A 72,089-nucleotide genomic window follows, 5' to 3' on the forward strand; every position below is an offset into this window, starting at 1 on the left:
AAATTCCTTTTGTGGATAATAAATCTATTTGTTATATAATACATCATATAACAAAAAAAAAAAAAAAATACAAGTAATTTTTAAATTTTTCATAAATCCTATTTTTTTTTTTTTAAAGAATAGAAACACATTCAAATATATAGAAATGATTTTACCCATTTAATAATTACTGCCAAAATTAACTAAGAGAATGTTAATAGTGTTTTTACGAAACAATACTACTATAAAAAGTGTTCCAGAAGAAAAATCATATTTATGACAAATTTTAGAAAACAATAATTTGATGTTTGATAAAATTTAGAAAATATTTATAAAAATTTGAAAATCATTTATAATGTTTATTGAACACTTCGAATAAAAACATAATCAAATACATTTTTATTACCAGAGATGCTTGTAATAATCCATTTTTAAAAGTGGTTATTAGAATGCTATAATATTTTTTCTTATAAAAACTAGATATTTAAAGTGCATTTAACAATATTTTCATTCAAAATATTTTTAATTAAATTATTTTTTTTTTAAAGTATTTTCAGAAGAATCATTTATTAAGAGTCTATTTGATAGTAATTTTACAAAACGCTTTTAGCATTTCTAATACTTTAAACTTTTTATCATTCAAGTATTAGAAATGCAAAAAAGTATTTATAACATTTGTAACACTTTGAATGATAAAATTTTTTAAGTATTAGAAATATTAAAAATACTTCATAAAATCACTATTAAACATGTTTTAAGTGTTTCTTCATAAAATAATATAAATAATTTTTCAATAAAATAAAGATTACGATTTGATACTGATTTTAAAAAATGTTTTTGATAATTTTAATACTATAAATAAACTTTTTTTTTATGTCGATACTAATTTTATTTTCAATAAAAGTGTTTATGATAGAGAGATTACCCATAAAAAATGGTATATGTTAAAAAGGAACTTTTACAAAAAAAAAAAAAAAAAAAAATCTCAAGTAGACACTAATTCTTTCCGAATTATTGTCAAATAGGCTTTAAATACGGTCATTATCGAGGATCCCATTAGACAACAAAAGGAAGGACACGTCACCATGCTAATTCATGGTGGTGGGGCAGTATGAATGAAAGTCACATGTCATAATCAACCTACTATTCACAAATGCTACAACTCTAGCCAATGAGAAGGTTGCGAGTCAAGTAAGTTTAATCATTCTAGATATTTCATCTTTAACATTTATGTGGACCCCCTAGACTTCCCATATGGTCATTTTCATGGAAATTGTGGGAAGCTTTCCAAGTAGTGGAAGATTTGGCTAACTAGAAGTTAAAGGGGGGCCCCCCCTCCCATGGGAGGGGTTTATGGTGGAGTGTGACCCACAGATTTTGATGGTATTATATTAAGGTCATTTAATGGCTTGATTTTGGTGGGTTATGCGTCAACAACTTCATTTCCTCTTTTTTATCATAAGGTTGTTGATAATGAGAGTGTCCTCCTGGAATAAATGTCACATAAATGGCAACCTACATACACTTGTAGATTTGGGCATGATTCAACTTTTTCTTTTGTGGGGTTTTACATTGGTGTTGACAATTATAAATCTATCTAGGTACTATTGGGAAAAAGTTGAATCAATACGTCCCACTTTTTAAAGGGCCTTTAGTTTTGAGTAAATGAAAAGATACCCAAAGGAGGGTTTTAATAAATTCTTTAGGGTATGGAATTTAGTTTATCTTTGAATAATTTGAGGCTCTATGGTTTATATATATTTTTTATAATCAAATTTAATTACACATCTGGAGACGCGATGATTTGAACTCACGATCTCTTTAAAATCAAAATTTGATAGTATTTTAACTTATAAATTTCACCGATAATCTAAATTATTAAGTAAATATCTCATTTTCAGAAGATAAAAATTTTCGATATTTATAAAAGTATTTCATCTAATACATATATAATGTATTTTAAAACCATGAAATTTTGGGTCAAAATGTATTGTTAAGTAAAGATATATGCTTAGATTTTTATTTTTCTTTTGAAAGGGTGGAGATAGATGTAGTAATTGACTTGATAGTTTATTGAAATATACCTTAATGAACATTTTGACAATGTAAAAACTTTAAATGTTCTCTAATTTTTTTAATTAAAAAATTACCCTCTTTCTTCGAAAAAAATTGAAAGAATTTATTAAAAAAAAAAAGAAGATAACAATATTAATTAGCATGTCAGTCCATGAAAGTTGAAAGGATCTATTCATCTTTGCAATGCAGGTAAACAATTAATTTGGTATGATGATAACTTTAATAATTCTTTTAATTCTTTTTGTACTTTTATTTTTTGCCCTTTTGCACCTTAACAAATTACTACTCCCATCCCCGTGTGTACGGACGCCACACCACTTTTGGTGGGGGTCCTGGGGGGACCATGCGTCCATGACATTGCCATTGTAAAATTTAGTACATCATAAAAGTAAATTTATTAAAACTATTTTTTTATTTTTTATTTTAAATTAATGAATACATTTGTTTTTAGATTTTTTTTAATTGTTAATATTAGAGTTGGGTGGATGCTCAAGTCAGGATAACCCAATCTGATCAAATCAAATTAAAGATCGAGGGAAAGCAATTTTTAGAGTTAAAATCGTTATAAACTACCAAAACACCATACTAATAAATAATAAATAAAAAATCTCTTAAGAAAGATCGAGAGAATTCAAGAAATAAAAGTCTTTAGTCAAACAAAATGAAAGACTTTTATATTATAAAATGAAACGATTCTCAATTTTATTATGCTCTCATTTATGACTTTGGATGAAGAATTAAATGGTGAAATAACTATTTTTGGATCATATTTTGAAAATATAAGCCAAAGTTATCATATAGTTAAAGTGATCATATTAAGATTAATAAAATAATATTTTATTTTTCCAAATTTGACTTGTTTTTATAAAAAGTGATTTTAAGGCACAAAAAATATTTTTATTTTTTTAAAGCATACATGTTCTCTCAAATGGACTCATTTTTTTAATATAATATTTATTTTCTAATGGTACTTTTGTGGATCATAAAAAATATTGGAAAAAAAAAATCCAAAGTTTTTTATTTGATTTATTGTGAATTTTTTTTTAAAATAAACATAGTAAAATTATTTAAAAATCATATATTTTCAAATTCAATCTAGAAAAACATAAAAAAAATCTAGACAACAATCTAAGAAAAATCTATCCTAATTTTGACTTTTCTTTTTCTTTTTTTCATTTTTGCCCTTCATGTTTCTTTCTCTCTATTTCCCCTCAGATTTTCCATCAATCCAAACAGAGTCTTTAAGATCCAACCCAATATTGACATTGAATTTAAGAATCATATATAAAATTAAATTCAATCACCAACTGAAAAACAATTGGGGTCACCTATTTCTTAAATCCACAGGTGAGGTTGCATTCACAAAATTAATTGTAAAACAAGGTGGAAGACACTATTGAATGCCTCAAAAGGGTTAGCTCCCAGATATTGCATGTGAATTATTTTGAAGGAGAGAGAGTGTCACCTCCATTAAAAGGAATTAATTTTCATCCAAAGCCAAAAATGTGACCACACCCAAATACCTAGGGCTATATCAAGTGTGGCCTTTTGTGGCAAGCCATGGTCTATGAAACAATAATACCCATTCAAATTTTATTTCATATTTTACACCTCACAAATAAATAAATAAATAAATCAAACCACCTTATTTTATTTTTATTTTTATTTTTACTTTTATTGGTGTGATTGATTTTATTTTATTTTTGGTCAACTTGTGGGTAGGAGGGCATGGAGTAGGGGGCATGAGTGGAGAGCTTTCATCATACAAAATGTGCCAATTCCAAATAATGATCTTATCTCCCTTTGCAATTTAACTTTAAATAATTTAAGATTTACATATTGATATTGCACGTCATGTATGAAATAGGCATCAAAATTTATACACAAAGGAGGTGGAACTTAATTTACATATTTATAAATTAATTAAAAATAGTTTTATCCACTTATTCTCTAAGAGAATACTACACATTTATGTTTTCTTTTAAATTATTGTTCAAAATATTTTTAAAAAAATTTAAAGCATGTCAAATTTGTTTTAAAAATATTTTTTTTTATTAATTTGTTATTGGAGTTACAAAACTAATTTTACACAATTATTTTAAAAATTAAACAATGGATAAGGTTAGTTTCTATTGAAATATTTTTTAAAATTATTTTTAAAAATATTTTATTACAATAATAGTTTATTTGAGAACCTAGAATGTCATTATATTTATTTTTGTCTTTTTAATTTTTTTTAAAAATAATTTTATGTGTAATATAAATATTTATATTTATAAAATTATTTTTTAAAATAGCCCCTTTGAAATAATTGAAAATAATTAGAAAAAAAGTGTTAAAAAAAAAAAAAAATATCAAACTTGTTTTAGTGGACGAGAACAAAAACCCGTTTTTAAAAGTAGTTACGAACTTACGAAAGAGGTTCTTGATTTTCTTCAGGTCCACGAGTCGGAGTAATACCAAAGTTCTCACTAGGGTAGTTCCGTCAATTCTCGCTCTCTCAAGCAAGGGCAACTCAGATTGTCCGTACAATTCGAACCACTGCGGCGCGAATTCCTCAAATCCCGATGTGGATCTGTGTCCACGAATCTCGGGCTTCCATGACATCCAAAGCCCCTTTATTTCCCCAAAATTACGGAAACACCACCGCAAATGCAGTCTGACTAAACTACCCCTCTTGGGGGCCCACTCCCGTCTCATCTCGTTGATATCCTATCGTCTCGTGGTTCCTAGATATGGGAGCATCTACTTTTTCGAGAAAGACACTGAAAACTATTTTTATTTTTTTATTTTAACCAGAAATATGTTTTTTTTAAGGTAGATGGAGGAGAGATTGTCTAGCGTATGGCAGACTCACATGTTAATTATGTTATATTATAGTGGGAGGAATAATCTGTTGTGTCAGGCGTACAGTAATTTGCATAGGACCCCGTTCGTAGGCAGTGTTATGTATGTCAAATTGAATCAGTGTCTTATCCATCATTCTTTCATTTTTATTCTCTTGGAAATAGTTACGTTTTCTTTGTTGTTTCATATTTCTAATTTATCGAATTGCGTAACAATGAAGTGTTGCTTGATGGTTCCATTTATATATATATATATATATACGATTTGATTGGTCCCCAATTCCATATGTCACCCATCAATATTGTTATGGGTCAAGATGGACTATTATTTTTAATACTCACTTTAGTTTGAGTTAATTTTTTTCAATCCAATCTTGATTGGGTTTGGCCTCGTATTAAATTTTGGATAACTTTAGTCTAATTTGATTTGATATTTTTTTAAGAATATTTTTAATATATATATATCATTTTATATATATTATATTCATTTTTTTAGATATTTTAAAAAAGTTTCAAATTATCATCATCTATTTTTTTTCTTCAAAAAAGATATATATAATTTTTTTTATTATCTTAAAATTTTGCTTTATTTACTATTTTAATTTTCAAATCAAATTTTTTTTTAAATATTATAAATATTTTTAAAATTATATAACTCAATTGACTCAAAGTTAATTTAAACTTAGATAAATAATATTTGATTAGACACTTTGAATTAAATATTAGATTGAATTGAATTTAAGTTATTTATTTTTTAATTTGAGTTAAACTCAAGTTAACCGTTAATATGACATATTCTTAAATCAATGTAAGTTATAATTGAAAGACTGGTTTTAACCACAAAATTTAGTGTAAATATACAAATGTATTTAATATATTTTAAAATTTTAAATTAATTTGTAAAGAATTGTTAAACGTACTTATTTATTTATTTTACCCAAACTCTCTCTAAAAAATAAATTGTATAAATATAATAAATTTATAAAGGTACTAATTTAAGAAAATTTAAAATTAAACGATGGATTTTATGTATTTATACCAAATCTCACAAAATATGATTGAAATTAAACACATAGTTAAATTTTTTTTTTAAATAAATTTTTGGTTTGGATAAAAGAATTAATGTTTTTTTAGTTTATATCATTTTTAAAATTCAATTCATATTAACAGGAAACTAAATTTAATTTAAGTCTCATTAAAAATAAAAAATAATTAGGTTAACATTTAAATTTAAATTATTTTTGAAAATTATTTTACTCATTGATGAATTCAATATATTAAATGAGTGAATTGAAATTTACGTAAGAAAATTTGAAAATATATGATTGGTCTGTTTTTAAGTTTTAAATTATTTATGTGAGAATTTGATAAAGTTACTTAAAATTTTGAACAATTTTTTTCCATTTGGTCCGTTTTTAAATTTTAAATTATTTTTAAAATTAATAAATCTTATCAATTAAGTTTTTCTTATACATGAAGAATTTAGGTAAGGAAAGATAAACAACAATAAAAATTCTTATTTCTTAATTCAAAATTTTAAAAGTTTTTATTTATCCTCAAACACAGTTGGAAAAAAACATTATTCATTTGCCAATTTTATTTTATTTTTCTCTTTTTCAAACATTTGTTTAGTTATGGGATGACAGGGTAAATTTGTAATTTTAAATTGATGGTCAACGGCAGTACGACGTTGTATATGCGGCAGGTGATACACTACGCCCGATTCACGTGCCTTTTTATGTGGGACCACATCTTGAAGTGAGAAAAATCAGCAGCTGCCGCTTCCACGGTCGTTACAATGTTGCTGCAATCTTATTATATTTTTATTATAATATTAATAATTAATAATAATATAATATCAAGAATACATTTTAGAGTATTTACATAAAACATTTTTCATATTTCGTGAATAATAAAAATTTTTAAGTATTAAAAATATTAAATTTTTTAAAAATTGTTATCAAATGAACTTTAAAACGAATTAAAAGTAATTTTAGAAAAATAAGATATATTTTGTAAAGCATGTTTTATACAAATTAAATATCTGATCAATTTTTAAAAATTATTTTTAAAATTCAAAGAGAATTACTTAAATTGATTATTAAATAATTATTTTTTAAAATCATTTTATATTACCAACCCCATTTTCACAATTATTATACAATGCTCTTTAAAATATATTCTTGAAAAAAAATGCTAAAAGTAATTTTTTTTTTTTGTAGAAATAAATTTTTGTTTTGAAACTCAAAGGTCCAAAGGTTTTTTTTTTTTTTTTTGAAAACATTTAGCAGAGGAAAAAAAAAAATGAAAAAAATTCAACCCCACTTATCCCATTATCAAAATTAGTGGGCTCTGCCAAAGGTTGGGTTGACTGTTGAGTCGACCGGGTCAAGGTGCGTCCCTTCCATTGTGGTGGATGGCCGACACGAGGCGACAGAAGCCATGCCCGTAACTCCCTCACGCCTTCTGAAACCCATAAACCTTCCAGTTTCTTCGCTAATCAGAAGCTTTAATTCATGGTCTTCACCTTCAGCCTCCATAAGAAACGCTTCTTCTTCTTCTTCTCCTTACAAAGTCTTACAAGTGTACTCTCAGCTCCACCGCCAATCTCGACCTTTTGACAGCTTCTCCATACTCTTCACCATCAAGTCCTGCGCCCATTTGCGGAACCTCCCACTCTTTGGACACCTCCACGCCCATCTTCTCAAACTGGGCTTCAATTCCCATGTCTACGTCGCCACTTGTCTTCTCCATACGTATTCTCTCGCTTCGTTGCATGACGCCTGTGTCCTGTTCGATGAAATGCCTCATAAAAACACCGTTACCTGGAACACCATGATCACGGCCTATTCGAAATCTGGGGACGTTAAGAAGGCGCGTCTCGTGTTTGAGCAAATGCCCTTGAGGGACCTCGCTTCGTGGTCTGCCATGGTCGCTGGGTACATGTATGGTGGCGAGTGGCATAGTGGGTTGGCGCTTTTTCGAGAGATGGTGGTGAATGAGGGGCTGAGACCTGATAAAGTGACACTGGGGTCGGTTTTATCGGGCTGCGCCCGGATGGGTTCGCTTGGGTTGTTGGTGGGGAGGTCAATTCATGGTTTCACGGCGAAGAATGGGTGGGAGTTGAGTGTGGACCTTGGTACGGTTTTGGTGGACATGTACGCCAAGTGTGGATTTCTTAAGAGTGCTTTCCGGGTTTTTGATTTGATGCAGGAAAAGAATGTGGCGTCTTGGACTGCATTGATTTGTGGTTCTGCTCAACATGGATATGGGAAAGAAGCCTTGTCCATGTTTGAGCTGATGCAAGATATGGGCGTGAAACCCAATGAGATGACTTTCACCGGGATTCTCAGTGCTTGTGCACAAGCAGGATTAGTTGAGGAAGGCCGCAAGTATTTCAACAAGATTGAGGAGTATGGGTTGGAGCCAAGAATTCAACATTTTGGCTGCATGGTTGATTTGTTTGGTAAGGCAGGGCTTTTAGAGGAAGCTTATGAAATTATTAATTCAATGAAACTTGAGCCCAATGTTGTTTTGTGGAGCTCATTTTTGTCATCTTGTAAAGTGCACAAGCAGTTTGAGCTGGCAGAGAGAGTGACTGAGCAGGTTTTAAGGACAGTAAAGCCGGAGAACGATGGAGGGGTTTATACCCTTATTTCCAATTTATTTGTTCTGAATGATAAGTGGGATGATGCAGAGAGAGTGAGGAAATTAATGGTCAATCAAAAAGTGAGGAAGGCAAGAGGATCTAGTTTCATCAGAAGTGGATCTGTCTAGAAGTTTACCATTTTTATCTGTTCCTGGGCAAGCGGGCAAGCCGTCAAGCGGTCAAGCCATCAACTTTTCTTTCGGTTCCCAGCCCGTTTGGTTGGTGCTATGTTGCAAGCTTGACTCAAACTTAAAAATAGAAGCATTCTTTGAGAAGGGTGAATTTTTTCCTTTTCAATTCTTATACCTTTATATTTAACACTTGATAGAATGAAGAAGATGAGGAAGGCTTACTATCAGAGTTCAAAATCTCTGAAATGTGAGAAAGAACTATATTCGTTTATCCACATAAATGGTCATTTGCTTTCAAAAACATGGCAAAAATGATTGGACTGTTTGCTTTGGGGGCTAATCACTAATTGAGTTCTCTGAGTGTTCTGATTATGGCCCTGGGAAAATTGATAAAGTCCTCTGAGTCAAGTAGAGACACCACATGTTACCCTTTATTTTTTTCATAACAAAGTTTATTTTTTTCCTTTAAATAATAATGTTGTTTATTTCCCTTTCATTTGTGTGCCAATCTTTTTGTTAACCTAACTAATTGTTTCCATATTGACATGTGACTTAGATCGCTCAATCTTGAAAGCAAGTTTACATATTTTTTGCTGTCTTAAATCATCTACAAAATTGTTGTTTTGCTTCCTGTAAATCTAAGCAGTATAGAGCATGGGAGTATATGATTTATGCCAGAATTAGTTCTCTTGATTGGAAGACAAGGAATTCTGTGGTTGTGAGTCAACTATGATCGGGGATCTTACCCTAAATGCCCTCCTGGGAGTGTAAAGGGAAATTTGCCCGAAGGTTTGACTATCCTAAGCATGCCACAGCATCCATTTGGGAATTACTTATCAGTTGATTATGATGGCCAAGAGACGTACCACTACTCAAACTAGTGATTGCATGGATTTCTATTCATTTACATGACAGCTTCAAATTTGGGCCAAAACTGGGTTGAAATTTTAATATGACAAGGCCCAGTTAGTGTAGCCCAATCCATCTTGATGTCTACTTCACATTGGATTTTAATAGCTCTCTCACTATTATAATTTCAGGAGCCTTCGCTCTTATCCTTTTCAAGATACTGGGTGGTGGAGATGAGCTCATTGGCATTCTCTCTTGGGTATTGCACTCCCATAAAGCTCAGAACATCGTCTGGTAGATTATTTGCAAGCAATGTCAACATAGTAGCTGAATCAAGAATCAAAATCTTAAGCCACCACCAAGAAAGCTCTTCTCCTCGACCACTGCAAATAAATGAAAACTCACCTTTGTTCGGGAGAAGAGAAGCAATTGGTTTTGGCTTCTGCTTCAGCATTCTTGATGTATTCTTGCAAGCACAACCCAGTGTAGCAGCCCAAACAGCTCCATGTGAACTAACAGTGGCTCCTTCTGGTCTAGCCTTCTGTGATAAAGTTGTGGGAACTGGCCCTGAGGCTGTCGAAGGACAGCTTATTAAGGTAATTAAGAATTCCATTTTCTCTGTTTGGTTGATGGAGGACAGTGAAAGTAATGTAGTCAGAGAGAATACGCGTCAAGGATGTTGCACAAGATGGCAAAAGATAAATCGTCGAGCCCCTTTTTCAATCCATCAACATTATCTTTCTTCCTTACTGCATTGTGTGTTACTAGATCAAAAGAACGATAAGCAGCAGGAAGAATTATATACTTGTGGGATAGATAATGGAACATCACCGGGACATGGATATGAAAATACCAATTAAATTGGAGGGTTTCTTTAAACAATAAGGAGTTGGGTCAACTATTAATCCAATGATACAGGTGGGGCTATTAGGCAGTGATTTGCAGAGTTGATTTGAATATGGACTTCAATGGTTCATGCTAAAAAACCTGGTTCCTGGGTTAGCTACATGCCATAAGCTTCATTTTTAGTTTTAAAGTGACATGAAATGTATACTTATCATTCCATGACTATTGCCTTTCTAGTACCTAATTTTGTTAATGAACAGGCACATTATGTGGGGAAATTGGAAAGTGGGAAGGTCTTTGATAGCAGCTATGATCGTGGAAAGCCTCTTACATTTCGTATTGGTGTGGGTGAGGTAAGTACCTAACCTTCTAATAACTGGTTTGCTTGCTGGGGCAAGATTGAATTGCATAAGATACCTCCTTGGAAACTCAGAAACCTTTTGAATTGGGTGATACCTGCCTGGAAAACTTTGAATTTGGTCTTACGAACTTTTCTAATTGAACTGTGAGCCACCAACTTAACTGATGGGAAATATTGTGAATTAATGGCCAAAGAACCGAGTTTTGATTAAAAGGGGATTGACCTGTTAAAAGAGTTCCCATTTCTAAAATTGACCCTTTCTCTAGGAAAAACTGGAGAATGTTTGTGGATAATATGATGAGTTCTAATATTAATATGAGCACACAAACAGGGCTCATAAATAAATATTCACACATGCATGATTGCTTCCAAATAAAAAATAAAAAAATGGAGTTGGAGCAAGGGAAAAGAGACAGAATCATCCACTTAGACCCAATCTCCATTAGGAAGCATTGCAAAATGGGCAAATAAAAAAACCGTAGTTTTCTGTGTTCTTTTTGGAAACAGTTTAGCTGAAGATTCTACAAAGTTCTATTGCACCTGGAATAAGTAAAAGAAAATATAAAAGTAATTACTCTTAACTATTATTCCTCAAACTGTTGTCATGCCACATCCTCGTTGAGAAGAATTCTTCCTTGATGGGCCCAATAGTGAGCACCGTTCTCTCTTGGAGAGAGATTGGAGGGTGGTGGTTTGAATAGATTTACTAGCCACAAACCCCACAATTCAAAATATAGATACAGCAGAATTAAAAGGCCCATTTGACACAACAATAACTTCTAGCAAAGTTGTAGAATCTGCGAAGCTTTTTAACCATTGGAAAATGCAAATTGACGGTTAAAAACTACAGTATATGGGCCTTGAACATTTCATAATTCTTAGTTATGGAAGTTGCAAATTCAGCCTGAATGTAAGTTGTTCACTTGGCTTTTCAAATTCCTAGTGTAAGTGTTGCTTTTGATTATAAAGTTGTGGCAAACTCCAGGATCCAACTGTGGGGCCTTGTCTAATGGACGGATCACTCACCCATTATAATTGGTCTGTAGAATGCAATCCCCAGTCTTGATAGATGAGATAGCTAATCTATTATTGTTGTTGGGATCTTAAGTTTATCAGCAACCACTGTCAGGACTGATTTCATGCATCTCACAGGTCATTAGAGGCTGGGACCAGGGGATTCTAGGAGGTGATGGGGTTCCCCCCATGCTTGCTGGTATGGAAAAACCCGTGAGCATTCTATTCTCTCTTCATGACATTGATTACTATAAACAGTGAATTTATGATTTTGTCTTTCTCCATCATTTTTAGGTGGAAAACGCACATTAAAGCTCCCCCCAGAGCTCGGATATGGCACGAGAGGTGCTGGCTGTAGAGGAGGTAAGTACCTAAATCTTCATGTTAGTAGGTTTTTTCAATTGAGGACTCCATAAGTCTACTTTTTTTCATGTTGCAGGTTCATGTATCATACCTCCAGATTCGGTTCTCCTGTTTGATGTAGAGTTCATCGGCAAGGCTTGAGAAGTAGGCGTCATAAATTCCAGGCTGAAGACGTCCTAACATGTAGGAAGGAGCTTCTCCCTCCTCCATTCAAGACCTTCCTTTAAGAATACAAAGCAGGGGAAGACAACTATCAGAACCAACTGTATTGATTCATATGCATTTACATGTTCTTTTGTTCCTATACTCCATAATGTATTGGTGTGATTTTTAGATGATGTCCTTTGTCAATACAATGTGTTTACAATTCACTGATGCTATAGACATAATAGTTTTTTTTTAATTATGCTATAGACACGATTCACTATGTTTACAATGTGTGTTAAAAAATAGTGGTTTTTGAAAATAATTTTTAAAAAATAGTAATTTTTGAAAATAATTTTTAAGAACAGTTTTTAATTATTCTCATATATACAAAATAATTTTTTTTTTATAATTATTCTTCATGAAGGTAAAAGTTAAAAAAATATTATTTATTTTTTCAATATTATTCATTATTTCAAATTGTTGTTAATAACACTCTTAAATAAAGTTTTAAAACACCTTAATTGTTTTTAAATAATTACATATTTACAAAATAAATTCTTAATAAATTGTTTTCTATCCAAAATTTGTCCAAGGCACTTTTTGTTCCAAAGAACAAAAACTATAATTTCAAGCACCTTTTTAGTGCATTTTTTGTTCTAAACATCAAAATCAATTTCAAATGCTTCCTTAATTTTTCATTATTAAACATAAAAATTGATGAATAAAGAATCATTCGATCTCTCTCGTTTCCATCTAGTGCTATTTACCTCTATGGCTCCATCAACTTCTTTTTTATTGGTTTTGTTTATCATTTATTTGTATTTAAGTATAGTAAAAAAAAACATTTTTTTATTAAAAAAATTAAATAGTTGTGGCTTTCTTATAATCTTAACATATTTGACTCATTTTTAATGGATTTTGATTTATCATTGATTTATTTATGTTTAATGTAAATAATTTTTTTTATTAAAAGATAAAAGAAAGATTAATTTTTGATCATTTTGACCTGTGACTTCAAAATAGATGTTTCGCCTAAAAAAAAGAAAAGCCAAAAGGTAAGAAAGAGAATGTAGAAATATAAAAAACAACTAAATATATGAGAATAAATAATTAAAAAATATCAAAATATTTAAATAATTTTTGGTAAATTTTATATATATATTTTTTAATTTTATAGTAAAGTAAATAAGAAATAATTTAAGAATCTTTTTATTTCTTTATAATTACTTTTTATTATCAATCCGATCAATTTTGTGAATTTAGGTTGGTTGAGGGTTTCTCATCGTAGATTGGGTTGTCCAAGTCAAGGAAACCCTAAACCATGAGCAGAGACAAGACATATCCGAGCAGCCAAACATCCACTTCGAGGTTCTTAGGGTTTTAAATATCAATTCAATCGAGAGCGAAAAACTAGGGTTTTGAGAGTTAGCTAGGGTTTTAGGGTTTGATACAAAGAAGAAGAAGAAGAAGAAGCAAAAGAAGAGGAAGAAGAATGGCGAAGTCCATGAGATCAAAGAGAGAGAAGAGGCTGAGGGCGATTAGGAGAGAACTGGTTGAACCCTTGTACGATGCCAAAGACGCTGCTAAGCTCGCTGCCCAAGAAGCCGCCCTCGCCGCCCCCAAGCTTCCCGTCCGCCCCACTCCCTCCACCTCCACCTCCATAGCCGCGGATGCCACCACCGCCATCACCTCTGCTATGGACCTAACGGCCACTTCCATGGGTATCTTTCTTTTCTTCCTTCGTGATCTTTGCTTTGAATTCATTTTTAGGGTTTTTTGCTTTCAGTTTTCTTCATCGCCTTTTACATCTGCATTCGAATCCTTATACAAGCCTGGTGGTTTCTAAACCCTAAAAAGTGTTCTGCGCTGAATTCATTCCAAGGATGATTGAAATTGATTGTGTAGTATACATATACACCAATACGACCTGAGAAATGACCAGAAAAAGGGGAAAAGATCCAACCCCGTGAAAGCATGTGTAGAACATCGAGGCAAGATAGGAGTTTAACACATTTCCCGGTGATGCATCGTCGTCCAAAATTTGCAGTTCCCTCAATTTAGATAGCAGGATCACTAGATCCGCTTCATGGTTATGAAATGTCCTCAATTTGGATCATCACCAAATTGGGTGTGATCATAGTGGTGGTAATGCACTGGATCCCATCAGAACTTTGTAATTAAGCATGCATGGGCGACATAGTACTAGACATCAAATTGAAAAATTCAACGCTGATGAATCAGACCTTTTTGACATGATATTATGTCTTCCAATTTGGACATTGGTCCCTCTACATGCTTCAACAAAGTCAAGGAGCATTTCCTTTATGTTAGAGAATCTATTACAGTATTTATTTATTTATTATTTTTTTACAATATTTTTCTATATTGTTCTTCAACATATACACAAACTCTTAACACATTTTTGTCCAATGTAGTAGATCCATTACCATACATATTTGTCTATGTTGGTTAGATTTTGTTAATAACCTTGTGTTTATGTCATAGATTATAGTCCAATGCAATTAAGGGCACTTCTTTTTACATAATATGTTCCTACATGGTGCTAAGCATTTCGAGCCCATTCATAAGCACTGTCAAAGCATCAGTCTATATGTCTCAATATAAGCTAAAGGAAGATCCCATTTTTAAACTTCTATGATTCTACAAAGATGCACGAAAGTAAACTTAAGGGCTTCTTCTATCCATTTTGTTAGTTGGAGGTTTTTGAGTTGTACATGCAGAAAAACAATGTTCCAGAACTGAATTTTTGAATATTTTACTTCAATTGCCTTTGATGTTCCACTGTCTCAAGGTATGATGATATGTATATTGGCATCGCCTTCCGGAATTCTACATTCTTACACCAGTTGTAGGTTTTTAAAATACACATGGGATTTTTTTTAGAAAAGGTTCTCAATAAAAGAGGTGGGTGCCTTACATCAATTTTAGTTCTTGGCCCATTTTCTTTTCTGGTCCTGCCATGAGAATTGGCATTAATATCTGTTCACACAATTGGACATCAGTTCCTTGCTTGACCTGATACCCAGTTAACCATTGCTTGGAAAATTCCATGTTCTCATGCATAGAAATGTCAAGGAGCTTTTGGAAAATCGCATTAAAATGGAATAGTTTCATTTTGCCTCACAGTATACTTTAAATTATTACTTTGTTTGGTTCTATGTTTGGTGTTTTAAGAAATGATCTCATTACTGTTGTTGTAGCTTGTATCTTTACGGTGACCATTTCATTTTAGATGACAAAACACTGTTTTTGACGTGACAAAACCAGTGCACCCAGATGATGTAATGAATTAAAAGGAAATCATCTCATTTCCAAGGCAGAGTTGCATCCCTGTCCATCAGCATTTCCTGCTATGTTAATATCATTGATATGGATATGAATTCTGAACTTGAGCTTTTACAGATGTGGAGATGGACGATGGCAATCAAAGCAGGGCGGCCCTGAAGCCTGTTGGTGGAATAGGAAAGAAGGCACAAAAAAAATTCAAGATGGCTAAAGCTAAGCGTCGAGGCAAGGGCAAAGGCAATATCAGAAGAAAGCATGTTTAATTGCATATGTGACTGATAACGGTGATGATATTTCTTTTTCATGTATCAATATTCTATTGTTTGCTTAGATGGACAATGTGACTAACTTGATACTCGAGTTTTTTTTATTTATTTATTTTTGTTTCTTTTATAATTCTGTATTCTGATATTACAGTCTTGTCTTAGGGAGTTAACACTATTTTAAGAATATCATATTCAGTATTTCTGAAGTGGAGGAGTGTGGGAACTAATTTTTGAGTGATACTAAATGATAAAGTTAGTAGATTTTTATGATTGAACTTGTTGAGAAAATGTTTAGTCTTTGCTTCTTTGACTAATTGTTTGGTAATGCTGTTAGAAAATACTTTTAGCATAAAGAGTACTTTTGGGCATTTGGTAAAATTTAGAAAATATTTTTGAAGAGTTAAAAAATGACTTTCAATGTTTATTGGATAAGTATTTGATAGGTGATTGTCTTAAAAACGATTTTAAGAAAAATTACTGTAGCTAAAAGCTCTTCAAATAGAAATGCTCCGCGACACTGGAAGATATGTTCAAGATGGCATTGATTGAGGTTTGGTTACTTTTTTAATTGTAGAAATCGGTAGAAATCGATTAGTTATTAAATTTAATCGTAGAAATCGATTGGTTCTATTGAAAATTATTGCTTAAATTCATCAAATGGAATTTCAAACTCTTAACAAATATTTTCTACATAAGTGTTTTCTTATAAGCAAATAGAAAATATATTAAATGACATGTTCTATGCACACACAAGTGATATGTGTTCTATGTACACACAAGTGATATATGTTTTATGTACACAAGTAATATTCGAAAGATGCTCAGAAAAGAAAGAAGACAAAATACTTTTAGACAAGACAACCACCATAAAGACAATTTTCGCTAGTAAAGACTATAAATTTTTTTTAGCATTTTGTTATTCTTCATTGCCAATAAAGCCTAAGATCACTTCAAAGAGATTTAATGAAGATCTTCAATCTGTGATTTGAAAGTTCTCTGGCATTGAAATTTTTTCTACTAAGCTCTCTTCACATGCATTAAAATAAGCATTGGGTTACTTTCTGTCAAACCTTTAATCACTTATGTCAAACATTCAAACCCGTGTCCTTTCTTTCACTCTCTTTGAATGAAGTTACAGTCACCACTTTAGCTTAAAGATAGCTAATAGAGAATTTCTCAATTTCTTGGCCTGATTTCAATGGATTGGATTGTAATAGTTGATTAGTCTATCTTTATAGAGGTGGCATTTGTTTTCCATGGCCATCATCTTATGAGAATGTTTATAGTTTGGACCTTTCCTCGTTTTGCTTCCTTGGCCAAAAAAAAAAAAAAAAAAAAAAAAAAAAAAAATATATATATATATATATATATATATATCTCTCTCTCTCTCTCTCTCTCAGGAGTACAGTTGTTGTAGATTTCTTTGGTTGATGTAAGTTTTTTTTTACCCTTGCCCCTATCACATAAATATGCCATCATGATATTGTTGGTAGAGGCTGATATGAAAAGGAAGGAGAAAAGCCTCTTTCAAAGGATGCTTTTATAACTATTTGTCCAAGCAGATTTGGCTCTCATACCATTTTACCCAAATAGTGCTCCAAAGATTGAATTATTCCCATCCCCTTCTAATGCCTTTCCACAAACTCACTCTTGAAGTCTCTCTCACCTTTAGTGTGCTCATTCTCCCTTCTTTCCATCTTTGTCCATAAAAGAACCCATTTTCCCATAAAGCCTAGTTGAGATCATCTAACCTTCTAATTCTTGATCACTTAAACTTTTAACCCTTGCAAACTATCATCTAGCTAACTAATTCCATTTGACTTCTCTAGAAAAAGGTTTTTCTAAATTTTTTTAATCTTAATCATCACTCTCCTGGGCATTGGAAAATGAAAACATGGTTAATTTTTTTATGGGCAAAAAATTAAAATTATTAATAATGCCTTATCAAAAGAGGGCACACCAAAATGCATGAGGAGTATACAAATATGCACAAAAGGCAATTAGATGGAGAGATTAACAAAAACTACCTACCTCTTTCGTATAAAAAAGAGTCCATCTAATTAATAAAGTCTAGAATAGACATAGAGACCATCTAACGGCTTTTGACCTAAAGTCAAAGAGAGTACGTTTGATTGGTCTTCACTTTCCTATTCATATCCTCCCAAATGGTTTAAAATAAGTATAAAGGAGCTGCCCTCCATGCCTTTTATTTGCTTCTTTGCTATCCACTTCCCTCCCCCCTCCCCCTAAAAGTCCCTTACCAACTTAATAACATTTTTTTTTTTATTGTAGCATGCATCACTTTTTTAACTTTTAATAATGAGAAAAATAAGTACCATGATATTCTTGTTTTGACACAGTAAAAAAAGGACACAATGAACTAATTCCTCCTTAACTTTACAAAAACTGCATTTATTTGTTAAAGTCTAGTCTTTTTTTTTTTTTAGCTAATCTAGGATCAAAATTCTCCTCTAGGCTACTTCCTAAGTAAAGAATCCTACTTTTGTTAGCACTTACAAGTTCCAAACTATTTTTATTGGGAAAAGTTGTTTTTTTTTTTTTTTGACTCTAGGCAAGAGTAGAAGGCTTTGACCAAGAACAATTCACTCCTTGATTTCTTTTATACCAATCTATCTTTTGTAACCCAATTCATTGAATACTTTTGTAACTTTGCTAGAAAGGCCTTAATGCTTCCAAACTCCTAATTATTAAACTGTTTGTAGAGCCATGGATACCATTCCCTTATCTCCTTCCAAATATCCGCAATCCATGCATCGTTTGAGTTGGTTAGGGTGAACAATGATGGGAAAGAGATGCTCAGTGTTGTGTTATGTACCAAGTAATCTTCTGAAACTGCACTTTCCTTCCATTTCCTACCTCAAAATAAGTATACCTTTAAAATCCTCCCACTCTTTCCTTATTGTTTTCCATACCTTACCTTTGTATCCATCCCATACCTCTTAGGAGAATCACTTTCCTACTTCCTCATCCTTTCGAACAATGACCCGCTTCCATGGGGGCTCCCTCTATGAAATGTACCTCCAACTCCCCTTTTCAAGTGGTGCCTTGTTTAGAATAACTAAATCCCTAATGCCTAACTACCTTTCTTCTTATGTATAGACCATTTCACTAAATGAGGTTTCTTCTCATGATCTCCTCCTCCCTAAAGGGAATATCTTTAAATCTTCTCAAGTCTCAAGCACATTTTTCTTAGAATAACAAATAAGGACATGTAGTATATTGACAAACTAGATAGAGTATTTTTAATTAGCATTAGCTTTTCACCCTTCAAAAGATATTGTTTCTTCCACATGGTAAGCCTTCTAATGAATCTTTCTTCCATTGCCCCCTAAACTGCCCATGATTTAAAAGAAGTGTCTAGTGGAAGACCTAAATAAGTAGGGAGCTTGCCCATTTTGCGTTTCAACAATGAGGCCAAATCCTCCTCATTATTGACCCCCTTGTTGGAATAAGATCATTTTTTATCAGGTTAATTTCTAGCCACAAGATTGCCCCAAGGCAAAACCACATAAGGGCCTAACTTAAATACATCATTAGCTCTTCACGATCATCACAAAAAATGAGGGTACCATATGCAAATAAAAGGTGGGTGACCTTTACCCTCTCCTTTCCCCTTCCTCCTACCTTAAAACCTGATATGAAGCCTCACTCCCGAATCCTTTTCAAAAACTACTAAGGGCCTCCATTGTCAAAATAAATAAGGAGAAAGAGGATCTCATTGCCTCAAACGTCTTGAACTTTGAAAAACTAACAGGGCTTTCATTCATCAACAAAGAGAATCTAGTTGTCGAGACACACAATTAGGAGAAAGAGGATATTTCTAAGAAATTCTAAGAGAAATTCCCAATTGACATGGTCATATGCTTTCTTTATATATAGCTTGCCAAATGCACCTTCCCTAATGCTCTGCAACCTTGAATATAATGCCTCATTTGTAATGAGCACCTCATACAAAATTTGTTAACCCTTCATAAAGGCATTCTTCCAATTCCCTTCTTGATTCCATTAGCCAAAACTTTTGCTAGGAGTTGATACACACCGTCCATCAAGCTAATGATTTTGAAGTCTTTTAAATCATTTACTTCTCCTTTCCTAGGAACTATGACAAAGAATGTAGCAAATAAGCTTCTCTCAAAAAATGCCATGCTTATGGAATTTCCTAATCAATTTGTTTTTCAAAACTTCTTAGCTAAACTTCCAAAAAGCCATGGAGAAGCCAACCAGGTTATGGGCTTTATCCCCACCGAATCCTTTCAAAGCCTCAAAGGCCTTCTCCTTTAAAAAAATCTCTCCAAACACCTTGCATCCTCTCTTTGAATAGACCTCGAAGCACATCTCACTGATGCTAGGTCTTCAATTCCCTATTTCTGATAGAAAATTCTGAATAGCAGTTGCTACCCCCTTCAATTCAGAATCTTCCAAGAGCCTTACCTAATTCATCTTTATGCTTGTAATTAAGTTCATTCTTCTGCATTTTATGAAAAAATTTGGTATTTTTGTCACCCCCCTTTAACCATAATTCTCTTGATTTCTGTATTCAAGCAATTTCTTCTAACAAAGCCCACTGGCTAAACTTTTCAAAAGCCTTTTTTGGAGCCTCCACTTTCTCCATTGACTAGATTGCTTCCTTGGAATCCCAATAGCCAATCAGGAGTAAAGCTTTCTTCTTTCCTCATAGCCATGTTCCCTAATATCTATTTGGTCCACACCTTTAAATCTTTCTTGAGAGCTTTTAGATTAGAGGCAAGAATGAGATGAATGATTCCTTAAAGTTATAACTCATCCACCAAAATTTTAGCTGCTCTTTAAACCCTGCCACTTTAAGCTACATTTTTTCAAACTTGAAGAGGGGCTTTTCCTTTTGCATTCCCTCCTTCATCCAACAAATTAAACAGAAGAGTGATCAGAAACTGACTTCGGTAAATGGCATTGTAATATATTATTGAAATGGTTCTTCCAATCTTCCAATGCCAGGGTAGAAACCTTGACTAAAGGTGTTTATTTATGCCTCCAGTCCTTGTATATTGACTCCAACTAGTGGAAGATCATGCAAATTTAGCTCCTCTATCATCTCAGAAAAGCATCTCATTGCCGAAAACAGTTTGTTACAACCCCTTCTTTCCCTTGGGTATTTGACCATATTAAAATCCTCTCCCACACACTAAGGATATCCCCTGCTTTGCCCAAAACTCTTCTCGGTCTCTCCCTTGAGTTGGTAAACCCCACTGAACACCCATGAAAAATTATCCTCACAGTCTATGAATTGGATGCATTTTTCCATTCCAATCAATTCTAACACCTTATTATCCTCACAGTTCATAACTGCTCCCCTGGCTTCCACAACACCCCACTTTAAGAATCTACCTACCCCTAGCCCTAAGCTTGTCATAAAATTCAAGATCATCTCCTACACCTTGGTTACTTGCAAGCAAAACAAATCTACTTTCTGTGGAAGATAAGAGACTTGATTATTTTTCATCTTTCCTTGTCATTTGCCCCTATGATATTCCAAGACAGGATTTTAAGCTTCATTGACCAACTATTGACCAACTGAGAGTATTCCCTCCCATTCTTGCCAACACCATTCACTTTCTTTATCCTTCATATTACTGCAGCCAAGGTGGGACTAGGGGAAGGTTTAACCATGGTGGTAAGGAAATCCTTATTGCTTCAAACCTCAATGTGGATCAGTTAGTTCTTAATTTGTACAAGGAACTGCTCCTGTTCATCCTTCAAGTTATTACTGGAATGAATTAATATAGTTTCGGTTTGGCAAACAGGATGATAGGATCAATGGAAACTGTTATTCTATGTAGAGCATATTAGGATCAGGTTTATTAAGAAATGAAATGCTTTTCTCACCCAGCAATGAAATCATGTTGACCCATGGATTAGTATAAGAATTGTGAGAAAACTTGGAAATTTCTCCATTTTCTTTTCTGACTGTTGCATGTAAGTGACACAAAGGTTAATAAATTGTCTTGAAGAAGCAGTAAAATGACCCCATAAGTACCAAAAAAACCTGTGAACTTGGAAATAATCAAAGTCTTCCCAATGGAGAAGACTCTAGGTTCCATCACATTAATACTGGTTTCTTGAGTTGTATGTGATGCTTATTTTCTTATTATTTACAGCATAGACTCCTGGAGTCTTTGGGGACATCTTCCCTAACACTTGATTTATGAAATTGGTTTTGTATTGTACACGCAAGAGGCATTCATAAGAAGTTAAAACCAGTGTTTTCAGGGTCCTATGCCTTGCTTCCAAGCAACGGCAATATGGGGGAAGACTCAGTCCAATGTTAATTTGTTGATATGCTCCTTTACTGTTTGGGTTTGCAGAAAAGGAGACCTAGCAGTTGATGAACGCAATGCCTTGACTTGGAATATATGACTTCCATCAACCTCGGCCAATCTCCATTACAAAATATTTTAAAAGCAGAGCAACTAGGAGTTTTCAACCCTTGAAGATGGAATCATTTTACATGTAAGGAGGTCAATATCAAAGGCTTGACATGGAACTTTCCGATTGGTTTTCTTAAGAAAAACACCTGTAAGAAGCTAGGAAAGGCCATAATTGCGTATAGTTAATCAATATGTAACATTGACTTCATGTGGATTGGCTACAATTTGCAAATAAACAAGTTGTGTGTTTCAAGTTGCCAATTTTTTAGTAGGAATTAACTCAGATCTCTATTCAGTATACAGGAGAAAAGAAATTTGCATTCTTGTTAGAACTCCTAACAAGATTGCTCTATAACTCTTGAGAGGAAACTTACCTGTGGGCACCCCCCACTTGTTTTGTTTACACACGCACATGCACCTGCTAATTCTATGACCTCTCTATGTATTTTTGCTGTAAAATGGTTGTGAATGTTATTCAAAAGGTGCATTAGGCTGGTCTTAGGGCACGAAAGAGTTAGTCATACTGCTTGGCAAGTTGGGAGGGTATTTCTATGTATTGACTTGGTGTATATATAATTGACTATAAACTCAATGCTCGCACCATATCAATGAGCAGATCCTAATATTGTTGCAGCAATTTGTAGATCTGTGAGAAGAGAGAGAGAGAGAGAGAGAGAGAGAGAGAGAGAGAATGGACCCAGAAATAGGTGGAGGGATTGCAGGTAGTGCTGTGAGCTTTCTTCTTCTCAAACTTGATGTTTTTGCAAGTAGAGAGTGGAATTTGCAGGAAAATATAAAAAAGGCAGTCCAGAATTTAGGACGCGAGCTGCGGAGCATTGAAGCCCTACTGAGAGATGCTGCTTCAAAGAAAGAGCATGATCACCAATTCAGGGTCTGGATTCAAAATGTCCGCGATCAAGCTTATGCCATCGAGGATGTTCTTGACCTGTTCAGGCTCGATCAAGAATCAGTGTGGCGCCGCCTGAAAATGCGTCACTCCATCAACAACTTGATACAGGATATTGACCGGAGTCTCCAAAGCATTCAGCAGACAAAGGAGAGGTATCACAGCATGGCCTCCACTTCAACCAATGCTGGCAACAACACAGACCTTCCTGTGAGAGTGGCTCCTCAGTTCATTGGCAACGTTGATACTGTGGGCCTTGAGGAGCCTACAAATAAGCTGGTTTCTTGGGCCTTGGAACCGAAACAAAGGCTTGAGGTGATGTTTGTGGTGGGGATGGCTGGACTGGGGAAGACAACTCTTGTCCACAGCGTGTATGAGAGGGTGAAGCAGCACTTCGGTTGCAATGTTTGGATCACTGCTTCAAAGTCCAAAACAAAACTCAATATCTTGACCTTGTTAGTAGAGAACTTGGGCTGTACAATCACACAGGGGGCCGATGTGGTTGCTCTGATGCATAAACTGCGAAAATTTCTCCACAACAAACGGTATGTTATAGTTCTTGATGACTTATGGGTAAAAGATGTGTGGGAGTCCATTAGACTTGCCTTGCCAGATGGTAAGAACAGTAGAATAATTGTCACTACAAGGAGAGGCGATATAGCTAATTCTTGTAGAGATGATGATTCTATTGATATCCACAAGCTTCAGCCACTGTCACCGCAAAGGGCTGAGCAACTCTTCTATAAGAAAGCTTTCTCAAGAAATGGCAGATGTCCTTCAGGTTTGGAGGAAGTCTCCAAATCCATCTTACAGAAATGTGATGGATTACCACTTGGGATTATTGAAATCGGTAGATTTTTGTCAAGACGGACTCCAACTAAAAATGAATGGAAAATATTACATGATAGTCTTGAGTCTGGATTGAGAAGCAGTGGTGAGCTTTCGGATATTATGAAAGTGTTGTCTGCAAGTTACAATGATTTACCTTACCATCTCAAGTATTGTTTCTTGTACATGAGCATTTTTCCTGAGAATAACCTAGTTAAGCGAAGAAGACTAATTCGGCTATGGATAGCTGAAGGGTTTGTAATAGAGAAACGAGGCAAGACGCTTGAAGAGGTTGGGGAAGAGTACCTGAACGAGCTGATAGACAGGAGTCTAATAAAGGCAAATGAAATGGATTTTGATGGAAGGCCGACAAGTGTGGGAGTTCATAGTCTCATGCTGAAGATGATTCTCTCAGTCTCACATGAGGAGAACTTTTGTACTGTCTGCACAGGAGCTGCAAGAAACTTGACTCAGAACACCCGGCGCCTATCTATCCAGAAGGAAGATTTTGATGTGTCTCAGGACTTACCCTGTGTTCGAACCTTCTTCAGTTTCGGCATAGGCAAAGTAAAGATTGGTTCCAATTTCAAACTATTGAAGGTCTTGGACATACAGGGCACTCCTTTGGAAGAATTTCCGAGTGTAATTACAGATCTTCTGCTCTTGAGGTACTTGAGTTTGAGGAATACAAATATAAGGAGCATCCCAAGGTCCCTTGGTGACCTTCATCACCTTGAGACCTTGGATCTTAAGCAGACTCTGGTAACAAAGGTACCCAAAGCAGTCCTACAATTGGAGAAACTTCGCCATCTGCTGGTTTATCGCTACAATATGGAAAGTGTCCTTCCTTTTGATATTGTTCAGGGGTTCAAGGCACCAAAGAGGATGGGCGCATTGAAGAACCTACAAAAGCTATCATTTGTAAAGGCGAGTGGGCAGCACAGAATGAGTCGGCAACACAGAATGATACAAGGGCTAGAAAATCTTACGCAGTTGAGGAAGCTGGGTATTGTAGAACTGGCAAAAGAAGATGGGACGCGCTTGTGCCATGCAATTGAGAAGATGCGAAATCTCCATTCCTTGAATGTGACATCTCTTAATATAGAGGTGCCTCTGGAGCTTGATGCAATGACCAATCCGCCGCCCCTTCTTCAACGCTTGTACCTCAAAGGGCCCTTGGAAAGGTTTCCACAGTGGGTATCTTCTCTACATGACCTGGTGAGAATACGCCTAAAATGGTCTTCACTCGCAGAAGACCCGATTGCAGCTCTTCAAAACCTCCCATATCTAGTGGAGCTGCAGCTGCTTGATGCATACACTGGAACCCAGTTGGACTTCAGGTCGGGAAAATTTCAGAAGCTTAAGATATTAGAACTTCAGCAATTGGAACAGCTGAAGTCTATCATAATGGAAGAAGGCACATTGCCTTGCCTACAAAAGCTGATCATAAGCCACTGCAGCAAGCTGGTGCAGGTCCCTAGAGGTATTGACAAGCTCATTCACCTCCAAATGCTGCTGCTGCACGATATGCCCGAACCATTTGTGACCAGGCTGAGGAAAAATGGCGGTCGATTGCGCCATTTGGTTCACCATATTCCGTGTATTCATTCATATAAACAGGGCCAGTTGGAAGATCTTTCATGACCGTTATATATTTGTGAGGAAGAATCAGGTCTGTAGAACAGCAGGAGTTCATCTTTTGCTTCTTCTAGATTCCAAAAAATGTATTGTTCGATTGCTATTTCTTTACTAGGATTACTGCATTTTCCTAGGAAAGTATGTATGGTGCAATTGACTATGAAATTATGTCTTCAATAGAGGGTATCTTTTTATGATTATTATAATGTTAAATATAGTAGAAGTTGTTTTATTAATACGATGAATACATCTAATTATACGTATTTACTTTCGCTAAAAATTTAATTATTTTATTTTCAGCTTTCTAAGTAGTGTGCTCCGCATATGATTCGTTTTTGATCTGAAATAGTATAACATGTTTACTTCAAAATCTCTATAAGTTAATGATTTTTATTTTTTATTTTTATGAATAACTTTAAGTTAATGATCGATTTTCAAGAAATATAAGTTGTGTTTGAATATTATTTTTGGAAATGGTTTTATATTCTTTAAAAATATAAAACAATTTTTTAAATTAAAGAATAGAGTTGTGAAATTTTCACTGAAAATAGTATTTTGAGAATTTGTTTAAAAATTGTTTTCAAAAACATTTTTTTACCGGACCTAAAAACACCCATTTTAGCTTATAGAAAATTTGAAAACTTTGACATCCTCTTAGTTATTTATTTGCTATCTTAAAATTATTATTTTTCTTCTTAGGGGTGAGAATAAATTAGTCTTTTTATTTATTTTTGATTGTAAAATTATTTAAATTCTATTTGTATTATACATATTTTTCAAGTGATTGTAATAAGAAACCTTAAGCTTTCTTTTCTCCCTTGTCTATGATTCTTTTGAATTTCACATGGTTTGATTTTAATGGAACTTTTGACTTATGATCTTATTGAAATAAGTTTAAACTCAAATACAACTTTTAGGTGCTATCAACTCTCCTAAACTTAATTATTGTCAAGAAAGACGCATTTCCTAACTTTATAATGCATTCATCCAAACGTCCATGACATTTGAACACAAAGAGAGTTGATAGATGCAACCATTTGTCAATAGAAAGAATTATTTGTATTTGAGTTATATGATGAAAAATTTTATGAAGAGAAAAGATATATATGAAGTTATATTAATGGCATTTCACGCAAACCTAGGAATAAAGATGATAAAAAATATGTAGAATAGTTAAATAATCGGACACTAAACAATTCGAAGATAATACTTGGACCAACAACTCTTTGGGGACATCTTCCCTAACGCTTAGTTTATGAAATTGGTTTTGTATTAATTGTACATGCAAGTGGCATTCTTAGAAGTTAAAACCAGTATTTTCAAGGGTCCTATGCCTGCTTCCAAGCAACAGCAATATGGGGGAAGACTCAGTCCAATGTTAATTTTTAAACTTTGGGTGATTGAATATTGATATGCTCCTTTATTGTTTGGGATTGCAGAAAAGGAGACCTAGCAGTTTATGTGTTTGGTCTATACGAAGTGTTGATGAACACAACACCTTGACTTGGAATTAACATACATGGCTTCCATCAAACTCGGGCAATCTCGATCACATAAATTTTTAAAATCAGAGCAGCTGGGAAATTTCAACCGTGGAAGATGGAATCATTTTACATGTAAGGAGGCCAATGTCAAAGGGTTCACATGGAACTGCCCGACTGGTTTTGCTAAGAAAAATATCTTTAAGAAGCTAGGAAAGGCCATAGTATTATATTATCTTGCGAAACTTGCATATAATTAATTATTATGTAACATATTTGACCTCATGTGGATTGGCTACAATTTGCAAATAAACAAGCTTGTGAGTCCCAAGTTGCCAATTATTTTAGTAGGAACTAACTCAAATCTTTATCCAGTATACAGGAGAGAAAAAAAAATTGCATTCTTGTTAGAACACCCAACAAGATCGCCCTAAAATTCTTGAGAGAACTTGTGGGTTACCTGTGGGCACCCCCCACTTGTTTTGTTTACACACACATACACCTGCTAATTCTATGACTTTTCTGTGTTTTTGCTGTACAATGGTTGTGAATGTTATTCAAAAGGAGAATTAGGCTGGCCTCGGGAGAATCTGAATAGAGTATTACTGCTTGGCAAGCTGAAGGGTGGAATTCTATGTATTAACTTGTATGTGTAATTGCCTATAAACTCAACGCTCACATGAACCATAACAAGAAGTACTGGATCCTAATATTGTTGCAGCAATTTGTAGATTTGTGAGAAAAGAGAGTGAGAATGAACTCAGACATAGGTGGAGAGATTGCAGGGAGTGCTGTGAGCTTTCTTCTTCTAAAACTTGAGGCTTTCGCAAGTAGAGAATGGAATTTGCAGGAAAATATCAAAATGGCAGTCCAAAATTTAGGACGCGAGCTGCGGAGCATTGAAGCCCTACTGAGAGATGCTGCTTCAAAGAAAGAGCATGATCACCAATTCACAGTCTGGATTCAAAATGTCCGTGATCAAGCTTATGCCATTGAGGATGTTCTTGACCTGTTCAGGCTCGATCAAGAATCAGTGTGGCGCCGCTTGAAAATGCGTCACTCCATCAACAACTTGATACAGGATATTGACTGGAGTCTCCAAAATATTCAGCGGACAAAGGAGAGGTATCGCAGCATGGCCTCCTATTCAACCAATGCTGGCAACAACACATACCTTCATGTGAGAATGGCTCCTTTGTTCATTGGTAATGTTGATACCGTGGGCATTGAGGAGCCTACAAATAAGCTGGTTTCTTGGGCCTTGGAACCGAAACAGAGGCTTGAGGTGATGTTCGTGGTGGGGATGGCTGGACTGGGGAAGACAACTCTTGTCCACAGCGTGTATGAGAGGGTGAAGCAGAACTTTGATTGCCATGTCTGGACCACAGCCTCAAAGTCCAAAACCAAACTCGATATCTTATGGACCTTGTTAGTAGAGGAATTGGGCTGTACAATCACACAGGGGGCCGATGTGGTTGCTCTGACGCATAAGCTGCGAAAATTTCTCAACAACAAACGGTATGTCATAGTTCTTGATGACTTATGGGTAAAAGATGTGTGGGAGTCCATTAGACTAGCCTTGCCAAATGGTAAGGACAGTAGAATAATTATCACTACAAGGAGAGGCGATATAGCTAATTCTTGTAGAGATGATGATTCTATTGATATCCACAAGCTTCAGCCACTGTCACCGCAAAGGGCTGAGCAACTCTTCTATAAGAAAGCTTTCTCAAGAAATGGCAGATGTCCTTCAGGTTTGGAGGAAGTCTCCAAATCCATTTTACAGAAATGTGATGGATTACCACTTGGGATTATTGAAATCGGTAGACTTTTGTCCATTAAGGCTCCAACTAAAAATGAGTGGAAAATATTACATGATAGCCTTGAGTCTGAATTGAGAAGCAGTGGTGAGCTTTCAAATATTATGAAAGTGTTGTCTGCAAGTTACAATGATTTACCTTACCATCTCAAGTATTGTTTCTTGTACATGAGCATCTTTCCTGAGAGCAACCCAGTTAAGCGAAGAAGACTTATTCGGCTATGGATAGCTGAAGGGTTTGTGATAGAGAAAAGAGGCAAAACGCTTGAAGAGGTTGGGGAAGAGTACCTGAATGAGCTGATTGACAGGAATCTGATAAAGGCAAATGAAATGGATTTTGATGGAAGGCCGACAAGTGTGGGAGTTCATAGTCTCATGTTGAAGATGATTCTCTCAGTCTCACATGAGGAGAACTTTTGTACTGTCCGTACAGGGGCAGTAAGAAAGTTGACTGAGAATACCCGCCGCCTATCTATCCAGAAGGAAGATTTTGATGTGTCTCAGGACTTACCCTGTGTTCGAACCTTCTTCAGTTTCTGCATAGGCAAAGTAAGGATTGGTTCCAATTTCAAACTATTGAAGGTCTTGGACATACAGGGCACTCCTTTGGAAGAATTTCCGAGTGTAATTACAGATCTTCTGCTCTTGAGGTACTTGAGTTTGAGGAATACAAATATAAGGAGAATCCCTCGGTCCCTCGGTGACCTTCATCACCTTGAGACCTTGGATCTTAAGCAGACTCTGGTAACAAAGGTACCTAAAGAAGTCCTACAATTGGAGAAACTTCGCCATCTGCTGGTTTATCGCTACAATATGGAAAGTGTCCTACCTTTTGATATTGTTCAGGGGTTCAAGGCACCAAAGAGGATGGGCGCATTGAAGAACCTACAAAAGCTATCATTTGTAAAGGCGAGTGGGCAGCACAGAATGAGTCGGCAGCACAGTATGATACAAGGGCTCGAAAGTCTTACGCAGTTGAGGAAGCTGGGCATTGTAGAACTGGCAAAAGAAGATGGGACGAGCTTGTGCCACGCAATTGTGAAGATGCGAAATCTCCATTCCTTGAATGTGACATCTCTTAATATAGAGGTGTCTCTAGAGCTTGATGCAATGACCAATCCGCCGCCCCTTCTTCAACGCTTGTACCTCAAAGGGCCTTTGGAAAGGTTTCCAAAGTGGGTATCTTCTCTACATGACCTGGTGAGAATTCGCCTAAAATGGTCTTCACTCGCAGAAGACCCGATTGCAGCTCTTCAAAACCTCCCATATCTCGTGGAGCTGCAGCTGCTTGATGCATACACTGGAACCCAGTTGGACTTCAGGTCGGGAAAATTTCAGAAGCTTAAGATATTAGACCTTCAGCAATTGGAACAGCTGAAGTCTATCATAATGGAAGAAGGCACATTGCCTTGCCTACAAAAGCTGATCATAAGCCACTGTAGCAAGCTGGTGCAGGTCCCTACAGGTATTGACAAGCTCATTCACCTCCAAATGCTGCTGCTGCACGATATGCCCGAACCATTTGTGATCAGGCTGAGGAAAAATGGCGGTCGATTGCGCCGTTTGGTTCACCACATTCCGTGTATTCATTCATATAATCAGGGCCAGTTGGAAGATCTTTCTTGATCATTATACACCTGTGAGCAAGAATCAGGTCTGTAGAACTGCAGGAATTCATCGTTTGCTTCTTCTAGATTCCTTAAAATGTGGTTGGATTGCTATTTCTTTACTAGGATTACTGCATTTTCCTAGGAAGCTATTTATGGTGAAATTGGCTATATACGAAATTATGTCTTCTATCAAAGGTATCATTTTACGTTACATATGTAGAAGTTGTCTTATTAATACGATGAAGACATCTGATTGTACATATTTACTTTTTCTAAAATTTTAATTGTTTATAGTGTTTTTATTTTTTATTTTTGGCTTTCCAATTAATATGTTTTGCATACAATTCCATATTGATATGAAACTATCATGGTGGGTCTATATCAAGATCAATTTGCAAGGAATATTGGTTATGTTTGAAAATAAATTTATATTCTTTAAAAAATAAAACAGTTTTTTTCAAAAGATAAAACAGTTTTTTAACTTAAAAAATATAATTGACAAATTTTCACTTAAAATAACATTTGTAGAGTTTGTTTAATATATATATATATATATATATTTTTTTTCTCTCTTTTAAGGATTGTTTTCAAAAAGAATTTTTTCACTAAACCTTAAAACACTCCCTTTAAGTTTAAAGATCACTTTTAAAAATTTTTACAACCTTTTCTAATAAAGTCTGATTTAGAACATCTAAACTTTTAAGAGTTTGTTTGAAAATACTTTTAAAAAATACTTATGATATAAAAAATTTTTCATAGAAAAATAAGAGTTTGTTTGGTATTGATTTTATAAAATACTTTTAACATTTCTAATATTTGAAAATTTTTATCATTCAAGTATTAAAAATATTAGAAACGCTTTTTAAAATCATTTTCAAACCCATTCTAAAATGTTTCACAAAATTCAAAAATTATTTTTAAATAATTAAAAAATTGCTTACAGTACATTTTTTTAGAAACACTTATAAGTAATTTTTCTAAAAACACTTCTAAAAAAAGCATTTAAGTAAAAATATTTCTCATAAAAATATCATCAAACATGCTCTAATTCCCCTTAAACTTCCAATGCATGTATATATTGAATATATTTTCCATTTGAATGTTTCTTTAAAATTTTAATCTAATCCCCACTTTCCTGGGCACTAGAAATGTGCGTAAAATGATCCTATAAGGACCACATATAGCCGTGAGCTTGGAAATAGTCGAAGTCTTCCCAAGGGGGAAGACTCTAGCTAGGTTCCGATACATGAATACTGATTTTCTTGAGCTGTATCCTGTATGTAATGCTTCTTTTCATATTATTTACAGCATCGACTCCTGCAGTCTTTTGTCCAAGCAACATCAATGCGGAGAAGACTGGGTCCATGTGAGTGATGGATAGGCTCCTTTTATTTTGTTTTGGTATGAAGAAAAAGACACTCTGGCATTTTATTTGTTAGGCCTACACGAAGTTGATGAATCCAACGCCTTAGACTTGGAACCTAAACTCAGCCAATCTCCGCCACATGAATTTTAAAAGCCACAGCAATTGGGAATTTTCTACCGAGGAAAATGGCATCATTTTACATTCTACTGAGGCCAATATCAAAGGGCTGTCACATGAATGGTTTTTTCTTGAGAAAATACCTTTAAGAAGCTAGGAAGGCCATAACCTGCATATCATATAATAAATATGTAACAATGACTTCATGTGGATTGCCTACAATTTGAAAATAATATAGTTGAGTGTTTCAAGAGTTGCCAAAACTTTCATTAGGGACTAACTCAAATCTCTGTTAAATTCATGGGATAGGTAGATTCATCAGGGTAAAGGAGAAAAAGAAATTAAATTGAAAATGTATTTTGTTTTCTTTGCTTAGTGGTTTTCTCCAACCAAACATGAATTGCCTTAACTATTGACAGAAAAGTTGTGCTATGCCCACGTTTTTTTATTTACTCACATTCTACTACTTTTCTTTTCTTTTGTCTTTTTTTTTTTTTGTGTTTTTTTAGTATAAGATTTGAGAATGTTATTCAAGAAAAGTAGAATGAAAGTGTACCACTACTGCTTGGCAAGTTGGAGGGTGGATTTCCATGTATTGACTTGGTATGGATAATTGACCATAAACTCAATGCTATCTCACTTGAGTGGATCGTAATATTGTTGCAGCAATTTGCAGATTTCAGAGAAAAGAGAGAGAGAGTTTGTAGGCTCTTCAATGCAGTACTCATCTTTTTCGGTGCCTTGAAGTTGCTGACTCGAAGAAAGGGCATGATCACCAATTCAGAGTCTGGATTCAAGATGTTCGGGATCAAGCTTATGGTATGTGAACAGGTAAATTTCTCTACTAACAATATCTGTAAGATTTCACGTGCTGTTTTGGACTGGAAAGCAGTGATCCAGGCATGGCGATCGAAGTTGTTATGCACCCTCTCACACACTTTGTGGACGAGAGTTGTCTTCCCCAATCCAGCCATCCCCACCACGAACATCACCTCAAGTCTCTTCTTTGGGTCCAACGCCCAAGAAACCAGCTTATTTCTTGGCCCCTCAATGCCCCCGGTGTCAGTAGTGTTGAACAAAGAAGCCGCTCTCAGAGGAAAGTATGTGTTGTTGCCTGCATTGGTTGAAGTGGAGGCCATGCTTTTATGTACATCACCTTTGTCTGCTCAATCTTCTCCAGCCTATCGTTAATCTCCTGTATCAAGTTGTTGATGGAGTGACGCATTTTCAAGCGGTGCCATACTGATTCTTGAGCCATGTCAAGCCTGAACAGGTCAAGAACATCCTCAATATCATAAGCTTGATCCCGGACATCTTGAATCCAGACTCTGAAATTGTGATCATGCTCTTTCTTTGAATCAGCAATATCTCTCAGGAGGGCTTCTATGCTCCGCAGCTCGCAGTCTAAGTTTCGGACTGCCTTCTTAATATTTTCCTGCAATTTCCATTCTCTAATTGCAAAAGCATCAACTTTAACCATAAGAAAGCTCAAAGTACTACCTACAATCCCTCCAGCTATCTCCGGGTCGGCCATGACCTCTCTCTTGTAAAGGCGAGAGGGAAGCACAGAATGACACAAGAGCTCCAAAGTTTGACACAACTGAGAAAGCTGGGCATTGTAGAGCTAGAAAACGAAGATGGACCGAGCTTCGGCCACTCAATTGGGAAGATGTGAAATCTCCATTCCTTGGATGTGGCATCTCTTAATCAGGAGCCTCTGAAGCTTGATGCAATGACCAATCCTCCGCGCCATCTTCAACGCCTGTATCTCAAAGGGCCCTTGCAAAGGTTTCTGAACTGGGTATCTTCTCTACATGACCTGGTGAGAATACGCCTAAAATGGTCTTCACTATCACAAGATAACCCAGTTGCAGCTCTTCAAGACCTCCCAAATCTGATAGAGTTGCAGTTGCTTGATGCATACATCTAGTTGAACTTCAAGCCTGGAAAATGTCAGAAGCTTAAGCTACTAGACCTTGATCAGTTGAAAGAGCTGAGGTTTATCATAATGGAAGATGACACATTGCCTTGCCTGCAAAAGCTGATCATATGCCTGTGCAGTAAGCTCGTGCGGGCACCTAGAGGTATTGACAACCTCATTCACCTCCAAATGCTGCTGCTATGCGATATGCCCGAAACATTTGTGCTGAAGAAAAATGGGGGTCAATATCGCCATTTGGTTCACCATATTCTGTGTATTCAGTCATATAAACAGGGCCAGTTGGAAGAGATTATCTTTCATGAACATTATACATCTGAAAGAATCAGGTCTGCAGAGCAACATGAATTCCTCCTATGCATCTTCTAGATTCCTCAAAAGTATGTATTGTTGGATTGTCATTTCTTTACTAGCATTACTGATGAGAATCAACAAGCATTCAAGGATCCATTGCATGTTCTAGTTGGTCTTCAAATTGATAAATGGTAGTTTTTTCCATTCATACTTTCATTCGTTCATGTACAGAGTATATATAGAGGGTAATCATCATTCTAAGAATGAGAATGAATGATACAAGGAAAGAATGATATAAGGAAATAACAACTAATATCCTAATATATCAACTTTCCTAATATCTCAATATTCCTAATATCTCAATATTTTTAATATCTTAACTTTCCTAATGTTTAAACATTCCTAATATCTCAACACTCCCCCTCAAGTTGGTGCATAGATGTTACACATGCCCAACTTGTCTAAAAATTTTGAGAACACTTGACATGAGACAACTTTGGTGAGGATATCGGCCAATTGATCTTCTGATCGAATCTTAGGCAATTCCACAATCTTATCATCCAACTTTTCCTTAATGAAGAATCTATCCACCTCGACATGCTTTGTATGATCATGTTGTACTGGATTATGAGCAATGTCACATGCGGCTTTATTGTCACAAAACAATCGGATTGGTTGCCTACACTACAAGAAAATTGACTTTCAGTGATAAAATATTTTGTCACTAAAAGTCTAAATTTCGTCTGCAAAAATATTTCCCAACGAAAAATGTTTCGTGTCACATTCGTCGCCCTAGACCCGTCGCTAAAAGTATCCCGACAAAAATCCTATTTCGTCGCCCAATATTTTCCCTGATGAAATAAAAATTTTGTTACTAAATATTTTCCCCAACGAAATTTTTCATTAACAAAAGTAAGAATTTTTGCCACTAAAAAATATAAATTTTTGTCCTCAAAGTCGTCAATACTTAGTGCTGACGAATTTATTTTGCTACCAAATATTTTTTGTAACAATTTAATTTCGTCTCCCTAGGCTTTGCAATCCCAACGAAAGTTCCATTTTGTCACTAAAAGTTTTTCTTGATGAAATAGATATTTCATTGCTAAAGGATTTTTTCAACTAAAATATTTATCATTAATACTGACAAATTCATTTCGTTGCTAAATTCTTTTATTTACAAAATGATTTCGTCCCTAAAACGTATGCCAGTGAATTATAAATTAGTTGTGGATGATACAACAATCTTCAGCAACAAAAATATTTCATCGGGAAATATCTTTAGTAATAATTTTTTTTTGTTAGGAAATGTATTTACATTTTTTATTTTTCATATTACAAATGTATGGTATTTGGTATTTAAAACATTAATTATAATAGAAAAGTTAATTCTGAAACCTGCTTACAAAAATCAAAATATATATCACATAACTTCATTGGTAATTAATATATGTAACCATAACATGTGATCATAGTAGTATAATATCTATGCTAATATAACTAACAAAATAAAGTATTAGTTTAACAAAGTGTCTCTCACAAAAAACTATATTAGCATAGGCAAAAAAAGGAAATGAACGTCCATCATATGCACATCATAAAAAAAGGGATCATGAGGACCCTTGGCTTGATCGTAGATGACGCAATATTTCTTCAAATTGTTGATGATGTTGTTGGTTTTGTTTTTGTACCAAGGCCTCCAATTGGTCAATTCGATCTTGTTGAGTCTCAAGTTGTTGTTGTTGAGTCTCCACAAGTAGTTGAGTCTCAACAAGTCTATGCTCCAAATCAATTTCATGCTCAGAAGATGATGGTCTAGATTTAGAAAATGAGATTGGTTTAGGGCCAAAACCAAGGCCCTTGACATATCCTAATTTTTGTCCCAAAACTCTCTCACAAATTTCTGCCTCAGTCATAGCCACAGCTCCTTCTGCAATAGGCTGGCGTTGGAGCTCCAACATCTTCTCCTATATATGCAAAATAAAAAATAAAACAAAAAAAAAAAAAGAACCAAAACATAATTAATAAGTTAGTAAATTAAAATTTCCATTAAATTTGGGCATGATCTCCCATATTTAGTAGATATTTTTTAAATTATACCTACTATATATAATAAATATAAGCATTGGAATTTCAAATTAGTTAATAATCAAATTGATTTTTAGCACAACAAAACATCCAAGTGCCTTAATTTGTTATTATATGGCAAATAATAGTAGATTTCAAACAAGAATATAGTATTTTTATACAAACATTGTAACATCCCATAAGCACACATAATCCTAAACTTAATTTTAAGCTAAGAAATGCCTAAAAAAGTGTTTATAAGCATGTTATCACATAAACAAGAATAATATATACATACTAAAATGGTGAAAATTCAAAAGTAGTTAGAATCTTAACTTAATTTTAAGTAAAGAAAATTATAACAAGAAGTTAGTAAGTTAAAAATCCTATTTAAATTTCAGCATAGTCCCTTAATATTATATTTCAAACAAGAATATGGTATGTTTATACAAACATTGTAACACCCCACAAACACACATAATCCTAAACTTAATTTTAAGCAAAGAAATGCCTAAAAAATTATCTAAACTTGTTATCACATAAGCAAGATTCCTATATACATACTAAAATGGTAAAAATTGAAAATTAGTTAGAATCTCAACTTAATTATAAGTAAAGAAAATTATAACAAGTAGTTATAAAATTAAAAATCCTATTTAAATTTTGGCATAGTCCCTTAATATTAGATTTCAAATAAGAATATGGTATTTTTATACAAACATTGTAACACTCTACAAGCACACATAATCCTAAACTTAATTTTAAGCAAAGAAATGCCTAAAAAAGTATCTAAACTTGTTATCACATAAACAAGATTCTTATATACATACTAAAATGATAAAAATTGAAAAGTAGTTAGAATCTCAACTTAATTATAAGTAAAGAAAATTATAACAAGAAGTTGACAAGTTAAAAATCCTAATTAAATTTTGGAATAGTCCTTTAATATTAGATTTCAAATAAGGATATGATATTTTTATACAAATATTATAACACCCCACAAGCACATATAATCCTAAACTTCATTTTGAGCAAAGAAATTCCTAAAAAAGTATCTAAACTTGTTATCACATAAACAAGATTCATATATACATATTAAAATGATAAAAATTGAAAAGTAGTTAGAATCTCAACTTAATTATAAGTAAAGAAAATTACAACAAGAAGTTAATAAGTTAAAAATCCTAATTAAATTTTGGAATAATCCCTTAATATTAGATTTCAAATAAGGATATGATATTTTTTATACAAATATTGTAACACCCCACAAGCACATATAATCCTAAACTTCATTTTAAGCAAAGAAATGGCTAAAAAAAGTATCTAAACTTGTTATCACGTAAACAAGATTCTTATATACATAATAAAATGGTAAAAATTGAAAAGTACTTAGAATCTCAACTTAATTTTAAGCAAGGAAAATTATAACAAGAAGTTAACAAGTTAAAAATCCTATTTAAATTTTGGCATATTCTCTTATATTTCTTAGTTTTTTTCCAAAATTTGACCTATTATATATTCAAGTTAATAATATACTAATCCCTCTTTAATTCTTTACTATTTCCACAAATTTTTACCAACCACATAATAAAATATTTAACAATAAAGATTTATGATTAGTTAATGCCCAAACAAAAGTTTACTTCAAGGATTCTACCTAAGAAGAACCTAATTAGCTTGTAATCACACATTAAATAATATAAAAATTGAAATAAGAATCTAGTATACAAGTTGATATAATAATACTTTACAAGTACTAATAATCTTAAATGTAATTTTGAGTAAGAAAAGTTATAATAATAAGTTGGTAAGATAAAATTTCAATAGAAATTTTGGCATAGTCTCCCCTAATTTTTAGACTTTGCCAAATTTTCCCTGCTATTAATCAATTTAACAACATTGAACACCCAAGCAATCAATAACCAAATCAAAATTTAAAGATTTATGAAAACTACCAAGGAAGTGCCTTATTTATCATCACATGGTAAATAAACTATCATGATGACACTTCCACAAAGATTCATAATCCCAAACATGATTTAAACATAGAAAGCTATCAAAATAATCTTACATAATAATCTCTAGCCTCTTGATTTATCCATCCATCTTGACTTTTCCAATGAACTAGTTTGAATAGTTCAATTTGGCCAACCATCTCTCCATTCTCTGTTGACTGTCAAGTATTATGCATTAATATTAAGAATTATCAGTTATATGAATAACTAAAGAACCTTAGTTTTATATTTTACCACTTGTAGACCATGTTGGATAAATGAACGAGAGCCTCCTCGATGATGAAAAAGCATCTTTGATCTATTTACTGAATTGATTGCTGAACGACGCTGTAATAATAGTTATTATTGAAAATAATATAAATATAGTTAGTAGAATATTCAATAAGAAATAGGTTTGAATGATTATTCATTGAAAACTTTACCTTAAATTCTTCACTTGAAAATCTATCACAAAGATAGTCCCAATCTTCTTGATTTGACACAGATTCATGAGGATTTCGTTTAGCCTCCACCACAGTTGGGAACTTTTTGAAGTGCTTGTGCAAATCGCATCTCCAATTTCTAAACCGGTCAGATAATTGTTTTTCTAAACTTTTCTTCACATGCTCTTGTGTCAAATCTAGGGCAAACTTTTCCTTCATAGTCAAACAAAAGAAGAACTAATATGAGATAAAGTAAGTTTAGAGATAACCAACAATTAGTTATAATTACAAGCTAAAAAAAATATATATTTCAAGCAACTTTACCTTGATTCGATCAAGCATTGTATTGATCTCAGCTCGAGGCATTTGCTTCCATTTTTCCACTCTAACAGGTGCATGTTGTCTCACTGTTAACCCAATCTCATTTGACAATTTCTCACAATATTTTCCTGTTTGCTTCCCATCTGATGGCTTGATTGTGATCGGAAGAGGTTTGCCCCCATTAGCTTCAATAAGTTTGTCAAGAATGACACCTCTAGTTTTGCCTCTTACATTTCTTTTATTAGGTGCTACCATGAAATTATTGATTAAACTTTAAAAATTAATAAGAGTTAATAAAAAGACTAAAAATAAATTACATCTCATTACAATTTAAAATTTTAAAAAATAAAATAAAATATCTTACAAAATTATAATAAGTAAAATATATAAATGTAAGAAGTTTCTTACAACTACTAGTGCCCTCATTGGATGTGTGCATTGGAACATCAACATAAAAAGGAGTCATGGGTGTTGTTGTGGGTGGTTGAGTTAACTCAGAAGGTGACCGCTTTCGTCCAGGAGCCATCTATAATAAAATAACAATAAAGACAAATAAATAATAATACAAAAGGAATATCACAACACATAACATAAATTTAAAGAACTAGATCTAGATTACATTATGTTATTTAACATATAATAAAGTAAATAAAATGTAGCTTACCAGTCTCTTTAATCACTTTCACTTTCACTATCACTTGAAAGCCACATTTCATTCTCATTAGCATAATCATCTAGTGTTTCATCTTCTTCCTCAATGTCATCACATATGAAGTTATCATCATTGTCATTCATGTTCTCTAAAATCAAAACATTATCATTAACAACTTCTGGATCAATGTTTAAGCGGTCAGATCGTTGAAATTCAAATCCATCATCTTGCTCTACAAACCAGTTAAGCTCATGAGATTCATTATCTTGGTAAGCTTCTTCATCACTTCCCCCGCACACTTCTTCATCGATTTCTATATTAGTATCCCTTTCTGGTACATCCCACATGTGTCTATGATTCACTTTTTGTACTACTTTCCAATTATGACCATTTTTGTAGTCATCTAGGTAGAAAACTTGTTGTGCTTGTGTAGCAAGTATAAAAGGATCATTGTCATACCAGGTGGAGGTAACTTGGATTGTGGTAAAATTATAGTCATGTTTTATTCTCTTCTTCTTTTGGTTTGTGTCGAACCATGTGCACTTGAAAAGAATAACCTTATACCCCAAGACATAGTTCAAAACAACCACATTTGATAAAACACCATAGAAATCAATCTCCTCACCATCATGCTCCCCAGAGACACATATCCCACTATTTTGGGTGATACGCCGATCATCACGATCTTTTGTATGGAAGCGAACTCCATTAACAATACAACCCATGTATGTGTGGACTCGATTATCTGGTCCACATGCTAATGAGTATAGTTCATCAGTTGCTTCTGGTGATTGTTTAACACGCAAAGCTTTCATCTACAATATAGATATACATAATTATTTATAGTTTAATATCAAATCTTATTAAAATTATATTAGTTCATTACAACTATATTGTAGCAAGCAAATTACACAAATAAAACTTACACGATCTGCAAGCCACTTAGGAAACTCTTGCTCTTGTCGTTTCTCTAAGTTATGTGAACTTGTCTTCTCCAATTCTTTTGTATGTTCACTACATCATTAAATAGATATTAAGTAATGAGGTACTAAAGAAATATCTTTAATGTTGATTCTAAAACTTACTCTAAGTATGGTCTCAACTTTGGGCAATTATTCATGATATACCAATGTGCCTTAGTTAACTCTTCCTTCGAAAATTGGAGATGTTGTCGACTGCCTAATGGTCGAGCCTGCTGTGAAAATATGGAAAGACATCCTTGTACTCGATCTTCAAATCGATCTTCATTCCTTTCACTTCGATTAAAACGTGTTTCAATTCCAGTAAGATACATTGAACAAAACATTAAAGCTTCATTCACGATGTATGCCTCTGCAATTGAACCTTCTGGTCGAGCTTTATTTCTCACATATCTTTTCAATGTTCCTAAGTTCCTAAATAGAAATAGTGTAAATAAATAAGCCTTAACACGTGTATTGTGTAACATAGTTAGATGAGAATATTAATAAACAAAAAAAGGTAAAAATGTACCTCTCAAATGGATACATCCATCGATAGCTAACTGGTCCAGCAAGTTTGGCCTCACGTGGTAAATGTACCATCAAGTGAACCATGACATCAAAGAAAGCCGGTGGGAATATCCTCTCAAGCTTACACAATATTAGGACAATCTCTTCTTCTAATTTTTCCAAATCATTCACGTACAAGGTCTTTGCACATAACTTTTGGAAAAAACTACACAACTCAACCAGTGTTGTACACAAATCTTTATTAAAATATGGACGAATAGCGATAGGGAGTAATTTTTGCAGCAAAACATGACAATCATGACTCTTTAACCCTGAGATCTTCCCATCATTGATGCTAACATTTCTAGATAAATTTGCAGCATAACCATCTGGAAATTTAACAGACTTTAGAAACTTACAGAACTCTTTCCTTTCCTCTACAGTCAATGTGTAGCATGCATGGGGTTTTACCAATTTGTTCCCTTGTATTTGCAAATGCAATTCTTTCCTTATATTCATATCAGCCAAATCTAAGCGAGCTTTGTTTGTATCTTTTGTTTTTCCTACAATATTTAATAAAGTTCCCACAACACTATCACATACATTCTTTTCAACATGCATAACATCAATATTATGTCTCAACTTCAACTTTGACCAGTACTCCAACTCAAAGAAAATACTCTTTTTTGTCTAATTTAATTCTTCAGGCACCCGCTTTCGCTTTCTATCAACGTTGTTTGGATGCTTACCAGGCTTTCGATGTTTAAGACAACACAATTGTTGCAATATTTCATCACTAGAGAACATTCTTGGGGGTGGTCGAAACTCCGGCTTACCATCGTGTTGTCTACTCCTTCGCCATCCATGATCAAGAGGTAAAAAACGTCGATGACCCATGTAACATATTTTACTTCTAATACCTAGTGATGATGTGTCTTCATTACAAACTGGACATGCTTTATATCCTTTTGTGTTCCACCCAGCCAAGTTCCCATAAGCAGGAAAGTCATTTATTGTCCATAAAACACATGCATGCATGCGAAAGTTTTCTCCTGTTGACACGTCAAATGTTTGAACACCTTCATGCCATAACTCTTTTAATTCTTCTATCAAAGGACGTAGGTATACATCAATATCTCTCCCTGGGGCTTGTGGGCCTGGAATTAGTAATGATAACATGAAAAACATCTCTTTCATACATCTCCATGGTGCCATATTGTATGGCACAAGAACAATTGGCCACATGCTATAACTATTACTCATGCTCCCAAATGGATTGAAACCATCTGTTGCAAGCCTTAATCGAACATTTCGAGGTTCTTGCGAAAACCAAGGGAATTGGGTGTCCATATCCTTCCAAGCTTCAGAATCTGCTGGATGCCTTAGGACTCCTTCCTCACTGATTCGTTTTTCTTTATGCCACCTCATATCTGATGCTGTATGCCTTGACATGAATAACCTTTGTAGCCTTGATTTTAGTGGAAAATGACGCAATACTTTTTGAGGAATTTTTTTACCTTTTCCATTACAGAACTTATATCGTGGCTCATCACACACTGGACATTTATCAAGAGTCTCATTCTCCTTCCAAAACAATGCACAATCATACTTGCATGCATGGATTGAATCATATCCTAAGCCCAAATCTCTTAACATCTTCTTAGCATCATAGTATGTCTTTGGAATGTTTGATCTTTCTGGAAAAGCATCAACTAAAACTTGGAGTAACATGTCAAAAGACTTGTCACTCCAACGATTGAGGACTTTAATATGCATTAACTTCACAAGGAATGTCAAAGCAGAAAACTTTTTACAACCCGGATACAATTCTTTATTAGCTTCACCAAGTAAGTAATCAAATTTTCCATGAGTAGTGGATTCCTCTAAGTTAATATCATTGTCTATGTGTCCACATGCATCATTTAATGCATCCACAACTTCATTAAGGATATCAGCATCAGTAGCGTCAACAATTTCTGTATCAACACCAATATCATTTTGCTCATTAGGTTGAGATTCATGTTCTTCCCCATGAAAAATCCATTTTTGATAACTTCTAGAAAACCCAAACCTAATCAAATGACGTTCAATTGTCAACAAATCATTGAATCGTGCATTTTGACAATCTCGACATGGACAACGTGTCTTGTTATCCCATCGCAAGTGTTCTTTTGCAACTTGAATGAATGACTTGACCCCTTCAACATAATCTCTAGATAACCTATTTGGCAACCACATCCAATCCCTATCCATTCTTATTATCCTGTAAATTAAAAATGAATCTCATATTCAATAAAGATAAAATATTGATTTCTATTTCTCAATCTTACATTGTTTTTCTCATATTATTTCATATGCCCAATATTGAATTCCATGAAATGTCATTTTCCCCAATATTGCACTAAAATTCAATTACCCAACTCATTGGCTTGTTTTGAATAAGATGGAAACTTGGGCTTAACCAACATAAAACTCTAACTCACCTTACATATTTTGTTATATACATGTAAATGTTAAAATCTAATGCATGAGTTGTACTTCCTACATAAATTAGGTGGTGGTTCCTATCCCATTTAGGATTGCATAATATCTAAGAGTCAATCACCAAGTTGCTTCGATCCATTTTGAGAAAAAATCGGCAGCATTTCCCCATAGTTCTCCAAGTACACGACTTGGCCAAGGCACAAACAAACTATTAGTTAGCTTAATTAAGCAACTAACAATATGTCACCTTGTCCAAATATGCACCCAGAGAACAATAGGAATAACTGTCATAATCTTTCAATATGGACAAAGCACCAATCAGTGATTGAATAAATATTATGCATTCCTAAACTGTCCAAACGGACAATTCAAGCATTATTTGAAGACAAATCACTAATCATATGCTAGACATATAAGTTGTCAACTTGAATTTGGCTCAAAGAGAGTCATTTTCATAATTTTACAACTTATTTGTCTTTAAGTATATGATAAGATACACTTGTCCTACACTAATACTTGAACGAGATATCTAAGGTTTCATGCATGTAGTTTCATTATTAATAAAAAGATGTTTGTTGTTTTTCCTAAACTTATTTTATCAAGTTTAGTTCTTCTAACTTATATTGTCTTAATATGAAAAAAAATTATAATTACAAGATAAAGATAATGGTATAATTAACATTCCAAGATATAATACATAATAAATAAAATAATTAAAAATGATTTTTTTTTAATTACAAATTATAAAGGGAATTATGTAATGTACCATTTTAACATAAGTTGTAGAAACTCTAAATAATTCATTTTGTGATAATAAAAATGTAAATGAAAAGCACTACATTTTTACCTAATCCTTGAAGCAAATCTAGGCAACAATGTGGTAAAGCACAAATAAATAAAATTATATAAACATGTCATTTATAAATTTAATTGATAGAACATATAGATGATATATAATATTAATCCATTATATAATATCTAATATATTGAAATGGATAGGTCAAAGGTAACAAATCAAATTTTATTTATTAGCTTAAAATTCTATTTTCTTATCAAAATGTATTTTCCTTAATTAAATTAACTTTAAAAAAATAACAATTTTATTTTAAATATTATTCTTTTGATTGAAATTACTTAATCCATGCAAAAATTACTCCTCCCTAATAACTACTTTATTATTTCGTATTATTTTACTAATAAAGTGAAATTAAATAAATTAATTAAAATGATGACTTTTATTTATTAATATAATGTTTGGATTAACTCACAAAAATTATTTCATTTTTTTAATATTCTTTTTTTCATTGAAATTACTTAATCCATGCAAAATTACCCTTCCCTAATAACTACTTTATTATTTTTTATTATTTTACTAATAAAGTGAAACTAAATAAATTAATTCAAATGATGACTATTTATTTATTAATATAATGTTTGGATTAACTCACAAAATTATTTCAGTTTTTTAAACTACCATAAACTAGCATTATTTTAACTAATTTTCTATAAACTAATTTTTAATAACCTAATTTATATTCTCTCACATCTAGTTTTTTCTATATAATTTGCTTGTTTCCACTCGTCAAAAATTTTATTCTACTCTAAAAACCTGAATTTTAACTAAAATTATTTTTACATTAGTTTACATTTTCAATTTCAAATTATTTTTAGCTCAACTCAAACCAAATTATTAGAAAATTTTGTTAAGAAATTAAGTCCATTGGAGAGAAAGAAAAATAAATACTTATTAAATTTAAACACAAATTATTTCAACATTTTAAGTGAAATAAAGAGAATAATCAAGTATTAACAAACATGTAAACAAATAAAAAAAAACCAATAAAAATTATAAGGGGAACATACCGGTGGTAGATTTCTGTAGTATAACAGACCTATGAAAATGGCAGATAAGAAGCTTTGCCGGCTCGGTAAACTTTGGTGGAGAATGGTGGATATGGCTTGCAAGTGGGAAACGATTTTTTAAGAAGGTAGATGAGATGGTGAAAATGGTGGAAGGTTCAGGAGGTTATGGTAGATGTGAGAGATGTGGTGGGAAGTGATGCTCTTTTTCATTTTCAAAGTTGCAGGCAAATGATGGAGAGTTGGTGAGAAAGTCTTCTCACTTTTCAAAGTCCTAGTGCTACGTGGGTGCTTGGGAGATTTGTTTTTTTCTTTTTTATTTCACTTTCTTTTCATTTCATTTCCCAACCAATACTCCACACCATCCATTGTGCCGTCTCTGCAACCAAATCTCAGAAGCTTGCTGCTACAACTCGGCGCATTTAATGCATTTCATGATGTTTTATGTTTTATATTATTTAAAATTTAGAATTTAAAATTTTTAAAATTAAAAATATAAATTAAAAATTAGATTAAAAATAAAATTGAAACTTTATTATTTGCCTATTATTGGGACTATTTATTATTTAAAATTTAGAGAATAAAAAAATAAAAAAATTAGAATTTATAAATTACAAATTTGACTAAAAATAAAATGTAAGATTTATGAGTTTTGTATTATTTAAAATTTAGAAATTTAAAATTTAAAATTTTTAAATCAGAATTCATATATTCGAAATTAGAGTAAAATAAAAATTGAAATTTAAAGTAAGGAATAAAAATCATAGATTAAATATTTTATTAAAAAACATATAAAAGTGTAAAACAATCCTTAACAAATTAGTAGCTATAATAATTGCTACTTTTGTGGCATAATTTATTATCTTAGTTTAGTAGTTAAGCTAAAGATCATTAATAAATCATAAAATTATTTAAAAATTAAACTAATCAATTGTTAATTAAGAAGTGGTTAGATACCTTACAATTTTTTTTTTATGTATATAATATATTACTAATATAGAATGCATTTTTTATTTTCTAAAATAATAATATAGTAGTTATGCATATGGTACAATGTATATGATATTTAACTTACAATCATATATTCATTAATGATATATGATATCTTTATAAACATAAACCATATTTGGAATTTACGTCAATAGAATATCTTGACAAAAATTAGGTTATTATTTGATAATTTCTAATATTAACAATTATTTAAAAACTAAACAATAATTAAAAAAAATATTTTTATTAGGTTAATCTAGGTAATTAAATATTAGTATAAATTTACTTTCAAAGTGAATAAGCCTAAGTGCAACAATTCGTGTCAACAAGTCATCTTTATCTTTTTTTCAATTTCTTTCTCTTATATTTCAAACAAAAATATCAAATGCAATAAAACACTATAAATATAAATGATATACTATTTTATGATATGTTACAATTATTTAGATAACTATATTTGTTTTACATGTTTTATTAAAAAATTGTATACAAATATAAAAACTTCTTTACAAGTTAGTATACAACATTTACTATTTTGTGATATAATTTATGATTTTATTTTTAATAAGTAATCATTTATGATAAATTAATATTTAACAATTAAAAATAAAAATTTATAATGAGATCAATAAAGTGTTCATACTTCCCAAGCTTACGAAGTTAACTATACACCACTAGGATAGTCATTTATTTGAGTTATTAAAGTGTCTACATTATATATAATTATGTTTACACCTAAATTTTATATACATTTTAAATATTAAAATATTAAGATAAAGTTTTAATAAATCTATTAATTTTAAATGTTTGATTTTATTTTCCATTTAATTTATTATTGAAAGCACAAAAATCATGAATGAAATAAAAATATAATAATTATTCACATATTATAAAGTAAATAAATTATCATTTTAACATTAAATATGCTTTCAAATACTGTTGATTATTATAAAATATTACAATTTATATCATTCATATATTAATTTCTTCATATACCCATTATAATATGTGTGTGTATATATATATATGACACATTTTTTATTTTGTTATTAATATTATAGTAGTTAGGCATATAATGCCATATATCATATCATATAATATTTAATTGCAATCATATATGTATTGATAATATATGATATTTTTTATACACACAAGTATTATTTGAAATTCTATGCAAATATAATGTCTTTATAGACATTAGGTAATTTATTTGATAATTTCAATTATGAAAAACTATTTAAAAACCAAGTAATAATTATAAAAATCTATTAATTTAAACTAGGTAGTTAAATATTAGTATAAATTTACTTTAGACGACATGATTTTGAATGAGAACAAATTAGAGGATCATTACTTATTCATAGCTAATTTAAGTTCAATACTACTATATTAAACTTGAAAAAATAACTTTTACATTGTATAATAAAAAAGATTTAAAATTATTTATGTTTGGTTAACATCATATAATAATATTGAAATTTAAATAAATTTATATTATATCTTGGATTATTTGTTATTATCTATATAAAAAAAATATAACATATATATTACACTATAAAAATTAATTGCTTAAATAATTTACCTTTTTATTATTTCATAACAATACTATTATTACATAAAAAAAACATTTAAATTTCTATAAATCTATATTCTAGTATTTAATTTTATGAATCTTTAATTAGTATTATTATTATATATATAAATAAAATATTATAATTTAAATATCAAGTCTCAAAAAATACGTATTATATTATTTTATAGCATAAACCTTTTATCTATTTGTCAATATGACTTATTACTATTACAATTTAGCAACACTATTCAGTGACAAAATTACTCATTTTGTCAGAAAATAATATATTTACTGATGAAACCATTTTGTAAGCAAATATGAATAAAAATTTGTAACTTTTAGTAAGGAAATTATTTTCGTCACAAAAAAATTGTATTTAGTAACAAATATTTTCGTTGGCAAATAGTTTTTTTTTCATCACAATAACGTTTGCGCCAAAAAAAAGCCGCTAAATTTTCCCGCCATGTCTTTTGGCGACGAAAAATTCAAATTCGTTACCAAAAGTTTTCAGAAATTTGACATTAGCAACGATATCTAAAATTTCATCGGTAAAAGTTCCTTTTAGCGACAAAATTACAATTCGCCCCTAAATTTTTGTCAGGAAAAATAAGTTTTCTTGTAGTGCTAGATAGGTAACCTAAATCCTGTAAGAGAAGTCTTAGCCATAATGCCTCACAAAGTCCTAGAGCCATACCTCTAAATTCTGCTTTTGCATTTGAACGAGCGACGACATTGTGCTTCTTACTTTTCCATGTCACAAGATTACCACCTACAAAGGTAAAGAAACCAGATGTAGATCGCCTATCATCCACTGCACCGGCCTAATCAGCATCAGTATATACTTCTATACTCTGATGATTAACATTTTTAGCGAACAAAATTCCCTTCCCAGGAGCATTCTTCAAATACCTCAAAATACGCATAACTGCATTCATATGTTGCTCTCCAGGATTATGCATGTATTGACTCACTACACTCAATGCATAAGCAAGATCTGGTCTTGTATGAGCTAAGTACATTAATCTCCCCACAAGTCTCTGGTATCTTCCCTTATCGGTTGATACTTGATTAGACTCAACACACAATTTCAGACATTCTTCTATTGGTGTATTAACAGGTTGACATCCCGACATTCCAGTCTCCTGTAAAAGATTTAAGACATACTTTCTTTGAGACAGAAAAATTCATTCACTTGATTGAGAAACTTCAATCCCAAGAAAGTATTTCAGATGACCTAGATCTTTCATTTCGAATTCTCTAGATAGATAATTTTGCAGAGCTTTTCTTTCTTCAGGATCATTTCCTGTAACTACCATGTCATCCACATATACGATGAGTGCGGTAATCTTACCATGTTGCTTTTTCAGGAACAAAGTGTGATCTGAATTACTTTGACGATAGCCAAAAGCTCTCATTGACTTTGTGAACCTTCCAAACCATGCTCTCGGGGATTGCTTCAACCCAGACAATGACTTCTTCAATTTGCACACCTTCTGACATTGCTTTTCTGACACCATGCATCCTGGTGGAAGATCTATATATATTTCTTCAGATAACTCGCCATGCAAAAAGACATTTTTCACATCGAACTGTTGTAATGACCAATCTAGGTTTGCAGCTAAAGACAGTAATACTCGAACTGTGTTGATCTTAGCTACAGGTGCAAATGTCTCTGTGTAGTCAATTCCATAAGTTTGAGTGTACCCTTTTGCTACCAGTCTTGCTTTAAATCATTCAATATTACCATCTGCCTTGTACTTCACAGTATAGATCCAACGACACCCAACTGGCTTCTTTCCTGGTGGACATTCTACGAGTTCCCATGTTTCATTCTTCTGCAATGATTTCATCTCTTCATTCATAGTTGCTTTCCACCTTGGATCAGCTAAGGCTTCCTGCACACTGTTAGGAATAACTACAGTAGATAATTGATTTACAAATGACTTATTTGATTCAGACAAACGATGGTTAGACACATAGTTGCTCATGGGATATTTGACTTTGGTAGACAATTCAGGTTCATATGTGGGTTTAGGAATACTTCTATTATGACGGTGTGGTAACCGTTTCATGAATAAATCAGGTTCCAAATTAAGAACACCTTCAATAGACGACGATTGGTTTGGTATTTCAGTGAAGACATCTTCAGACCCAAATTGTTGACCACTCATATCCAACTTACCCGCTTCTTGGTTCACTAGTTCAGATTGTCCAGATTCATTCTCCTCAGAGATATGATAATCATAATCGATAGTTTGAATTTCCTTATGGTACTCCCCCTGAAGTTCAGACTCAGATGAAAAATACATCGAATCTTTATGAAACACCACATCCATTGTAATATACATTTGTCGAGTTGGAGGATGGTAACATCGATATCCCTTTTTGTGCAATGCATATCCAACAAACACACATTGCAATGCATGGGAAGTTAACTTGGTGCGTTGGTGTTTGCGTAGATGCACAAATGCCACACAACCAAAAACACGAGGAGGTAGATTTGGGACAATTGGGGCAACTACGACATTAGTAAGAGCTTGGAGAGGTGTTTGGAAGTTAATTGAGCTGGAAGGTACCCGATTAATCAAGTATGCGGCAGATGTGATTGCTTCTCCCCAATAAGATATCGGTGTTTTTGCTGCTATCAAGGAAGCACGAACAACCTCTAACAAGTGCCAATTTTTTCGTTCAGCGACTCCATTTTGCTGGGGTGTATTGGAACAAGTAGTCTGATGAATGATGCCATGTCCTTCCAAATACTTTTGAAGATCAGAACTTTGATATTCTCCACCATTATCACTACGCAGAACCCGAACCTTTGCATTGTACTGAGTTTCAATCATTTTATGAAAATTTTGAAACAACAAGTTCACTTCATCTTTGGTCTTCATCAAGCATAACCATGTCATTCTGGTACAATCATCAATAAAAGTAACAAACCAACGTGAGCCACTCAAAGTTGGGACTTTGGATGGGCCCCAAACATCAGAATGTATAACCATAAAAGGAAACAGACTTTTGTTCAAAATTAACGGAAACGAAACACGATGGCTTTTAGCCAATTCACAAATATCACAACGGAAACCAGAAATATCACTCTTTGCAAACAAACTAGGAAACAATTTTTTTAAATAACCAAAGGAAGCATGTCCCAGACGTCGATGCCACAACCAAATTTTAGACTTTTTCTTCTCCCCCTCAGATCCATCTGCCATCAAGGCTTGTTGCAACTTATTTGAATCCTTTGACTGCAAGTCCAAGTAATAGAGTTTTCCCCACTTAATACCACAACCAATCGTCTGTCTTGTTTGGATGTCCTTAATCACACAAAATTCAGGTAAAAAAATGACAATACAAGATAAGGCTGCGGTGATTTGAGAAACTAATAAAATATTGTAATCTAAAGATGAAACAACTAAAACAGAATCCAAATTCAAAGTATCAGTAAGAGTTAAGGATCCTTCCCCAATAACTGGGGTTGTGTTACCATTGGCTGTGGAAACAATTTTTGTAAGGAAGGTCTAAGGGGTGAAACCTGTCTAGAATCAAAAGTCATATGATCTGTAGCACCAGAATCAATTATCCATGCACTATTAATAACAGGTGTAAAAGTATTTAAAAACTTACCACCATGATCTGTAGCGGCTACCAATGCAGAGGCTTTCTCAGCAACATTAGCCTCTATTTTTATTTCGGTAATAGTTGCAATCGAGGTTTTCTTGGAATCCTTCTTCCGTTGATCACGATTATTATCATTAATAACAAAGTGTTGATAGCCTAAACATGATCTAAAGGTCCATGGTTCAAACCCTCGGTTCCTCATTGTTTTCCTGGTCATACCAAGAGTCGTTGCTTTGAAATTGTGGGATATCCAGATTGGTGGGATCAATCTTATTGCATTGAGTGCATTTGAAGGTTGACTTATCAATATTAGGGCTTGTCTTAGGATGGATGATCGCTGTCGGACTACCATAGCGACAAAATATACAGGATTTCAGTTCCATGGCTCTGATACCATCTTCAAATTGATAAATGGTAGTTTTTTCCATTCATACTTTCATTCGTTCATGTACAGAGTATATATAGAGGGTAATCACCATTCTAAAAATGGGAAGAAATGATACAAGGAAAGAATAATATAAGGAAATAACAACTAATATCCTAATATCTCAACTTTCCTAATATCTCAATATTCCTAATATCTCAATATTCTTAATATCTCAACTTTCCTAATATTTAAACATTTCTAATATCTCAACAGTTGGGACTATTACTAAAGCAAGATTCAAGAAGATCAAAGAAACACTTAATGAACTAATTCAAGAGATTTGGGTTGATTCTAATGCAGGACATTCCAAGCTTGGCCCAAAGGAAGATGAAGGTGTAATAAATTTAATCCAAGCTATTGAGGGTAGCATCTGGCTTGATTGGACGTGATTTATTGCGTGGATTAATGACTGATTGACATTCCAACTCCATATCAATTAATAGACATTTTTCCTATTCTAGAACTTCTAATTTCAGGCCAAATCTACCTTAATTTTAGGCTTTTATTATTTAGAACGTTTTTTAGCTATTTTCCTAGTTTGGATATGCTAATTTCAGATCAAATCAACTTTTATTTAGGGTTTTACTATTTAGTAAGTTTTTTTTTTCATGGCATATAAATAGCATGCACTCATTGTAATAGGGGATAATTTGATTGAATAAAAAATCAGAAAAGGTGAGGCTTTGCTCTTCTTTTGGTTCTTTAAGAACTGTGAACTTATTAGGGATTCTTCTTTGTGGCGTTCAAACTTTATACCTTCGGTTTGTGATTCCATTGTAATTATTGGATCAAGGTCTGTTACTTATACTTTTGGTTCGCGTTTCACTTATAAACGTTGGGTCAGGGTTCTATTAAAAATCTGTATTTTAGCTTTCTTGGGCAATTATTCCAATACTGTTTGTTGGGTCTCAAAGCGTGTTGATTGAGGTTCGCATCATTTGGTATCAGAGCACAGGTTCTAAAATCAGTTTTCTATCCCTTTATCTTTTGTTTCCTGTAATCATCCTATCTTGTTCTTTTTGTGTTCTTTATTCCTCGTTCTTATTTTTTTGACGTGCACTAGGTTAAAATTGTGCACCAAGCTCCAAAAAAAAAAAAAAAAAGACTTTAGAAAAGAAATAGAAAATAGCAAAAAAAATAAAATTGTGTGTAGTTTCAATTCTCTCAAATCAAAATATTATTTTTTTTTGTCATCTTCCTTTGATTTAGTGTTTCTGTCATATTTTCTTTCCATTGGTAGTATTAGTTTAAATACTACAAGTTGAATTTCTTGATCAAGTTTATTAGTTTAAGCAGAGCTGAAAAGGGGAAGCTACGAGTGGAAAAAGGTAAGAGGGTGTGAGACTAATATCGGGAAAAAGCCAATTTAAGAGTGAAACACGAGTGTGAGTGCAAACACATGAGGGAGTGTTGTGAGGAATTATTTCTAACATTTTTTTTGTAGTTTCAAAAATATGTCTTCCAGGGGCGAAACATCAAATAAGGAAGTAGGGGATGAGTCATCCCTCATGTTATAGGCTATGCAACAACGGTTTGAACGCATGAACGTGGTGTTTAATGATATTTGGGATTGGATGGATAGGCAAGACGCTGTTATTGCTTCTTTGCGTGAGGAGCGTACCCAAAGAGCCCTTAGTGCTAAAAGGCAAGGAAGACGTGTGCGCGTTGATGATTCTGATGACTACCATGAGGATGAGTTTGAAGATGAAAAGGATCAAGCTTCATTGAACCATGAGGGCAGGTTTGTGCCAAGGGGAGAAAGGCGTGGTAGAGGTTTCCGAAGAGCTCCAAGATGGTAAGATGAGACTGATCGAAACCTAGGAAACATCAAAATGAAGATACCATTGTTCCAAGGGAAAAATGATCCAGAAGTGTAATTGGAGTGGGAGAAGAAGGTGAAGTTCATCTTTGAGTGCCATAACTACTCCGAGGAGAAAAAAGTGACGATTTGAGGATGAATCATTTTTAAGAGAGGGGGAATGATGAGAAACAACAAGCCTTTAAGGATCCATTGCATGTTCCAGTTGGGCCTATTACTAAAGCAAGATCCAAGAAGATCAAAGAAACACTTAATGAGCTAATTCAAGAGATTTGGGCTGATTCTAACGCAGGACATTCCAAGCTTGGCCTAAAGGAAGATGAATGTGTAATAAATTTAATCCAAGCTATTGAGGGCTAATATGGTTTGATTGGACGTGATTTATGGCGTGGATTAATGACTGATTGACTTTCCAACTCCATATCAGTTAATAGACATTTTTCCTATTCTAGAGCTTCTAATTTCTGGCCAAAGCTACCTTAATTTTAGGCTTTTATTATTTAGAACGTTTTTTTTTAGCTATTTTCCTATTTTGGATCTGCTAATTTAAGACCAAATCAACTTTTATTTAGGGTTTTAATATTTAGTAAGTTTTTTTTCATGGCATATAAATAGCATGCACTCATTGTAATAGGGGATAATTTGATTGAATAAAAAATCAGAAAAGGTGAGGCTTTGCTCTTCTTTTGGTTCTTCAAGAATTGTGAACTTATCAGAAATTCTTCTTTGTGGCGTTCAAACTTTATACCTTCTGTTTGTGATTCCATTGTAATCATTGGATCAAGGTCTGTTACTTATATTTTTGGTTCGCGTTTCACTTATAAATGTTGGGTCAGGGTTCTATCAAAAATCTGTATTTTAGCTTTTTTGGGTAATATTCCAATACTGTTTGTTGGGTCTCAAAACGTGTTGATTGAGTTTCGCATCAATTACTCCTTCTCCTAGGAACTATGGTGCCATTTGACCATGAAATTATGTCTTCCAAGCAGAAAAATAATTATATTTGAAGTATTTGAAACAGTAAAATTTTGAACTTTTAATATTATCATAAACCATTAAGTCAAAAGGCATGTTTTTATGATTATCACAATGTTAAATATACATGGTAGAAGTTGTTTTATTAATAGGATGAATACATCTAATTTGTACTTTTTTACTTTCTCTAAAATCCTTGACTTGAGAGATCTTGAGATAGACTAATTTATGACAAATTAGATGAAAAATACATCTAATAATTTTTATTAAAATTCAAATTTTATCAAATTATACATAACAAATACATATAAAATTCAATTCATTATTGTAATAATATTGTCAAAAAATTCTAACTAATTATTATGTCTTAAATCCAAATAAAATATAAACTTACAAACATACTGACAAGTATTTTTTAAAAAACTAGAGGACAAGAAAAAGTAACATACTTAATTATCATTTTTTAAAATTTTAAAATATATTTTAGATATTATAGATTATTTAGTATTAACTCTAATTTTATATGTTAAGAAATATTAAAATTTCATGAAATAATATTTTTATTTTCATATTAATATTTATTTTATTTGTTATCAATGAATGAAGCTTTTATTATTGATAAATGGTACTCTCTCTCTCTATGATTGACATACTCTACTTAGAGATAATAATATTATTCAAGTTTATAGCAATATTGTACCAACTTTATTTAGTATTTACATTTGATATTCTCTCCCTCTCTCTCTCTCTCAAGACTTATGATTGACACACTCTACTTAGAGATAATAATATGTACCAACTATATTTAGTATTTACATTTGATATTCTCTCTCTCTCTCTCTCTCTCTCTCTCTCTCTCTATATATATATATATATATATATATAAATATATAAATATATATATGATTGACATACTCTACTTAGAGATAATAATATTATTCAAGTTTATACCAATATTGTACCAACTATATTTAGTATTTACATTTGATATTCTCTCTCTATATATATATATATATGATTGACATACTCTACTTAGAGATAATAATATTATTCAAGTTTATACCAATATTGTACCAACTATATTTAGTATTTACATTTGATATTCTCTCTCTCTCTCTATATATATATATAAATATAAATATATATATATGATTGACATACTCTACTTAGAGATAATAATATTATTCAAATTTATACCAATATTGTACCAACTATATTTAGTATTTACATTTGATATTCTATCTCTCTCTCTCAAGACTTATGATTGACATACTCTACTTAGAGATAATAATATTATTCAAGTTTATACCAATATTATACCAACTATATTTAGTATTTATATTTGATATTCTCTCCCTCTCTCTCTCTCTCTCTCTCTCTCTCTCTATATATATATATATATATATATATATATATATATATAAATATATATATGATTGACACTCTACTTAGAGATAATAATATTATTCAAGTTTATACCAATATTGTACCAACTATATTTAGTATTTACATTTGATATTCTCTCTCTCTCTCTCTATATATATATATATATGATTGACATACTCTACTTAGAGATAATAATATTATTCAAGTTTATACCAATATTGTACCAACTATATTTAGTATTTACATTTGATTCTCTCTCTCTCTCTCTCAAGACTTATGATTGACATACTCTACTTAGAGATAATAATATTATTCAAGTTTGTACCAATATTGTACCAACTATATTTAGTATTTATATTTGATATTCTCTTTCTCTCTCTCTATATATATATATATATAAATATAAATATAAATATAAATATATATATGATTGACACTCTACTTAGAGATAATAATATTATTCAAGTTTATACCAATATTGTACCAACTATATTTAGTATTTACATTTGATATTCTCTCTCTATATATATGATTGACATACTCTATTTAGAGATAATAATATTATTCAAGTTTATACCAATATTGTACCAACTATATTTAGTATTTACATTTGATATTCTCTCTCTCTCTCAAGACTTATGATTGACATATTCTACTTAAAAATAATAATATTATTCAAGTTTATACCAATATTGTACCAACTATATTTAGTATTTACATTTGATATAGTATGGTATAAGCATGTGGCAATCGATGCCACCTATGTTGATTTTTCTTTTGGTAGGTAGAAAAAGCACCTGCCTACTTACTGTTTTAATTGCTTACCTAATGTTGATAAATATATATTAATTTTAAATTAAAGGATCATTGATTTTAAACTTTAATATCTATAAATGCATTTATTTATAAAATTTAATTTTTAAAGAATAAAATTTACCTTTTTTTTTTTTAAAGAAGTGTTAAATGCATCTACCTAAAATCTTATTACTTATAATTTTTTGAAAAAATAAATTTTATAAAACAAAAAATACTTCAATGGGATGCTAATAGATGAACTAAGTGCAATTTCATCAAACCTAGGAACGTGAATAAAATTAACCTATTCTTGAAACCATTGCGACTCAACTTGGAAGTTGGAACCACCGATGATCATCTAATCTCCATCACATAAATTTTAAAAGCCATAAAATTTAAAATTTTCAACCATGGAAAACTAGCATTGTTAGACATTAATGTACCAAGGTCAATATTGAACTTTCGGACTGGTATTTTCTTGAGAAAATGTCTTCTCATATATATGAAAAGAAAAATTCAATTCTTGTTAAACCAGGGGACAAGATTGTATGTGGACCAGTGACATGATCGAAGATATACATTTAGATGGCTAGATCGCCTTAAAACTTTTGAGAGAAAACGTGTGGGTTACATATATTAATTTATGACTTTTCTGTGTTTTTGCTGTAAAACGGTTGTGAATATTATTCAGGAGGGTTGGAAGAATAGTATTCCTGCTTGGCAAGTTGGATGGTGGGATTTCCATGTGTTGACTTGGTATGCATTACTGGCTATAAAATCAAGTCATCATGTTTTTACATCAATCATATCCAATATCTATCAACGAGTGGATATTCATACTCATAGTATTGTTGCAGCAATTTGTAGATTTGAGAGAAAAGAGAGAGATCATGGTCGGCCTAGAAACAGAAATAGCTGGGGCGCTTGTAGAGGGTTCTGTGACCTTTCTTCTGCAAAAAATTGATGCTATTGCAACCAGAGAATGGAATTTGAAGCAAATAAATAGGATGAAAGTCCAAGATATAGGACGAGAGCTGGGGAGCATTGAGGCCCTCCTACAAGCTGATTCAAAGGAAGATCCTGATCACCAATACGCAGTCTGGATTCAACAGGTCCGTGATCAAGCTAATGCCATCGAGGATGTTCTTGACCGGGTAAGGCTCGCTGAAGGTTCAGTGTGGTGGGGCTTGAAAATGCGTTACTCCACCGAAGAGTTGATACAGGAGATTAACACGAGTCTGCAAAACATTCAGCGGACAAGGGAGAGGTATCACAGCATGCGCTCCACTTCAACCCATACTGGCTACAGCACATACTTTCCTGTGAGAGCGGCTCCTTTGTTCACTGGCGATGTTGACACTGTGGGCATTGAGGAGCCTAGAAATCAGCTGGTTTCTTGGGCCTTGGAACCGAGGCAGAGGCTTGAGGTGATGTTCGTGGTGGGGATGGCTGGACTGGGGAAGACCACTCTTGTCAACAGTGTGTATGAGAGGGTGAAGCAGCACTTTGATTGCCATGTCTGGATCACTGCTTCAAAGTCCAAAAACAAACTCGATGTCTTATGCACCTTGTTAGTAGAGGGATTTGGGTGTTCAATTACACAGAGGGCCGACAAGGTTGCTCAGGCGCGTAACCTGCGGAAATTTCTCCACAACAAACGGTATGTTATAGTTGTTGATGATTTATGGGAAAAAAATGTGTGGGAGTCCATTAAACTTGTATTGCCAGATGATGGTAACAACAGTAGAATAATTATCACTACAAGGAGAGGCGACATAGCTAATTCTTGCAGAGATGATGATTCTATTCATATCCACAAGCTCCAGCCACTGTCCTGGGAAAATGCTAAGCAGCTCTTCCATACTAAAGCTTTCTCAAAAAACGGCGGATGTCCTTCAGGCTTGGAGGAAATTTCCAAATCCATCTTACACAAATGCGATGGATTGCCACTTGGGATTATTGAGATCGGCAAACTGTTGTCAAGAAAGGCTCAAACTGCATATGAGTGGGACAAGTTACACAATAGCCTTGAATCTGAATTGAGAAGCAGTGGTGGCCTTTCAAATATGATGAGTGCGCTGTCCGCAAGTTACGAGGATTTGCCTTACCATCTCAAGTATTGCTTCTTATACTTGAGCATGTTTCCCGAGAATAAACCAGTTAAGCGAAGAAGACTGATTCGGCTATGGATAGCTGAGGGATTTGTAAGAGAGGAGAGAGGCAAAACTCTTGAAGAGGTTGGGGAAGAGTACCTGAATGAGCTGATTGACAGGAATATGTTGAAGGCAAATGAAATGGATTTTGATGGAAGGCCAAAAAGTATGGGAGTTCATAGTCTCATGCATAAGATGATTCTCCTTGTCTCACATGAGGATAACTTTTGTTCTGTTTGCACAGGAGCAGAAGGGAACTTGACTGAGAAAACCCGGCGCCTATCCATCCAGAAGGAAGGCTTTGATGTGCCTCAGGATGAGCCCTTGCCCTGTGTTCGAACTTTTTTCAGTTTCAGTACAGGTATGGTAAACATTGGTTCGAATTTCGAGCTATTAATGGTTTTGGACATGGAAGGCACTCCTTTGGTAAACTTTCCAAGTGCCATTACAGATCTTGTGCTATTGAGGTATTTGAGTTTGAGGAATACAAATATAAGGAGCATCCCCTGGTCCCTGAGTAAACTACGGCACCTTGAGACCTTGGATCTTAAGCAGACGCTGGTAACAAAGGTACCCAAAACAGTCCTAAAACTTAAGAAACTTCGCCACTTGCTGGTTTATCGCTACAATATGGAAAGTGTCCTACCTTTTGATATTGTTCAGGGGTTCAAGGCACCAAAGAGGATCGGCGCATTGAAGAACCTACAAAAGCTTTCATTTGTAAAGGCAAGTGGGCAGCACAGAATGAGTCGGGAGCACAAAATGATACAAGGGCTCGACAATCTTACGCAGTTGAGGAAGCTAGGCATTGTAGAACTAGCAAAAGAACATGGGGCAAGCTTGTGCAACTCAATTGGGAAGATGCGAAATCTCCATTCCTTGAATGTGACATCCCTTGATAAGGAGGAGCCTCTGGAGCTGGATGCAATGGATCCGCCGCGTCTTCTTCAACGCCTCTATCTCAAAGGGCCCTTGCAAAGGTTTCCAAGGTGGGTTTCTTCTCTACATGACCTGGTGAGAATACGCCTAAAATGGTCTTCACTCACAGAAGACAACCCAATTGCAGCCCTTGAAGATCTCCCAAACTTGATGGAGCTGCAGTTACTTGATGCATACACTGGAGACCAGTTCGATTTCAACAAGGGAAAATTTCAGAAGCTTAAGATATTAGACCTTGAGAGATTGGAACGACTGAAGTTTATCATAATGGAAGATGGCACATTGCCTTGCCTACAAAAGCTGATCATAAGGCATTGCAAGGAGCTGAAGCAGGTTCCCATAGGTATTGACAACCTCAATCATCTCAATGAACTGTTTCTCTGCGATATGCCTGAGAAATTCGTGGCCCAGCTAAGGAAAAAAGTCGGTGAACTTCGCCATCTGCTTCATCGTATTTCGTATATTCGTTCATATCAAGGCCAGTCGATGGAAGATCTTTCATGAGCCATGACCATATACAGTACATCTGAGACATGCACCAGTGCAGCAAGAATCAGGTCTATATATATAACAATGTTAATTAAGGTGTAAGTTGTTGGGAGAATTATCATATGGGTGGGCTGATGTGATAAGTACTAGGAAGACTTGCTCGTATCAAGGATTTTTAGAGCACAATTTTACTATTGAATATGTTTTCTATATTATTTATAAATAAATTTGAGATTGCTGGAGTCATACATGATGATAAGTACATATAATTAATAGTACATTTCTCATGCCTGAAAAAATAGTTGTTCACTTTTGAACAATCAAGGGGACTGTTTAAAAATTTGCTATTTTTTTTTAAATTGAAATTTTTTAAAGAACCTTGTAAAAAAAATAATTTTCAATATCTCATAAATAAAAATCGTATCCTAAGGTTATTATATTGTTTTATATATGCATGGAACATATAATTAAAAACGTTGTTACCATAATAGAATGAATAATTATTTTTTGCAAGCACTCTTCAATTGAATAATATATAAATATTCAATTGACTAACATACACCTATTAAATGGAATAACTCACAATTATTCATTGGGTAATATAACACATGAAAAAATTAAACAAAAATAAATTAAATTATGTTGTAATATAATGTAATAATAGTGTATTTGTATTGTAAGTATAATGCATTTATGTCATATTTATATTTCATTACAAAATTAATAATTCTAAAAATGCTTATTTATACCCTATTGGTATTAACACATCGTATCAATATATTAACAACATTTATCTAGTGTACTGAAATTATTTAATAATTTTTGTATATAAAAAAAAAACTACAAGTCTCGTGAATTCAAATTAGTATTTCATTTGATTTTAGACATTATTTATAATATAAGTATGTTATGAAATATGGTATGATCATACAAAATTATCATTTTTATAAAAAATTTCAAAATTTTTTTAATTAGGTTTTATTGTAATGTAAGTGTATTTATATTGTAATTATAACACACTATGGAAAGGAAAAAAAAAAAAGAAAAAAGAAAAAAGAAAAATCATATAAATTTTTAAAAATGATTTTATTAGAAAAAATAAAAAATGATTAAACATTCTCCATCATTTTCTTATTCTTTTTAGATAATCTAAATGAAAAATTAAATATTTTATCTTCCTTGAATTTAATACAAAATCATAATTTATCAATTTAAAATTAATATATATATATATATATATAAAATTTATTTTTTTCTTAATAAAATTAAAAATTAGAATAAAAAAATGTAAAAAAAAACACAATAAATGATATTTTGAAAATATTTTTGTTTTAAATAGTAAATTTAAATAACAAATTATACTATCATTATATATAATAATTGTAAGGGTTAAACCCAAAATTTTGATTTAAAATTTGAATATTAATAATTACAATAAATGTGGAGTCCACGCACTATAAATGTCTTGATAAATCAAGTGAAATACTTTAAATATTTTGAATTTTAAAAGTTTTAGTTAAAGGATAGTTTTAGCATTTAAGCCTAGCTATTATTGTCCTCTCAAAGAATTATTAAAAGAAACCACCACTCTTTTAATTATCCCATCCAGCCCACCCAATACCGTAATTCTCCCTAAGTTGTTCTATTAATAAGATGAATATATCTAGTTGTAAGCATTTAATTTCTCTAAAATTTTCATTATTTTTAAGTATTTTGTTTTTATCTTTTTTAAGTAGTGTGCTCACTGTATGATCAAATTGATATAAACTGTCATGAACAGTAGTCTATCTCAAGATCTCTCAAGTCAAGGATCAATTTGAAGGATGTAATATGTCGTGTCAATTAACGATCAAGCATTTTCAGAGTGTATTTGAAAATTCTTTTTTAAAATAATTTTATATTTTTACAAATAGAAAATAGTTTTTTAACTTAAAAAACAACACAATTGATCAATTTTTGAAAACAGATTCCGTCCAAAAGGCAACAGTGTCTAACAAAAACAAGTGTGTTTTATGTAAATAAGTGATATGAAAAGATACCAAGAAAAGAATGAAAAAAATCATAAAACTTATAGACAAAACAATCACCATGAAGACCTAATTATTCACGATTAAGTCTATCTTAAAAATTCAAATACATGTAATTCTCCATTGCCAATGAAGTATGAGATCACAAACAAGGGATTTAATGAAGATCTCTTTCAATCTTTGATTTGATGTCTTTTACGTTAAAAATCTTCTATCATATATGCTTAATGTCTTCACTTGCACTAAAAAATGCACAAGGGAGCCATGTATCGAATCTTTGATTTGTGTTTTTTTGGCAAAGGTACATAGGGAGTTCTAGGTCCTAATATGGTAGGGTGTTAGGTTCCACATACAAGAATTCATTGTTAGTCGTAAGAGTTATGGCAAGAAAAATCATAGTATGTGTTAAATTCCATTTTTTGCGAATTACAAATACTATTGGTAGGAGGCATTCTAGTCTTAGCAAGACCTTTCCTACATGGTTGCTTCATTTTACCTTTTACTCATGGGTGAGGTAGGCTTTATTGGGGTGTTGGACTTATAATGCTTGAATTATTTTTAGATTAGTTTCGTATAGATTATGAGTTGGGTTAGTAGCTTATATAAAAATTAATATTAATTAATAATGGTTTGATTTGGATGAGCTTATATATATATGAGTTGGGTTTGATGAACTTACATATAATGAACTAGGTTATTGGGTTTTGGTTTATTTTAGTTATTTTTAGGCTTGATTGTAAGTACCGACAATTTTGAGGAAAAAAAAATGACAAATCATAGTTTTATAAGTAATATGTAATGCACCAAACCCAATTTAGGGGTAAAATCGTAATTTAAAAATTATTAATTAATTAAAGTAATTTAATAAGAATAAAAATATCTTTTTATATTTAAAACCCCTATATATAAATTATATTTTTCCTATATTCTCTATTCAGAAAACCCTTTTACACAGAGAGTATAGGGTTGAAGGTTTGAAGGTTTAGGGTTTGAAGATCAATTTTTCAGGTGAGATTTTTAATATTTAAATTAATATTTTATATTCGCTAATTAGTTTTAAACACTTTAGATATTCTTTGGAATATCTCAATTTTGATTAGAGTTCGTTTAATTAATTTCTAGATAAAAAAGATTAAAAATTTATGAGCATAGTTTGATTTATTAATGGAGATCAATAAATTTTGATTACTCAAATAAATAGATCTAGATAAATTTTTTTTTTTAAAAATTATATAATTTTGGATGTGAAAATTACATAAAATTGTGAGTATGGAGGTTAAAAGTTTTGACTTTAAAGAGGAAAAAAAAAAATGAAGCGTAGGAAGGATTTGACATATTGAAAAAAAAAAAAAAAAGAATTGCATAGGGTATTTGTTAAGTTTCAGTAGGAGATTTAAATAATAGTAATAATAGTTTAATGTAAATAAATATTCTTAAAAGATTTATTTTAGATAAGTTAGAAAAACTGAAATAAATTATTGTTTAGGAAGTTGAAAATAATATTGGATGATAATAATATTAATATGAGAAATTAATTAGGATCCCTAATACTAAATAAAATATTTTTAGAATTTTCAAATTTATATGTTTGGATAAATAATCAATAATCAATATCGTGTATGATATTATGTTAGATGAAGAGAAAATTCTTCAGAGTTAAATACTTCAAGATTTTGAGTGTTTTTTCAAGGTAAGGGAAATTAATGCAAATTTTTACAGAAGAAAATAATTTCCTTTTTATATTGTATTTTGAAAAGTGTAAAAATATTATTTTTATCTTTTTGCATGGATCAAATATGTGTTTTGTATGGAAAATATTTTTTTGAGAATTTTCTTTGTTTATGAAAAATGAAAAAATGAAAGTTTGAATTAATGAAATAAAGTGTTTGACTTTGGTTGCTATGGCCCTAGTCAACGGGTTATAATTGTTGACATTTGTATGACCCTAATCAACGGGTTATAATAGTTAATATTATATGGCCCTAGTCAACGGGTTATAATAGTTGACTTTATGACCTTAGTCAACGGGTTATAATTGTTGATATTTGGTTTTGTTCATCTTAACTAGAACAAATTTGAAACTAGCCACTCATTTGTGAAGTCTTACCTAATTGGGCACCATTTGTTATTTGATAACTAGAGTAAAAATATTTTGAATGTATTTGATTTGGTTTTGATGAGAAATTGTTTTGAAATGGATATGAGAAAGTTTTGTTGAAAAGTTTGAATGTATTAGTATTTTGAATTCAAAAGTTTTTATGAAAATAAGTATATGTTATATCTTCTATTTGCAAACACAATTGAAAATGTTTGATTCATGAAACTGCATTGATGTTCCTTATTGAGCTTTAAACTCATGTCTCTTTGTTGATAATTTTTCAGGTACTTTCAGTTCGGATAAGGAGTGATGGCTAGACTTGGGATTTTTTTTTCTTTGTTAGGATTTTGGTTCAAACTTTATTTTTGGACATGGTTTAAATGTTAAAATTTAATTCCCGTTTAAATTATTTGAATTTGGAGTTATTTGGACAATAACACTCTGGTTGATGTGTTAGTTTTTTTAAAGTTGATACTTGGAGATTTTAGAATTTTGTCCTACTACTCTAAATAGGAATTTGGTAATTGGTAAATTTCCAGTTACAATATGAATGTTTGTGTCATTTCCACTTTAAGCCTTTGGGTTTGAGGTGTAAAATGACCATCATGCCCTTGAAGTGGATTTTGGGTCGTGACAGTTTTTGTAACGACCCACACTCAACCATGTATATATTGTCCGCTTTGAGCCCAAACCCTCATGTCTTTAAAACGCGTTTACTTGGTTAAAAAGAGCATCTACATATATAGCGCCAGAAACATTCTCCCCTATCCAATGCGGGACATCACAAACACCCCCTATACAGACACAACGTCCTCGTTATGTCTCATGGGATTGCGGGGCCAAATAGACAAACACCTCTTATGGGGCCAAACAAACCCCCACACCGGGGTCGGGGATCGGCTCTGATACCATTTGTAATGACCCACTCCCAACCGTATAGATATTGTCCGCTTTGGACCCAAAGGGCCCTCACGACTTTAAAAGTCGTCTACTTGGTTAGGAGAAGCCTTTACATATATAGCGTTAGGAACTTTTCCCCATATCCGATGTGGGATGTCACAAACACCCCTCCATGCAAACACAACGTCCTCGTTGTGTCCCACGGGATTATGGGGCCAAACAGGCAAACACCACTTACGGGGCCAAACAAACCCCCACACCGAGGTCGGGGATTGACTTTGATACCATTTGTAACGACCTGCTCCAAACTGTATAGATATTATCCGCTTTGGACCCAAATGGGTCCTCACGACTTTAAAATGCATCTACTTGGTTAAGAGAAGCCTCTACATATATAGCGTTAGGAACTTTCCTCCTTATCTGATGTGGGATGTCACATAATATATATAGATATAATTGATATGTGACATTAACTTTAGGTGGATTCACTACAATTAATTTTAAAATTAACAAGTTAAGGTGATATTTGTTTTTTTACTTTTTCGTGACTTATTATAAACTTTTTACTAAATAGAAAAAAATCAAAATATGTAACTTTTTCTAAATAGAAAAAATAACATATTAATTTTTCTTTACTTTTTAATACTTAATAAAAATAAAATACTACAAAAACAAATAATATAATATTTAACATTATTAAACATTAAGGTTCTATTTAAAATTAAGTAAAAAAACAAATATCACCTAAGTGTGCTTCAAGTTGTCAAAGCTTTTATCGGGACTAACTCAAATCTCTATCAAATCTCATGGAACAGCCAACAAATAAATTGTTAGATTCCTCCATATATTTACCATTGCCCCTTTCTAAGATTTTTTTTTTTTTTTCTTCCAATTTACTGTAGAGGTTAAAAAACCCTTCCTTTTCAAAATCAATGTTTGGGTCCTATGCCTAGCTTCAGAGCAATAACAACACGGAGAGGACCGGGTCTTATGTTGATTTTTAAGCTCTATGTGACTCATTGGTGGACTCTTTTTTTCCTTTTGGTATCCAATAGAAGAGACCCGGCAATTTACGTGTTTGGTTGGAGTAGATGAACCCAAGGCCTTGTGAGCATCCACCTGGTTCAATCTCCATCGTATAAATTTTAAAAGCCACGCAATTCAGAATTTTCAACCATGGAAGACGGCACGCTTTACATTGTACGAAGGCCAAAGTCAAAGGGCTGATCACATGGAACTTTCAGACTGGATTTTTCTTGAGAAAATATTTGGACGAAGCTAGGAAGGCGGCCATATTACCATATTGTCTTTGCTAAATTGCATATAATTACTATGGAACCATTTCCAAATGAATAAGTTGTGTTTCAAAAGTTGTATAACCAAAAACTTTTATTACGAACTAAGTCAATACTCCACTAAATTCAAGGGATTGTCAGATTCAGTTTACAGCAGAAAAGAAAAATTCAATTAATCTTGTTAAAACACAGGACAAGATTAATTCTATGTGAACCAGTGACATGAAGAGATACCTTTAGATAGCTAGATTGCCTTCAACTTTTGAGAGAAAACGTGTGGGTTACACATATTTATACGAATTTTCTGTGTTCTTGCAGTTTAACGTTTGTGAATGTTATTCAAAAGGAGAATTAGTCTGGTCTGAAGAGATGAAAGAATGGTATTCCTGCTTGGCAAGTTGGATGGTGGGATTTCCATGTGTTGACTTGGTCTGCCTTACTGGTGATAAATTCAAGTCATGTCTTCACATCAAATATCATACTGATCAAGGAGTGTGTACTCATAATCATAATACTGTTGCAGCAATTTGTAGATTTGAGAGAAAAGAGAGAGATCATGGCCGACTCAGAAATAGCTGGGGGGGTTGTAGCCGGTTCTGTGATCTTTCTTCTGAAAAAACTTGATGCTATTGTAACTAGAGAAGGGAACTTGCAGGGAAATAATAAGAAAAGAGTCCAGGACTTACGCCACGAGCTGCGGAGCATTGAGGCCCTCCAGAAAGATATCGATGCTGACCCAAAGAAAGAGCATGATTGTTGAGAAAAATTTGGATATAATGGAGAAAGGAAACACTCTCACACACTCACTTTGATACAATAAAACTCTCTTAGATACAAAATAAGAACAAGAAGAAGAAGAACACAAGAAAGGCTCAAACAAGTTCTTGGAACTTTGTCCAAAGACTCTATTTCCTCCCACCTCTAGAAATCTTTTTGGGAACTAAATGGAAATAGTCTTGGGATTGATCAAGCCTTTTCACTTTTCTGCATGAGATTTCAAAAAGAAGAAAAGTCATATATATAGCACTCTTAGGGTTGAAAAAAGGTTACAAGGATGAGAAAAAACTCATTGTCTTCCTCAATCTTTTCAAGTTTTGTAACATTTCAAAACTTAATCATGTGTTTAATTCACACATTAAAAGTGTAACCCTTCTTACACTTTATTTTCCAAAAGTTATTTTCAAAAGTGTAACTCTTCTTACACTTTATTTTTTAACCAACAATATATATATATATATATATATATATATATATATATATATATATATATATATATATTTATATAAATATAACAATCCCCCACTTGGTTAAAAATAAACATAAACCCTTATAACCTTAACAGTGAAAATGCATAAAATAAAATATCTTTCGATTTGAATTTTACCTTAGTGTAATTGTCACAAAGCTCCGTTGAAATCCCAGGTTGCTTGTAGCATTGAACCAGTTATTCCTTGTAACGAAACCGGTAACAACACACACACTTCCACTAACCACACGAGTGCCCATTATTTTCTTGCTTAGCACTTTTATGGCCATGTGCTCAATCCATTCATGAACTTTCTTGAAAGAAACTCCAACTCTCATGAGAGGCGGCACCACCCCTAAGTTCACATAGGTGAAATTCTTCCAGCATCCTTGTTACCTTTAAGATGCTTGTCACACATAGACTGAATTTCATTAAAAGCTTTAAGCTTAACCCTCCAACGGTAACAACCAGCATTAATCATCACAGATGGAACTCACATGTTCTAATGCTGCCACAACCCACTTATCAATGACTTGTTTTTACCCATTGAACTTAAGACTAGTCATTTCGTAGTATTAAGTTGGGTTACCATCATTGGTGAGTTTTATTTAAGGAGTTTTAGTCCCATCCCTCTAGATGTTATCCTTACTAAATCTCTTGTAAGAGGTTTAGTAAAAGGATCCGCCAAGTTTCCACTTGACCTCACAAATGAGATTGAGATGATTCCATTTTGAATCAATTGTCTTACATACTCATGTCTAATGCTTATATGTCTAGACTTCCCATTGTACACTCCACTGTACGCACGAGCTAGAGTGGCTTGACTGTCACAATGTATCGACACTGTTGACACATTATTTGCAGTAAAAGGGATGTCCATCATGAGATCCCTAAGCCACTCAGCTTCTTTTCCAGTTGCAGCTAGAGCTATAAACTCTGCCTCCATGGTTGAGTGTGATATACAAGTCTGTTTCTTGGATCCCCAAGAGACAACCCCACCACCAAGTGTAAACACCCAACCTGTGGTAGATAAATTATCTCCCACACTCGATATCCAGCTTGCATCTGAATACCCTTCAATTATAGCAGGAAACTTTGAATATTGGAGGCTTAGTTCTTTGGTATTCTTTAGGTAACCAAGAACTCTACCAATAGCTTTCCAATGTTCCACGCTTGGATTGCTAGTAAACCTACTTAGTTTACTAACTGCAAATGAAATGTCAGCCCTAGTACACTGAGCAGCATACATAAGACTTCCAATTGCACTTGCATACTCAAGTTGAGCCACCGATCTACCATCATTCTTTTCAAGTTTTATACTTGAATCAAATGGAGTATTAGCATCTTTAATCTTGAGATGACTAAATTTGCTAACTACTTTCTCAATATAGTGGGTTTGGTTCAAAGCATAACCCCCACTATTTCTTTTCACTTTGATACCCAATATAGTATCAACTTCTCCAAGATCTTTCATCTTGAAGGTTGAGGATAGAAACCTTTTCGTTTCTATTATTCCTCTCATGTCATCACTCAAGATTAACATGTCATCCACATATAGACACACTATGACCATATAGTCATCACAAGTCTTAGAATATAAGCATTTGTCCACATTGTTGTGTCTAAATCCATCCGAAAGAATAGCATGATCAAATTTTTCGTGCCATTGTTTGGGAGCTTGTTTTAAACCATATAATGATTTGACAAGCTTACACACTTTGTTTTCATTCCCCAGTAGAACAAAACCTTCCGGTTGTTCCATGTAGACCTCCTCATTGAGATCCCCATTCAAGAATGCCGTTTTGACATCCATTTGATGAACAAATAGATTATGAATTGATGCCAAAGCAAACAATATCCTAATCGATGTTGTTCTAGCCACCGGCGCATAGGTATCAAAATAATCAATACCTTCTCTTTGTTTAAACCCCTTAGCTACTAATCTAGCCTTAAAGGTTTGAATCATGCCATCGGTGTGATATTTCCTTCGAAATACCCACTTGCACCCTATTGGTTTAGATCCTGGTGGAAGGTCTACCAATTCCCATGTTTGGTTGGACATAATTGAATCCATTTCATCATTGATAGCCTCTTTCCAAAAGGCAACATCTCTAGAAGCCATAGCTTCTTTGTATGTTTTGGGATCCTCCTCTATTTGAAGTACTATAGGAATTTTTCTTATAATATCTTCTCTATTTCCTTCTACTAAGTAAAAGGAAATTCTTTGAGAATCAATCTCATCCGATCCCAACACTTTCTCTTTTCTAGCTCTTTGGCTTTTCCGAGGCACAATGGGTTGCTCAACAACCTTTGAAGGTGTCTCCTCTAGAGACTCTCCAACACTAGTAGGTACTTGAGAATTGCTATCACTCAACAAATTCTCAAAGAACTCTACCTCTCTTGATTCAATTATCACATTAGACTCCAAGTCTAATAGCCTATAAGCTTTGCTATTTGAGGCATAGCCTACAAATGCACACTTAATGGCTCTTGGACCCAATTTTGTTTTATTTGGATCCGTTTTCTTGCAATAAGCAAGACACCCCCACACTTTGAAGTAACCTATATTAGGCTTCCTTCCTTTCCATAACTCATATGGAGATATCTCATTTTTCTTCATAGGAATTCTATTCAAAATATGGCAAGCAGTAAACAAAGCTTCACCCCACAAATTGAAATTCAATTTAGCATGCAATAACATAGCATTCACCATTTCCAAGAATGTTCTATTCTTTCTCTCCGCTATGCCATTGTGTTGAGGTGTATAGGGTGCGGTGCACTCATGTATTATGCCATATTCTTCACAAAAAGAATTGAATTCACTAGAGAAATATTCACCACCTCTATCACTTCTAAGCACCTTAATATTTTTTCCTAGTTGATTTTCAACTTCGGTTTTGTAAACTTTAAAGGCATTGAAAGTTTCACTTTTGTTTTTCAACAAAAACACATAGGTAAATCTAGAACAATCATCTATGAATGTAAGAAAATACCTATTTCCACCTCTTGTTAACATGCCATTAAGTTCACAAAGATCACTATGTATTAAATCAAGCAAATTAGATGATCTCTCAACACTATGAAAAGGCTTTTTAATCATCTTTGATTTAACACATATTTCACACTTTTCAAATTTCTTGGTATCACAAGCAATCAAACCGCATTTCACAATCCTTTTAATAGTGCTTAAACCAACATGTGCAAGCCTATTATGCCACAAAATTAAAGAATTTGAATCACACATATAAGCGGAAGTAGACGTCATTTTATTGATATTGTCATTGGTACTAAGTTTGATCATCCCATCACAAGAATACCCCTTTCCCACAAAGTTCCCCGATTTGGTTAAAATTAGCTTACCGGATTCAAACACCGCTTTGATACCCGGTTTGCCAAGCAAATCCCCACTAACCAAATTTTTATTCATATCGGGGACATACAATACATTTTTAAGGGTAACCTTTTTGCCGGAGGTAAAAACAACTTCAATAGTGCCCTTGCCAAACACCTTGGATTTTCCTTCATTGCCCATTTGAACCTCTTGATCTCCCTTTGCATCTTCAAAGGTCTTGAAAAGAGATTTGTCATAGGTAACATGAACTGTGGCACAAGTATCATACCACCATCTTTGCACCTTTCCTTGGACAACGCACACATCGCTTAGTGTTGCAATGATCTCCTCATCAATTGCATTCACCACAGCCCCTTTTTGGTCCTTTCGGAACCTACACTCCCTAGCATAATGCCCGGGTTTTCCACATACAAAACAAGGACCTTTCTTGCCCTTAAATTGCTCTTGATTTTTCTTGGGG

At 33.0% G+C, this 72,089-nt stretch overlaps 7 protein-coding genes across 10 annotated transcripts; 6 read left to right on the forward strand and 1 right to left on the reverse strand.

Moving 5' to 3' along the window:
* The first annotated feature begins 7,261 nt into the window (after positions 1–7,261).
* On the forward strand, positions 7,262–9,151 carry LOC100267935 (pentatricopeptide repeat-containing protein At5g66520). The gene has a single exon (XM_010651087.3). It carries the CDS (start codon positions 7,344–7,346, stop codon positions 8,676–8,678), a length of 1,335 nt encoding a protein of 444 aa, XP_010649389.1. The 5' UTR covers positions 7,262–7,343; the 3' UTR covers positions 8,679–9,151.
* Positions 9,152–9,680: 529 nt separating this feature from the next.
* On the forward strand, positions 9,681–12,517 carry LOC100262788 (peptidyl-prolyl cis-trans isomerase FKBP13, chloroplastic). 2 transcript variants are annotated; one of them, XR_785710.3, is made up of 5 exons: positions 9,681–10,126; positions 10,637–10,729; positions 11,890–11,964; positions 12,046–12,114; positions 12,191–12,517. XR_785710.3 is itself a non-coding variant. In XM_002272592.4 (5 exons), the coding sequence occupies exons 1-5, from the start codon at positions 9,764–9,766 to the stop codon at positions 12,253–12,255; spliced, it is 651 nt and encodes a 216-aa protein (XP_002272628.1). In that variant the 5' UTR covers positions 9,702–9,763; the 3' UTR covers positions 12,256–12,517. The 2 variants fall into 2 exon arrangements, 1 of the variants encoding a protein (XP_002272628.1); XM_002272592.4 differs by having other exon boundaries at positions 9,702–10,126; positions 11,890–11,950.
* Positions 12,518–13,508: 991 nt separating this feature from the next.
* LOC100242357 (uncharacterized) lies at positions 13,509–16,039 on the forward strand. Its single transcript, XM_002272662.5, has 2 exons — positions 13,509–13,982; positions 15,685–16,039. The coding sequence occupies exons 1-2, from the start codon at positions 13,754–13,756 to the stop codon at positions 15,828–15,830; spliced, it is 375 nt and encodes a 124-aa protein (XP_002272698.1). The 5' UTR covers positions 13,509–13,753; the 3' UTR covers positions 15,831–16,039.
* A 6,910-nt stretch (positions 16,040–22,949) lies between these two features.
* LOC100257664 (disease resistance protein RPM1) lies at positions 22,950–25,637 on the forward strand. Its single transcript, XM_002275006.3, has one exon. It carries the CDS (start codon positions 22,950–22,952, stop codon positions 25,635–25,637), a length of 2,688 nt encoding a protein of 895 aa, XP_002275042.1.
* A 2,229-nt stretch (positions 25,638–27,866) lies between these two features.
* Positions 27,867–30,557, forward strand: LOC100252530 (disease resistance protein RPM1-like). Its single transcript, XM_002275044.2, has one exon. The coding sequence runs from the start codon at positions 27,867–27,869 to the stop codon at positions 30,555–30,557; it is 2,691 nt and encodes an 896-aa protein (XP_002275080.2).
* Positions 30,558–41,890: 11,333 nt separating this feature from the next.
* LOC132253617 (uncharacterized) lies at positions 41,891–43,453 on the reverse strand. Its single transcript, XM_059736174.1, has one exon. The coding sequence runs from the start codon at positions 43,451–43,453 to the stop codon at positions 41,891–41,893; it is 1,563 nt and encodes a 520-aa protein (XP_059592157.1).
* A 14,505-nt stretch (positions 43,454–57,958) lies between these two features.
* On the forward strand, positions 57,959–60,946 carry LOC100264573 (disease resistance protein RPM1). 3 transcript variants are annotated; one of them, XM_019222907.2, is made up of 2 exons: positions 57,959–59,853; positions 59,947–60,946. In XM_019222907.2, the coding sequence occupies exons 1-2, from the start codon at positions 58,021–58,023 to the stop codon at positions 60,724–60,726; spliced, it is 2,613 nt and encodes an 870-aa protein (XP_019078452.1). In that variant the 5' UTR covers positions 57,959–58,020; the 3' UTR covers positions 60,727–60,946. The 3 variants fall into 3 exon arrangements, with proteins under 3 accessions (XP_019078452.1, XP_019078448.1, XP_019078443.1); XM_019222903.2 differs by having other exon boundaries at positions 57,959–59,644; positions 59,735–60,946; XM_019222898.2 differs by having other exon boundaries at positions 57,959–59,449; positions 59,528–60,946.
* Positions 60,947–72,089: the final 11,143 nt, after the last annotated feature.

Source organism: Vitis vinifera, chromosome 1 (assembly GCF_030704535.1).
Source record: "Vitis vinifera cultivar Pinot Noir 40024 chromosome 1, ASM3070453v1".
NCBI classification, from domain to species: Eukaryota; Viridiplantae; Streptophyta; class Magnoliopsida; order Vitales; family Vitaceae; genus Vitis; species Vitis vinifera.

What these genes read in the sequence shown, in the direction of transcription:
- LOC100267935 (XM_010651087.3), top strand. Translation starts at nt 7,344, where the DNA reads ATGCCCGTAACTCCCTCACGCCTTCTGAAACCCATAAACCTTCCAGTT.
- LOC100262788 (XM_002272592.4), top strand. Translation starts at nt 9,764, where the DNA reads ATGAGCTCATTGGCATTCTCTCTTGGGTATTGCACTCCCATAAAGCTC. An exon ending in GGTTCCCCCCATGCTTGCTG is followed by an intron (nt 11,951 to 12,045) that starts GTATGGAAAAAC and finishes CATCATTTTTAG; the next exon opens with GTGGAAAACGCACATTAAAG. An exon ending in AGGTGCTGGCTGTAGAGGAG is followed by an intron (nt 12,115 to 12,190) that starts GTAAGTACCTAA and finishes TTCATGTTGCAG; the next exon opens with GTTCATGTATCATACCTCCA.
- LOC100242357 (XM_002272662.5), top strand. Translation starts at nt 13,754, where the DNA reads ATGGCGAAGTCCATGAGATCAAAGAGAGAGAAGAGGCTGAGGGCGATT. An exon ending in CCTAACGGCCACTTCCATGG is followed by an intron (nt 13,983 to 15,684) that starts GTATCTTTCTTT and finishes GAGCTTTTACAG; the next exon opens with ATGTGGAGATGGACGATGGC.
- LOC100257664 (XM_002275006.3), top strand. Translation starts at nt 22,950, where the DNA reads ATGGACCCAGAAATAGGTGGAGGGATTGCAGGTAGTGCTGTGAGCTTT.
- LOC100252530 (XM_002275044.2), top strand. Translation starts at nt 27,867, where the DNA reads ATGAACTCAGACATAGGTGGAGAGATTGCAGGGAGTGCTGTGAGCTTT.
- LOC132253617 (XM_059736174.1), bottom strand. Translation starts at nt 43,453, where the DNA reads ATGGATAGGGATTGGATGTGGTTGCCAAATAGGTTATCTAGAGATTAT.
- LOC100264573 (XM_019222898.2), top strand. Translation starts at nt 58,021, where the DNA reads ATGGTCGGCCTAGAAACAGAAATAGCTGGGGCGCTTGTAGAGGGTTCT. An exon ending in TTTTGATGGAAGGCCAAAAA is followed by an intron (nt 59,450 to 59,527) that starts GTATGGGAGTTC and finishes CTGTTTGCACAG; the next exon opens with GAGCAGAAGGGAACTTGACT.